The sequence below is a fragment of the Abramis brama genome, assembly GCF_963993115.1.
Source record: "Abramis brama genome assembly, contig: SCAFFOLD_94, whole genome shotgun sequence".
In the NCBI taxonomy this organism is placed as follows: domain Eukaryota; kingdom Metazoa; phylum Chordata; class Actinopteri; order Cypriniformes; family Leuciscidae; genus Abramis; species Abramis brama.
This window is the reverse complement of record NW_028155934.1, coordinates 5,633-77,721: the sequence shown is the minus strand read 5'-3', so window position 1 is coordinate 77,721 and position 72,089 is coordinate 5,633. Positions and strand designations below refer to the sequence as shown.

General features: G+C 43.0%; 2 protein-coding genes across 2 annotated transcripts; one reads left to right on the top strand and one right to left on the bottom strand.

Annotated features, from left to right (window-relative positions):
- The first annotated feature begins 14,972 nt into the window (after positions 1–14,972).
- On the top strand, positions 14,973–57,835 carry kdm5a (lysine demethylase 5A). The gene is made up of 27 exons (XM_084139090.1): positions 14,973–15,536; positions 28,314–28,391; positions 28,467–28,589; positions 28,675–28,845; positions 28,920–29,060; positions 32,262–32,325; positions 32,421–32,515; positions 33,208–33,366; positions 33,442–33,561; positions 33,640–33,798; positions 35,128–35,309; positions 40,645–40,807; positions 40,888–41,007; positions 41,088–41,282; positions 44,786–44,967; positions 45,055–45,179; positions 45,542–45,695; positions 45,900–46,023; positions 46,103–46,458; positions 47,473–47,611; positions 48,752–48,931; positions 49,575–50,279; positions 50,362–50,490; positions 50,744–50,888; positions 51,025–51,245; positions 52,640–53,041; positions 57,001–57,835. The coding sequence occupies exons 1-27, from the start codon at positions 15,387–15,389 to the stop codon at positions 57,187–57,189; spliced, it is 4,971 nt and encodes a 1,656-aa protein (XP_083995216.1). The 5' UTR covers positions 14,973–15,386; the 3' UTR covers positions 57,190–57,835.
- Positions 57,836–59,238: 1,403 nt separating this feature from the next.
- Positions 59,239–70,966, bottom strand: LOC311077257 (galectin-5-like). The gene is made up of 4 exons (XM_084139089.1): positions 70,867–70,966; positions 70,597–70,685; positions 59,727–59,883; positions 59,239–59,566 (listed from the first exon to the last, which is right to left on the bottom strand). Exons 1-4 carry the CDS (start codon positions 70,900–70,902, stop codon positions 59,420–59,422), a joined length of 429 nt encoding a protein of 142 aa, XP_083995215.1. The 5' UTR covers positions 70,903–70,966; the 3' UTR covers positions 59,239–59,419.
- Positions 70,967–72,089: the final 1,123 nt, after the last annotated feature.

Genomic DNA, 72,089 nt, shown 5'->3' with positions numbered 1-72,089 from the left:
GAATTGATTTTAGACCGGTATCTTTCAAGACGGAAAAAGTACGCAGAATTTTGCTCCCAGGGGGCCATCTGTCACCAGCATTATCTAGCGCAATATTAAAGTCTCTCTCCACCAACTAAAAGAAGAGAGTTTGGAGATCTGGTGAGCCGAAATTTAATTCTTTCCTCTATTGAATCAAGTAATTTATCATTCGTTATTGTACCCGTAACTATTAATAACTATGATAGAAATGTTGTCAACTCTAATTATAAGACATATGTAGTGTCCTAGGGAGTCACAGTCTGAGTGTGAGACATGACGAGTGGAAGTATGTTTAAGTGTGGTTACTCCAGCAGATCTCTCTGAGCCCTGAGAGAACCAGATATCATTACCCCATTGAGATTTCCAAAAATTAACTTCAGCAGATGTGGAATGACTTTCTTGAAAAAAACAAAAATCCGTACGAAGTTGTTTGGCAAATAAAAATAAGGTTTTCCTTTTACAAATCTGTCTTAGTCCCCTGGCATTTAAAGAAACAATAGATAAAGACAAACTTATTAGCGAACGTGAACGAGGAATAAACTAGAAGTGATCAATAACCAAGTGTCTAACCGGATAAGGGGACCGAGTGCTGCTTCATATAAGAGAAATAACGGTAAAGAAGAATAAAATAATAATAGTTCCGGCCAACTAAACAGCACAGCGCTCCTAAACAGCTGCCTCGGTTATTACATGGCCTTAAAAACCAGAACATATAATAGAAACGGCAGCGATTTTGTATATTAAAGTATCTTTGTAAAGTCCTAGTTGCAGTATAACAAAAACTACAATTATACGGTGTCGATAGTGTCAGCCAGCCCGTTCTTCTCCTCCGGCAGAACAGCCTGACAGACCTCGGTGTGTTTTCCTTTCCCGACTCTTCAACTCCGTAAAGTCTAAGGTTCCATCTCCTGGAGCATCTCTCTGACTCCGAGACCCTTTGCTGACATGCGTCTACTCGTTTTTCTTCCTTTGCCATCTTCACCTCGAGTGTACCCACTTTGCTCTTTACCTCTTTAACCTCTGCACACACACAGTCAATTGTCTTTTTAAGACCTTCAGTTTTAAGTGCATTAGCACTGACCATGCTTTCAGTGTTGTCTGACCGCCTGTTTATCAGAGCTGAGAGGCTGGCTATGATATCGTTGGCATTGGTTTGTTCAGACCCGACTGCGTACATCATTTTCTTCGGTGCTGGCGACTGACTGGGAGTGACAGGCAGCAGTGGAAATTCAGTGGTGAGAGGCAGGGAAGTGGAAGTATACTCGTGACGATTGTCAACTAGAGCAGCCTTTCTCAAAGCGGGTGCCGCGGCACACTGGGGGTGTGTCAGGGGTGCCGCCAAAAAATTACGTAGGCTAAAAAAAAAAAAAATCTGACATTTCATATATAAATATATTTGAATTTACATAAATACATTCTTCTTCTTTTTAAACATATGAACGGATTAATAAAATTGTAAATTCATTTTAGAATGAAAATGCGTCGCACCAGGCTCACGTCTCTCATTGATTGTGGTCACCCCCGGCTTGTGTGAGCGCGCATGTAGATCTTTCTCCCTCTCTCGTTGCGGATTATTGTTCGTGTGTGTGGGTGTGGGTGTATGTGGGTGTGGGTGTGTGTGGCACGGATGAAAACAAGCACTATATGGAAAAACATTCCTGCTTATCTCTGGTGCATTTTTTAACATGCATCTTTTTCTTATCGTATTGTATCTGATTTTATTTATTTTTGTCATGTCTGCCCCTTTTTATTTTATTTTAACTGCATCCTGCACTTCATTTTAGTTCTCCTGGTCTGGATTTGTTGTTGGGTTCTTGTATTGGGCGGTCCACCTCTTACGGTTTTATGGCATTTGTGTCTCTGATCAGACATGGGCAGTATTTCAATTAAATGTATTTTAAATACGTATTTAATTACTTGTAATTTGTATTTTGCAGGTGTGGAAAAAATAAAATGTAGTTTGTAACAAAATATTTTGAGGGAGTGTATTTAGAGTATTTCAAATACTTAAGAAAAATCACCATATGCTTATCACCATAGTAAATGATTTTGCCATATTTTCGGTCTGATGTTGGCAATGGCAATGTCCAGGTTAGATGCACGAAAATCACGTGACACCCTGTAGAGATGCACGAAAATCACGTGACACCGGGTGACGTCCTGAAGCCCTGAAAAGTGAAGCCAAAACGTCTCGATCGCCCCCCGGTGGCTGGTCCTAGTATAGGTCATAAGCCCCGCCTCCCCATGTTATTCAACGGGACGTGAGACCAACTAAACATATAAAATACACTTCAAATATCTTTTTTCCAAAGGTGGTTTCTTTCATTTGCTGTTGTTTTTATCACGCTGATGTGAGTTCAAGTGTCTGTTTCAAAAATAAGTTGTTTTTTAGTTAGTTACGTGATGCGGTGGTGTAACGTCATGATTGACAGCTGTGATTGACAGGTTCTCTGAGCGAAGTAGTCACTGAAGCACCAACGGACATTTTTTCGGGATCTTCGGAGGACTGAGGAGATTGTATTTACTTTATTTTAACAAGCCTCTTGTCGTACTGCAATCAATTTTTTAAAAAGTGTGCAGAATCCTCTCCATTCTGCCAGAGTGAGGGCGGAGCGTTGATCTCGCGGCTTTACTTCCTGCTCGCTACTGCGCAGGTCTGGTCCCGAGATCGCTACTGCGCAGGTCTGGTCCCGAGATCGCTACTGCGCAGGTCTGGTCCCGAGATCGCTACTGCGCAGGTCTGGTCCCGAGATCGCTACTGCGCAGGTCTGGTCCCGAGATCGCTACTGCGCAGACTCAAGTTCCAATATGTCAGCGCCATATCGGGACACTGGCGGCTTCAGTTCTCATCAATGGAAGAGAGCGAAGGGGCGTCGTCCATCTTTTTTTACAGTCTATGTATCAGACTCACATTCTGCCTAGAATATGAGTATGACGAAGTCAGGCTACATCAATCCTATTGTTTTTCAATAATTGAGCACGCATCGCGATTCTACTATGGAAAAGGCATACGCGATCAGGGCAGTTAGAGTCTTGTGTGTAAAACAAACCCACACATATTATGATTAATATGATTAATCATATATATTATGGTTAAAATGGAATTTTGATTTTGTGACAAATTATCGGTCTGGTTTTTTCCCCCCTTTTTTATTTTGCTACTTCGCCATTTTGAATTTACACATTTCTCATATTTGTGTTATTGCTACTATTTGTGTTATTGACCTTTCAGTAAAAAAAAAAAAAAAGACTTAAGATTATTGTGGGTGTATTTTTGTATTTTCAAAATACTAATTACTTATTTAAATACATTTTTCACATCAGTATTTTGTATTTTATTTTGTTACATTTCATGAGCCAGTATTTGTAGTTTGTAACAAAATAGTTTTTGATGTATTTGTGCCCACCTCTGTCTCTGATTAATTATTTTGTGAATTACTTTGCAAACCTGTGTTTTTAAAGGTGCTATAAAGTTGTTATTATTATTGTTATTTACAGTTCGTATTATGCTCTGTTCATTACTGTCCTGTCTAAATAAACAGGACATTTGCATTTACATTTGGGTTATGCAGTGTTTTTAAATTATATTTTACACTGGGGTGCCTTGAGATTTTATGCACTTTTGAAAGGTGCCCTGACTGAAAAAAGTTTGAGAAAGGCTGAACTAGAGCAGGGGTTCCCAAACTTTTCCATGCCAAGGCCCCCCAAATACCACTAGGTTCTGGCCAAGGCCCCCCGTATAATTGAACCCATTGACAATACTATGGCACGGCACATGTAGAAATAAATAAAACATCTAGGACTAGGTGAACATCAGATTATGTGATGGTGTTTGATACCAGCCAATCAGAAAGATGAGATGCACCGATTACAATTTTCAAGGCAGATTCCGATTTTTCATTGAGTTTGACCTGCCGATACAGATTTAAGCCGATTCTGATTTCATTTTTTCTAACCACTTTACAGCACACACAAATATTTATTTTCTGCTCATGCGACGCTCCTGCTTGACGCTCACGCGCTGCTCCTGCTCGTGTAACCGGTCTGCTGCCGACCGCTGTCACGATACTCTTTTTCTCTGCGTTGTGTTTAGTAAGGACCAGGACACTGTTACTGCGGTTCATCACAATGACGATGTTTATTCACAGTCACACCCAACATGGGCTTTCACCAACTGAGGATCTGTGGATTACAGCAATAAAGTTGATAAAACGTCGTGTGAGCATCTCACTATTGCATCACCTCTCCCCAGCATGTGCAATGCGAACTCAATGCAACAATTATGCTAACTACACATAACATTAACACTATATAGAAAATAAAACACAATAAAAGTGAAATACCTGTGGATTACAGCAATAAAGTTGATAAAACGTCGTGTGAGCATCTCACTATTGCATCACCTGAATGATACAACACTAGATTAGCTGATTAATGACTCAAAACCTAGCTAATACAGATCACAAAACTCACACGATATATCTCCAAATTATTGATCCACACACCCATATAACATACAACAGAACATACTAGACAGTCTCCGTACTGTTTACAAAGGATTAACAAATCGATTTACACACTTTACAAACTTAATTTGCTCACAAATCGAAGAGCTCTGCAAAACGCTTACCTCTCCCCAGCATGTGCAATGCGAACTAAAGAGAGAGGCGCGCGCGCACACTCAAAATGGCACCAATGCAGCAACAGAAAAACATGTCAAAATAAAAGTCTCTAATGTGAATAGCAGAAACAACATATATTGCTCAAAGAAAAACAAAAATAAATCAGTAATAAAACAAGGATTTTAGTGGAAAAGACAACAACAATACATTAAACTTGAATTGTACTTATAACTCGTTACATTCACCCCTTCAAGATTTCACTAAAATCCGTACTGGATCCAAATCAAATAACAACTGGTACAGGTCTGCCAATGAAACATTCATTAGTTCAACTTGTCAGTTACCCACAAATAGGTCAAGAAAAACCCCAGGGTGATCAAACCTAAGTTTATCTTGGAACAATACGGTGCCTTGTACACCATAAAATGACCTGACCCTAATGTTTCATATTTGGAATCAAAATGTATCTTCACATCATACAAAAATAAAACACAACAAAATACTCTTTAAAACAAAGAAAGGAATGACCCACTTCTCTTTTTCAGATTACTTCCTACACCTTGGAAGTAAAAGGGTTTCTGAACCATCGACTCAATTAATCTGTTCACTTTCTTAACAACTCTACCTGCCCGTGTCCTAACACCCTGAACGTCAGTAACTGGAACTTGGATGTCAGTGTCAGTCTGAATGTCAGTCAGAACTTGTGGTTGTGTATGTGTATCTGTGTCATAGTCAATGTTAACATCAAGAGATGATGGACTGGATTCAGCTCTACTCTGAGAGAAATCTCTGCTCTTATTCTCTTCAATGTGCAACTGATCACTGGACTCCATTTCCTTCGGACTGCAATGGTCTGTTTCCACAGCTTCCTCATCATCAAAATCTGGAACTACAGAACTTTCAAAGTCTACGTTCACCCATCTCCTGGTTCTCTCCTCCAGATCTGTTGGTTCAAAGTCATCCGCACAAGACTCATTTCTGACGCTACGTGACTCACACTCTGAATCTTCCACAGAGGGCGGAAGGCTTTCCTCCTCATCAGGTGTTTCAACAGGTAGGAAACTAATGTCTAAAACCAGGTTCCTGTGCACAATCTTCACTTTCCCTTTCTCATCCTCTAGCTTGTAAATGTGCTTCTGCAGATTCCTATCTACTACAGTGTACACCACAGGGTCCCACTTATCCGCTAGTTTCCTCTTCCCTCTTTCTCCTTTATTCGCCACCAGCACACGATCCCCAATGTTCAGACACATCCCTCTGACTTTCTTGTTGTAACCTTTTGCCTGTTTCCTCTGCTCTTTTTCAGAATGTCGCTGCGCAATCTCAGCCGCCTCATGGAGGTATGACATCAACGACTTCAGGTAAGTACCATGATCGACAACCACAGGGTCATGTAGCACCTGTCTGAACATAACATCCACCGGCAGCCTTGGTACACGGCCAAACATAAGTTGGAATGGAGCAAACCCAGTTGTCTCATGGACCGTAGCGTTGTAAGCAAAAGTCAGCGTTTGTATTTGCTCTGGCCATTTGTGCTTCTCTTTTAGAGGCAGGGTTCGGAGCATACTTCCCAAGGTCCGATTAAACCTCTCTACTCCTCCGTTTCCCATGGGGTGGTACGCGGTGGTGTGAGACTTTGCGACTCCTGATAGCTTCAGCAACTCCTTTAGAAGGGTACTCTCGAAGTTGGCTCCCTGGTCGGTGTGGATGCGACTCGGGAATCCGTACACACAGAATACACGATCCCACAGCTTCCTTGCAACTTGTTTGGCGCACTGATTCGCACAAGGGAAGGCATGAGCCAACTTCGTGAAATGGTCTGTCACAACGAGCACATCCACGGAGCGTTTCTTCCCATCCTCCGCAGACCAGAAGTCCAGGCATACCAGCTCCATGGGCATAGAGGTCTTAATACTTTCAAGAGGAGCACGTGCAGATGGTTCGGGAGCCTTGGCTAGAATGCATCTTTGACAGCACTTGATGTATTCACACACATCGTTTCCCATTCCCGGCCAGAAGAAACGTTGGCGGGCTAGATGAATGGTTCTTGCTTTCCCCTGATGACCCGCAAGATCATGTACACCCTTTAAAGCCTGCCCCTTGAGGCTAGAAGGTAAGACCAGCTGATACCGCTTCTGTTTACTGTGTGGATCTTGTGTGACTCTGTACAGTATTCCATCCTTGAGCTTTAATTTGTCCCACTGCCTGAAAAGAGATAGGGTTTTGGAACTCATGTTGGCCTTCTCTCGCCTCGATGGTTGACGCTTCAAGTTCACAAAGAACGTCACTCTCGAAATGACTGAATCAGCCTCTTGCATTTCACGAATTTCATCCACAGCAATCGTAGGAAGGGTGTCAATACCAGCTGCTGGTATAAAATCTTGGTAAGACTGAATTAGCTGCACAGCTCTTGCTTGAGAAGTCTCTTCCCACTGATCATGCAAACTTAAACAGGCTTTGATAGTGGCACTGTCAGAAGGTGAGACAAAACAAGACTGGTGACAGATCTGTAAGTTCTGAGCTCCTTGACGAAACGCATCTCGAACTCCATCTCCATCAACCACTTCAGCCTCCACAAGTAAATCATGATATCGCTCTTCCATTAGTCTGTCGCCCACAGTCTTGACAAAAGGGTCTCTACTCAGAGCATCCGCCACCACGTTTTTCTTCCCTGCTATATGCTTCAGTTCAAAAGTGTAAGATGCCAGTTTGGACACCCAACGTTGCTCACATGCAGCGAGTTTTGCCTTGGACATGATATACGTGAGCGGATTGTTGTCCGTCCATACCGTGAATGTTTGACCTTTCAACCAATGGCTAAACTTCTCGCACACGCTCCATTTGAGTGCCAGGAACTCGAGTTTATGAACCGGATAGTTCCTCTGTGATTTGCTCAAAGTCTTGCTTGCAAACGCGATTGGACGAGCCCGCTCTTCACCCGCAGGCACTTGGGATAATACAGCTCCCAGTCCATCCAGTGAAGCATCAATCGCCAAGATCAGAGGCAGAGTAAAATCAGGGTGTGCTAAGACCACACTTTGGAGCAGATTCTCCTTGAGGCATGATAATGCGCTATCACATTCTGAAGTCCAATCCGTGGGCTTAAGCTTCCTGTAAGTTCCTCCTTTCATGTCTCCCTTGATCCCTCTTTTCCTCCTCTGTCCAGCCGTAAGGGCGAAAAGCGGCTTTGCCAAAGCAGAACATCCAGGAATGAAATGTTGGTAATATAAAATCATCCCAAGAACTGATTTAATCCTCCGCACTGATGGAGTACATTTGTCATCTTCCATAAGATCTGCCTTAGACAGTTTCGAGATCACATCGACTTTGGCAGGATCTACTGAAACTCCATCTCTGTCTATTATGTGCCCCAGGAATTTTACAGAGGTTCTCAGCAAGTGGCATTTCTTAGGGCTCAGCTTCAGATTGTACTGCCTCAGACGACTGAACACGACCTCCAGTCTTTCTATCGCTTCCTGCTCATTCGGAGCAAACACCAACAGGTCGTCGAGATAACATAACAAGCTGCTGAAGTTCAAATCCCCGAAGATGCTTACCATCATCCGCATAAAGGAGGCTGGACTGTTGCATAGCCCTTGCGGCATCCTATTATACTCATGCAGCCCTACAGGAGTCGTGAACGCGGTGTATTTCTTGTCCTCTTCAGCCATGGGGATGTTATAGAATCCTGACGTCAGGTCCATGGCACTGAAGAGTGTATTTCCGCCCAGAGCAGCTAAGCAGTCAGACTGGTGTGGAAGTGGGTGTGCATCCTTTATCGTTCTTGCGTTTAGCCATCTGAAATCTGTGCATAGCCTCAGACTGCCATCCTTTTTCCACACCAAAACTAACGGAGAAGCATACTCACTCACAGACTTCCTTATTATCCCTTGTTCTTCCATCTGGGACAAGACCTGCCGCAACTTTTGGTAGTGTGCAGGCGGCACTCTACGATAGGGGAGTCTGAATGGACGTTCATCCATTAGCCGAATGCGATGGACAAAACCCTTTACTTCTCCACAGTCCAATGCATGCTTAGAAAACACATCGTTGTATCTCTCCAGTAACTGTACTAACTTCTCCTTTGTCACTTGGCTGACAGAAACAGAATGAATGTCAAGATCAACGAGACCAACATTTTCCAATCTCTGTTTGAAATCCACTGATAATTTAGAGGAATACTGACTCTCCTCTGCAGACACTTCAGCTCGACTCAGCCCTTGGAAGAGTTCGAAATCTTCCATGGCAACACATGGGAACACGTCTGCTAATTTGCGATTCCTCTTAAGGGTGACTGGCTTATCAGAGAAGTTAGTGACTTTTACAGGGACCCAGCGATCACCCCATAATGGAGTGACAACTCGCCCAACCATAATGTCTCGTGACACAGACCTTGAATTTGTAGGTTCTACTACAACTGTGCTCCCGGGTGACATCGGGACATTATTTGGCAGCTTTCCCCAGACAAGATGTTCCTGCTTTGCTAAAAGAGTGACACACTGTTGTAGCTTGACTGTTCCCACCTTATCTGGTAGCTCAGAACCCTTCCACCGACACGTATTGGCCATTACATCCAGGAACTGCTCACATCCTGCCATTGGCTCCACTCTATGATTAGAAACAAGTCTCCAAAAATCACTGCTACCTTTCATCCGATGCGCAAGGAATTTTATGACATTTGTGCCAATGATCAGATCATCCCGCTGGCCAGGTACAACGAGAATGGGCACTAGGCAGCTCTCTCCATAAACTTTCAACTGGACCTCGTACATGCATTTTGGTCTTGTAACCTTGCCACCACATCCTACTAAAATGACTTCCTCTTGGAGTGGTGTGGGTGGAGGCAATACATTCTCACTTAACATCTTTTTTTCCACGTTGTCACTAAAAGTGCAGGCCATGGAGCCTGTATCAAGCATCCCTTTAATCGAAAACACGTTATTAACACTGACTGGTGCATAGAACAAATCGTCGAATGCCTCAACTACCTGGACATTTTGAGCGATCACCTTGGTCCCAATGGGAGCCTGTGCACGTGCATTCTCATAAAACTGGTGAAGATCAACACTCTCTAGGGGTTCTTGCCCTGTGCTCACGCGTCCCCCTTCCGAACGTGAGCCATCTAGTTTAACCCTGATGGACCCCGGAATGGTGTTGGGCCGGGTCTGGACCTGTCACTTGTACAGTCTCTTTTACTGTGCCCAGGCTGGAAGCATGCAAAACACAGATGTTCTCGTCGACAATGTGTTACAGTAGAGTGATCATAAGATTGGCATACTCTACAGACTTTGCTTTGGGGCTGGCGAGATGGCATTTGAACATTTTGAGACAGTGCACGGTCAAGGAGATTAATCAGAGTTCTCATACAATTGTTGTCATCCTGTACAGTGCGTGCATTACTGACTCTGCTGCACTCACCCGACTCTGTTGGAGAGCCTACATCCGCTTCATCCTCATTGAACGCCTGAACGTGAGCGGTGACATGTCTTGTAGCAGGGTGATGCTTAGGCTTGGCTGACATCTGCTCTTTTAACTCTGTGTGGTACCTGTCAAGCTGTTCTTGGATTTCCTGTGCGGTCCATTTTTCTGGAGCTTTGAAACGGAAAACTGCGGCAAGAGTGGAATCTGGACAGTACTTCACGAACATCATCGCAGCTTCCTGACATGGATCTTCCATTCGTCGCCCAAGTCTCTTTAAAGCTTCCTCCGCAAGATCCACTGCTTTGTTTAACCGCACCCAGTACTCGACAGGATCCTCTCCTGCTAATGGAACAGTTCCATAGAAATCAGCCAACGGCATACATGAATAATTAGCATCGCTAAAATGTTGTTTCAGGATGTCAATGATAACCTTCGGGTTCTCAACTGGGTTTAAAGCTGAATTACAGCGAAGAGTGACTTTGACGACATCTTTAGCTTTACCCATCAATCTGCTTAAAATCTCTTGATGCTGCTCTGCTAATGGTATTCCTCTCTTTCTCAGATATGTGTCCATCAGCTCCTCCCACTCACGCACACCAAACTTGTCTGATGCATCACCACGGTAGACTGGGGGCTCTTTTGCTTCACTCTGCATAACTAATCTCACTCCAGTCAAGTTAAGTGAAGGTATGTCTGAGAATGTCTTACTGGTACCTAACCCTGGTGTTTGTGCATTCTTATTTTCTCCTTCACCGTAACTAGCTCCTTTTTGAGATGCTAACATGGTCTGCTCCACTTGTTGAGCTATGTGTGCTATCAAACCTTGCCAATTTGGGTCTGCTATGTCTGGAACAGCTAAGGGCACAGTATCATGATCAGTCACACGTGTGGAGCTTAATACACGGGGGGTTCTGTTCACCTTACTCTCTCTCACAATTGGAGTTTCACTAAAAAACTTCCCCCTCCCAAGACCTAAACCAGTCATTGTCTCATAAACGTCAATTTCATCATCTTTTAAACTAAACGCCATGTTTACACTTGAAAATCAAATTTCAAATAAAATAAACAAATGAAAAATGTCAGAAAATGTCAGAAAAATAAATCACTTAAATGAGAGAATGCATTAAATCAATACTAGAAATCTCAAATGTCCATTTGTATTCTCACAGTTCTTTTATCAACAAAATTGAACCTCAATGCAGCGTCCCTCGGTGACCCAACTGACGTTGATCCTGAAGCAAATCTTCTGATCCGGGTCACGGCACCAATGTAACCGGTCTGCTGCCGACCGCTGTCACGATACTCTTTTTCTCTGCGTTGTGTTTAGTAAGGACCAGGACACTGTTACTGCGGTTCATCACAATGACGATGTTTATTCACAGTCACACCCAACATGGGCTTTCACCAACTGAGGATCTGTGGATTACAGCAATAAAGTTGATAAAACGTCGTGTGAGCATCTCACTATTGCATCACCTCTCCCCAGCATGTGCAATGCGAACTCAATGCAACAATTATGCTAACTACACATAACATTAACACTATATAGAAAATAAAACACAATAAAAGTGAAATACCTGTGGATTACAGCAATAAAGTTGATAAAACGTCGTGTGAGCATCTCACTATTGCATCACCTGAATGATACAACACTAGATTAGCTGATTAATGACTCAAAACCTAGCTAATACAGATCACAAAACTCACACGATATATCTCCAAATTATTGATCCACACACCCATATAACATACAACAGAACATACTAGACAGTCTCCGTACTGTTTACAAAGGATTAACAAATCGATTTACACACTTTACAAACTTAATTTGCTCACAAATCGAAGAGCTCTGCAAAACGCTTACCTCTCCCCAGCATGTGCAATGCGAACTAAAGAGAGAGGCGCGCGCGCACACTCAAAATGGCACCAATGCAGCAACAGAAAAACATGTCAAAATAAAAGTCTCTAATGTGAATAGCAGAAACAACATATATTGCTCAAAGAAAAACAAAAATAAATCAGTAATAAAACAAGGATTTTAGTGGAAAAGACAACAACAATACATTAAACTTGAATTGTACTTATAACTCGTTACACTCGCAGTGTGAATGCACTCACTGAACATGCACGCCGAAAAAAATTCGCGCTGCTCACGCGCCGCTCGCGATCTGAAACGGCCGTAATTCACAAGGTTTCCTACATGTGCGTTCTGTGTGCATGTGTGTGATGTTGATGTTGCGCGATGTAATGGCGCGTTTCCACCGAGCGGTACGGTACGGTACGGTACGGGTCGGTACCCTTTTATTTGCGTTTCCACTGCCAAAAGTTGAGAATGGTACCAAAAAGCCGAACCGTACCGTACCACTTTTTGGGTACCCTTCCGTTGGGGTACCTAGCACAGTGGTACGGTACTAAAAGGTGGAGCTAGACTCACTGCAGGACGTTGATTGGTTGACAGAGAATCGTCACTTGCGCGTGCTACGAGGGGAATGACAACATAAGAAGCGCCATTTTTTTATATACAGTTTAATATAATATACTGTTACTGTGTCACGAAATATAATTTTAAGAGTTTTTCAGGCGAGAATGTAGTTGTTTAAAGCTCTAATCTGTGGTTTATTTATAAAGATGATTTGTTTTTCCCCGGTTGTGAGATCCATGCGATCAGCGGGCGCTCGGCGCTCATGTTTCCCGGCTGGATGAGCCTTTCCTCGGCTAAGTTAGTTCTTCTGACGTTCGCCGATGACTCCGACGGTAGTGGTTAAACATGAGATATAATTCGTCTTGTGCAGACCTAACGGGCGATCTTTGGTCTCGTGAATATATAATTGAGGGCTAAGTTTAGTTTCATATTATAGGCTATTTGTATTTAACTTTACTGTTGTAATGTTAGACTAGCGCAGCATTTGGACATTTGACTGAATTGTTTGCTTTATTTCTTATTGTATAGCTTCTTGTACCTTTTACTTAAACTTTTATATTGGCTATTATTGATAAAACTGAAATTTTACAAAAAGAAATATGGTTTCTTGTCATTTTCTTATTACAAGATTATCACTGATGTTTATTGCAACATTTGTACAAATGCATATATTGCCTGTAATGTGTAATTTTTTTTATTATTTAAACGAAAAGAGGTAACGTTAGGGTTGTGTTTTAAATCGTTTTGTTATAAATAGAATAACGTATAACGTGCAGTGAATAATCAATATGCGTTGCGCATGAACCACATTTGTGTCCCTATAATGTTTAATTTATTTAAATGAAAACGAAAAGAGGCAGAGTAGTGTTTTATAACATATTTCGTTTTATTGTTGCTTAAATTTGTACATACAGAGTAACAGAGATAACCGGAGTAGCAGAGCGAGCTGAGTGACGCTTTTAAGAACGCGCTGTACCATGTGCATGTAGGAGTGAGTCGCACATGGCAAGTACAAACTTTGCGTACTTAATATTGAGAAAAGCCTAATGTCGGCGCTTGTCTTCTTGTGACAAACATGTCGAGGAGCAAGAACAAGATCTGCTGTATGTCATCCATTGTAGTTTACTGTTCTTCTTCGCGCGAAAATTACGTCGATCGAAACACCACGCCTATCAAGTAAGGGTACTGTTGGCAGTGGAAACGCTAGCCAGATCATGGTTAACAGACCCGAACCGTACCGTACTGTACCGTACCGTACTGTACTGCTCAGTGGAAACGAGCCATTATTCATGCGGCGCCCGAGTGCAATTGAATCGCATGCATCACCGAGTGCATTTGAAAATCACGTGAAAATCGGCCAATTCTTGTCACTAGCCGATCAATCAGATATCAGATAGGCTATGCAACAAATTATTATAATGTTTTTTCATAACAATACTCATATTAGCAAATATTTATTTTTTAACGTTTTTTAACTTTTTTTTTTCCAACTTGCTGCGGCCCCCCTGGCGCCCCCTGGCGGCCCCCACTTTGAAAACCCCTGAACTAGAGCATTGCCAGCCTTAAGAGTGACCTTGCTAGCATCTGAGTTCGGCTTCTGTCCGGCGCTCTCTTGGCCTCTTTTCCTTTCGCGTTGGTTCGGCATTGCTCAATAGTTCGTCTTATTATGAGTGCTGTAGTATTTATGAAAACAAAATTTAGTGCTTGGCGAGATAATACATTGAGTTTTACCGTTTCCAAAACTTTCGTTAGCAGAGCTCGGTAGAAAGCGTCTACTCACTCGGCCATCTTGGCACGCCCCCCTCTAATTTTCATCTTGCTGCTCGCTGGCATCTATATTTTACAACAAAAGCCCCAGTTTGAATACCCTCTTCAACAGTGACATCTAGCGCTAAACTGTTATCACGTTATAATTGAGGTAGGCAATGGCAATGACAAAGAATATCACTTTTTACTTTTCTTTGTTATAATATTACTATTCTTTTTTTATATTTCCAGATGCCTGTGGTGAAGGTGGAAGAGTGCAGGATCTACAATTACACTATTAGTAAAAGTGTTTGAAGTAGTTAATTTGGTTTTGTTTCGCTTCTGCCATGTTTTGAATGTGATGCATAGCCTGTTTTTATTATTATTTTTTTAATCAACAATTAAAAAATGACAAAAACATGGACTGTAGGCTGATTATTTATATAGATTTACTGTTGTATGTTATTAAAGTAAATTAAATTGGTGTTAGTTGAACGTTAGAAATAATGTTCTGGGATTAAGAAAACTTTCCTGGCTAAACCAGAAACAAACCATAAAAAAATAACGTTCTGGGAACCAAAAATTGTTAGCTGGGATACTTTTAGTAAGTGTATTTATAGTGTATAACTTTTACAAAAGTACGTGCTTATATTTAGTGCATTCAGGTGTACTTTGCGCTAACCCTCAGAGTGAAGCGGAAGTAGAGCCGTGGCGAGGTGAAAGGTAATACTTCCGGAAACACTCGAGCAGCGGCTAGGCTAGCAGAAGAAGCTAACCGTGTTTGTGTGGCCGTGGGTCTGTTATTGCAGGAGTAAACCCGATCGGTCGCTCGCAGGGCTCACGGGTATGATCACTGAAGGGGAACGGGTGTGAACCGGGCAGGAATGCGCGCGGAGACGCGGTGAAGGGACCCGGAAGCGGCGGAGGCTTTTGTTCGACCCGAGGATAATAAACACTTCAGCTCCAGCATCGAGCTAACGAGTCCCGGGGCTTGTGTTCGTGTTCTCCCGCAGCATCTGGAGGAAAGCCTTCAGAGATGAGGAGCTGACGGGGACAGACGCCTGAAGATCGCCTCGTCGATGTAAACACGGTCTGATGATGCGCGTGGCGTAGCGGTGTGTGTGTGTGTGTGTGTGTGTGTGTGTGTGTATCCGATGATGTCTCAGCTCGGTGAGTTCGTGGCTCCTCCGGAGTGTCCGGTGTTCGAGCCCAGCTGGCAGGACTTCAGCGACCCGTTCGGGTTCATCCACAAGATCCGAGACATCGCCGAGAACACGGGCATCTGCAAGATCAGACCCCCGACGGTAACCATAATCACACAATAATAACACAATACACAATAATAACACATCAGATCAGACACACAGTACTGTATCACCGCCGAGAACACAGGCATTGTAGAGGGTTGACATTCAATACTGTAAACATAAACACTATAATAACAGATCAGAAACTCAATACTGTAAACATAAACACTATAATAACAGATCAGAAGCTCAATACTGTAAACATAAACACTATAATAACAGATCAGAAACTCAATACTGTAAACATAAACACTATAATAACAGATCAGAAACTCAATACTGTAAACATAAACACTATAATAACAGATCAGAAGCTCAATACTGTAAACATAAACACTATAATAACAGATCAGAAACTCAATACTGTAAACATAAACACTATAATAACAGATCAGAAACTCAATACTATAAACATAAACACTATAATAACAGATCAGAAGCTCAATACTGTAAACATAAACACTATAATAACAGATCTGAAACTCAATACTGTAAACATAAACACTATAATAACAGATCAGAAACTCATTACTGTAAACATAAACACTATAATAACAGATCAGAAACTCAATACTGTAAACATAAACACTAATAACAGATCAGAAACTCATTACTGTAAACATAAACACTATAATAACATCAGAAACTCAATACTGTAAACATAAACACTATAATAACAGATCAGAAGCTCAATACTGTAAACATAAACACTATAATAACAGATCAGAAACTCAATACTGTAAACATAAACACTATAATAACAGATCAGAAACTCAATACTGTAAACATAAACACTATAATAACAGATCAGAAACTCAATACTGTAAACATAAACACTAATAACAGATCAGAAACTCATTACTGTAAACAAACACTATAATAACAGATCAGAAACTCATTACTGTAAACATAAACACTATAATAACAGATCAGAAACTCAATACTGTAAACATAAACACTATAATAACAGATCAGAAACTCAATACTGTAAACATAAACACTAATAACAGATCAGAAACTCATTACTGTAAACAAACACTATAATAACAGATCAGAAACTCATTACTGTAAACATAAACACTATAATAACAGATCAGAAACTCATTACTGTAAACATAAACACTATAATAACAGATCAGAAACTCATTACTGTAAACATAAACACTATAATAACAGATCAGAAACTCAATACTGTAAACATAAACACTAATAACAGATCAGAAACTCATTACTGTAAACAAACACTATAATAACAGATCAGAAACTCATTACTGTAAACATAAACACTATAATAACAGATCAGAAACTCAATACTGTAAACATAAACACTATAATAACAGATCAGAAACTCAATACTGTAAACATAAACACTAATAACAGATCAGAAACTCATTACTGTAAACAAACACTATAATAACAGATCAGAAACTCATTACTGTAAACATAAACACTATAATAACAGATCAGAAACTCAATACTGTAAACATAAACACTATAATAACATCAGAAACTCAATACTGTAAACATAAACACTATAATAACAGATCAGAAACTCAATACTGTAAACATAAACACTATAATAACAGATCAGAAACTCAATACTGTAAACATAAACACTATAATAACAGATCAGAAACTCATTACTGTAAACATAAACACTATAATAACAGATCAGAAACTCAATACTGTAAACATAAACACTATAATAACAGATCAGAAACTCATTACTGTAAACATAAACACTATAATAACAGATCAGAAACTCAATACTGTAAACATAAACACTATAATAACAGATCAGAAACTCAATACTGTAAACATAAACACTATAATAACAGATCAGAAACTCAATACTGTAAACATAAACACTAATAACAGATCAGAAACTCAATACTGTAAACATAAACACTATAATAACAGATCAGAAACTCATTACTGTAAACATAAACACTATAATAACAGATCAGAAACTCATTACTGTAAACATAAACACTATAATAACAGATCAGAAACTCAATACTGTAAACATAAACACTATAATAACAGATCAGAAACTCAATACTGTAAACATAAACACTATAATAACAGATCAGAAACTCATTACTGTAAACATAAACACTATAATAACAGATCAGAAACTCAATACTGTAAACATAAACACTATAATAACAGATCAGAAACTCATTACTGTAAACATAAACACTATAATAACAGATCAGAAACTCAATACTGTAAACATAAACACTAATAACAGATCAGAAACTCAATACTGTAAACATAAACACTATAATAACAGATCAGAAACTCAATACTGTAAACATAAACACTATAATAACAGATCAGAAACTCAATACTGTAAACATAAACACTATAATAACAGATCAGAAACTCAATACTGTAAACATAAACACTATAATAACAGATCAGAAACTCAATACTGTAAACATAAACACTATAATAACATCAGAAGCTCAATACTGTAAACATAAACACTATAATAACAGATCAGAAACTCATTACTGTAAACATAAACACTATAATAACAGATCAGAAACTCATTACTGTAAACATAAACACTATAATAACAGATCAGAAACTCAATACTGTAAACATAAACACTAATAACAGATCAGAAACTCAATACTGTAAACATAAACACTATAATAACAGATCAGAAACTCAATACTGTAAACATAAACACTATAATAACAGATCAGAAACTCAATACTGTAAACATAAACACTATAATAACAGATCAGAAACTCAATACTGTAAACATAAACACTATAATAATAGATCAGAAACTCAATACTGTAAACATAAACACTAATAACAGATCAGAAACTCATTACTGTAAACAAACACTATAATAACAGATCAGAAACTCAATACTGTAAACATAAACACTATAATAACAGATCAGAAACTCAATACTGTAAACATAAACACTAATAACAGATCAGAAACTCATTACTGTAAACAAACACTATAATAACAGATCAGAAACTCATTACTGTAAACATAAACACTATAATAACAGATCAGAAACTCATTACTGTAAACAAACACTATAATAACAGATCAGAAACTCATTACTGTAAACATAAACACTATAATAACAGATCAGAAACTCAATACTGTAAACATAAACACTATAATAACAGATCAGAAACTCAATACTGTAAACATAAACACTATAATAACAGATCAGAAACTCAATACTGTAAACATAAACACTATAATAACAGATCAGAAACTCAATACTGTAAACATAAACACTAATAACAGATCAGAAACTCAATACTGTAAACATAAACACTATAATAACAGATCAGAAACTCAATACTGTAAACATAAACACTATAATAACAGATCAGAAACTCAATACTGTAAACATAAACACTATAATAACAGATCAGAAACTCATTACTGTAAACATAAACACTATAATAACAGATCAGAAACTCAATACTGTAAACATAAACACTATAATAACAGATCAGAAACTCAATACTGTAAACATAAACACTATAATAACAGATCAGAAACTCAATACTGTAAACATAAACACTATAATAACAGATCAGAAACTCAATACTGTAAACACAAACACTATAATAACAGATCAGAAACTCAATACTGTAAACATAAACACTAATAACAGATCAGAAACTCATTACTGTAAACAAACACTATAATAACAGATCAGAAACTCATTACTGTAAACATAAACACTATAATAACAGATCAGAAACTCAATACTGTAAACATAAACACTATAATAACAGATCAGAAACTCAATACTGTAAACATAAACACTATAATAACAGATCAGAAACTCATTACTGTAAACATAAACACTATAATAACAGATCAGAAACTCAATACTGTAAACATAAACACTATAATAACAGATCAGAAACTCATTACTGTAAACATAAACACTATAATAACAGATCAGAAACTCATTACTGTAAACATAAACACTATAATAACAGATCAGAAACTCATTACTGTAAACATAAACACTATAATAACAGATCAGAAACTCAATACTGTAAACATAAACACTAATAACAGATCAGAAACTCAATACTGTAAACATAAACACTATAATAACAGATCAGAAACTCAATACTGTAAACATAAACACTATAATAACAGATCAGAAACTCAATACTGTAAACATAAACACTATAACAGATCAGAAACTCAATACTGTAAACATAAACACTATAATAATAGATCAGAAACTCAATACTGTAAACATAAACACTAATAACAGATCAGAAACTCATTACTGTAAACAAACACTATAATAACAGATCAGAAACTCAATACTGTAAACATAAACACTATAATAACAGATCAGAAACTCAATACTGTAAACATAAACACTATAATAACAGATCAGAAACTCAATACTGTAAACATAAACACTATAATAACAGATCAGAAACTCAATACTGTAAACATAAACACTAATAACAGATCAGAAACTCATTACTGTAAACAAACACTATAATAACAGATCAGAAACTCATTACTGTAAACATAAACACTATAATAACAGATCAGAAACTCATTACTGTAAACAAACACTATAATAACAGATCAGAAACTCATTACTGTAAACATAAACACTATAATAACAGATCAGAAACTCAATACTGTAAACATAAACACTATAATAACAGATCAGAAACTCAATACTGTAAACATAAACACTATAATAACAGATCAGAAACTCAATACTGTAAACATAAACACTATAATAACAGATCAGAAACTCAATACTGTAAACATAAACACTAATAACAGATCAGAAACTCAATACTGTAAACATAAACACTATAATAACAGATCAGAAACTCAATACTGTAAACATAAACACTATAATAACAGATCAGAAACTCAATACTGTAAACATAAACACTATAATAACAGATCAGAAACTCATTACTGTAAACATAAACACTATAATAACAGATCAGAAACTCAATACTGTAAACATAAACACTATAATAACAGATCAGAAACTCAATACTGTAAACACAAACACTATAATAACAGATCAGAAACTCAATACTGTAAACACAAACACTATAATAACAGATCAGAAACTCAATACTGTAAACATAAACACTATAATAACAGATCAGAAACTCAATACTGTAAACAAACACTATAATAACAGATCAGAAACTCAATACTGTAAACATAAACACTAATAACAGATCAGAAACTCATTACTGTAAACAAACACTATAATAACAGATCAGAAACTCATTACTGTAAACATAAACACTATAATAACAGATCAGAAACTCAATACTGTAAACATAAACACTATAATAACAGATCAGAAACTCAATACTGTAAACATAAACACTAATAACAGATCAGAAACTCATTACTGTAAACAAACACTATAATAACAGATCAGAAACTCATTACTGTAAACATAAACACTATAATAACAGATCAGAAACTCATTACTGTAAACATAAACACTATAATAACAGATCAGAAACTCATTACTGTAAACATAAACACTATAATAACAGATCAGAAACTCAATACTGTAAACATAAACACTAATAACAGATCAGAAACTCATTACTGTAAACAAACACTATAATAACAGATCAGAAACTCATTACTGTAAACATAAACACTATAATAACAGATCAGAAACTCAATACTGTAAACATAAACACTATAATAACAGATCAGAAACTCAATACTGTAAACATAAACACTAATAACAGATCAGAAACTCATTACTGTAAACAAACACTATAATAACAGATCAGAAACTCATTACTGTAAACATAAACACTATAATAACAGATCAGAAACTCAATACTGTAAACATAAACACTATAATAACAGATCAGAAACTCAATACTGTAAACATAAACACTATAATAACAGATCAGAAACTCAATACTGTAAACATAAACACTATAATAACAGATCAGAAACTCAATACTGTAAACATAAACACTAATAACAGATCAGAAACTCATTACTGTAAACAAACACTATAATAACAGATCAGAAACTCAATACTGTAAACATAAACACTATAATAACAGATCAGAAACTCAATACTGTAAACATAAACACTAATAACAGATCAGAAACTCATTACTGTAAACAAACACTATAATAACAGATCAGAAACTCATTACTGTAAACATAAACACTATAATAACAGATCAGAAACTCATTACTGTAAACATAAACACTATAATAACAGATCAGAAACTCATTACTGTAAACAAACACTATAATAACAGATCAGAAACTCATTACTGTAAACATAAACACTATAATAACAGATCAGAAACTCAATACTGTAAACATAAACACTATAATAACAGATCAGAAACTCAATACTGTAAACATAAACACTATAATAACAGATCAGAAACTCAATACTGTAAACATAAACACTAATAACAGATCAGAAACTCAATACTGTAAACATAAACACTATAATAACAGATCAGAAACTCAATACTGTAAACATAAACACTATAATAACAGATCAGAAACTCAATACTGTAAACATAAACACTATAATAACAGATCAGAAACTCATTACTGTAAACATAAACACTATAATAACAGATCAGAAACTCAATACTGTAAACATAAACACTATAATAACAGATCAGAAACTCAATACTGTAAACATAAACACTATAATAACAGATCAGAAACTCAATACTGTAAACATAAACACTAATAACAGATCAGAAACTCAATACTGTAAACAAACACTATAATAACAGATCAGAAGCTCAATACTGTAAACAAACACTATAATAACAGATCAGAAACTCAATACTGTAAACATAAACACTATAATAACAGATCAGAAACTCAATACTGTAAACACAAACACTATAATAACAGATCAGAAACTCAATACTGTAAACATAAACACTATAATAACAGATCAGAAACTCAATACTGTAAACAAACACTATAATAACAGATCAGAAACTCAATACTGTAAACATAAACACTATAATAACAGATCAGAAACTCAATACTGTAAACATAAACACTATAATAACATCAGAAGCTCATTACTGTAAACATAAACACTAATAACAGATCAGAAACTCAATACTGTAAACATAAACACTAATAACAGATCAGAAACTCAATACTGTAAACATAAACACTAATAACAGATCAGAAACTCAATACTGTAAACATAAACACTATAATAACAGATCAGAAACTCAATACTGTAAACATAAACACTATAATAACAGATCAGAAGCTCATTACTGTAAACATAAACACTATAATAACAGATCAGAAACTCAATACTGTAAACATAAACACTATAATAACAGATCAGAAACTCAATACTGTAAACATAAACACTATAATAACAGATCAGAAACTCAATACTGTAAACACAAACACTATAATAACAGATCAGAAACTCAATACTGTAAACATAAACACTATAATAACAGATCAGAAACTCAATACTGTAAACAAACACTATAATAACAGATCAGAAACTCAATACTGTAAACATAAAGACTAATAATATCAGATCAGAAGCTCAATACTGTAAACATAAACACTATAATAACAGATCAGAAACTCAATACTGTAAACAAACACTATAATAACAGATCAGAAACTCAATACTGTAAACATAAACACTATAATAACATCAGAAACTCAATACTGTAAACATAAACACTATAATAACATCAGAAACTCAATACTGTAAACATAAACACTATAATAACAGATCAGAAACTCAATACTGTAAACATAAACACTATAATAACATCAGAAACTCAATACTGTAAACATAAAGACTAATTATATCAGATCAGAAACTCAATACTGTAAACATAAACACTATAATAACAGATCAGAAACTCAATACTGTAAACATAAACACTATAATAACAGATCAGAAACTCAATACTGTAAACATAAAGACTAATAATATCAGATCAGAAACTCAATACTGTAAACATAAACACTATAATAACATCAGAAACTCAATACTGTAAACATAAACACTATAATAACAGATCAGAAACTCAATACTGTAAACATAAACACTATAATAACAGATCAGAAACTCAATACTGTAAACATAAACACTATAATATCAGATCAGAAGCTCAATACTGTAAACATAAACACTATAATAACAGATCAGAAGCTCAATACTGTAAACATAAACACTATAATAACAGATCAGAAACTCAATACTGTAAACATAAACACTATAATAACAGATCAGAAACTCAATACTGTAAACATAAACACTAATAACAGATCAGAAACTCATTACTGTAAACAAACACTATAATAACAGATCAGAAACTCATTACTGTAAACATAAACACTATAATAACAGATCAGAAACTCAATACTGTAAACATAAACACTATAATAACAGATCAGAAACTCAATACTGTAAACATAAACACTAATAACAGATCAGAAACTCATTACTGTAAACAAACACTATAATAACAGATCAGAAACTCATTACTGTAAACATAAACACTATAATAACAGATCAGAAACTCATTACTGTAAACATAAACACTATAATAACAGATCAGAAACTCATTACTGTAAACATAAACACTATAATAACAGATCAGAAACTCAATACTGTAAACATAAACACTAATAACAGATCAGAAACTCATTACTGTAAACAAACACTATAATAACAGATCAGAAACTCATTACTGTAAACATAAACACTATAATAACAGATCAGAAACTCAATACTGTAAACATAAACACTATAATAACAGATCAGAAACTCAATACTGTAAACATAAACACTAATAACAGATCAGAAACTCATTACTGTAAACAAACACTATAATAACAGATCAGAAACTCATTACTGTAAACATAAACACTATAATAACAGATCAGAAACTCAATACTGTAAACATAAACACTATAATAACAGATCAGAAACTCAATACTGTAAACATAAACACTATAATAACAGATCAGAAACTCAATACTGTAAACATAAACACTATAATAACAGATCAGAAACTCAATACTGTAAACATAAACACTAATAACAGATCAGAAACTCATTACTGTAAACAAACACTATAATAACAGATCAGAAACTCAATACTGTAAACATAAACACTATAATAACAGATCAGAAACTCAATACTGTAAACATAAACACTAATAACAGATCAGAAACTCATTACTGTAAACAAACACTATAATAACAGATCAGAAACTCATTACTGTAAACATAAACACTATAATAACAGATCAGAAACTCAATACTGTAAACATAAACACTATAATAACAGATCAGAAACTCAATACTGTAAACATAAACACTAATAACAGATCAGAAACTCAATACTGTAAACAAACACTATAATAACAGATCAGAAGCTCAATACTGTAAACATAAACACTAATAACAGATCAGAAACTCAATACTGTAAACATAAACACTAATAACAGATCAGAAACTCATTACTGTAAACATAAACACTATAATAACAGATCAGAAACTCAATACTGTAAACAAACACTATAATAACAGATCAGAAACTCAATACTGTAAACATAAACACTATAATAACAGATCAGAAACTCAATACTGTAAACATAAACACTATAATAACAGATCAGAAACTCAATACTGTAAACATAAACACTATAATAACAGATCAGAAACTCAATACTGTAAACATAAACACTATAATAACAGATCAGAAACTCAATACTGTAAACATAAACACTATAATAACAGATCAGAAACTCAATACTGTAAACATAAACACTATAATAACAGATCAGAAACTCAATACTGTAAACATAAACACTATAATAACAGATCAGAAACTCAATACTGTAAACATAAACACTATAATAACAGATCAGAAACTCAATACTGTAAACATAAACACTATAATAACAGATCAGAAACTCATTACTGTAAACATAAACACTATAATAACAGATCAGAAACTCAATACTGTAAACATAAACACTATAATAACAGATCAGAAACTCAATACTGTAAACATAAACACTATAATAACAGATCAGAAACTCAATACTGTAAACATAAACACTAATAACAGATCAGAAACTCAATACTGTAAACAAACACTATAATAACAGATCAGAAGCTCAATACTGTAAACAAACACTATAATAACAGATCAGAAACTCAATACTGTAAACATAAACACTATAATAACAGATCAGAAACTCAATACTGTAAACACAAACACTATAATAACAGATCAGAAACTCAATACTGTAAACATAAACACTATAATAACAGATCAGAAGCTCATTACTGTAAACATAAACACTATAATAACAGATCAGAAACTCAATACTGTAAACAAACACTATAATAACAGATCAGAAACTCAATACTGTAAACATAAACACTATAATAACAGATCAGAAACTCAATACTGTAAACATAAACACTATAATAACAGATCAGAAACTCATTACTGTAAACATAAACACTATAATAACAGATCAGAAACTCAATACTGTAAACACAAACACTATAATAACAGATCAGAAACTCAATACTGTAAACATAAACACTATAATAACAGATCAGAAACTCAATACTGTAAACAAACACTATAATAACAGATCAGAAACTCAATACTGTAAACATAAAGACTAATAATATCAGATCAGAAGCTCAATACTGTAAACATAAACACTATAATAACAGATCAGAAACTCAATACTGTAAACAAACACTATAATAACAGATCAGAAACTCAATACTGTAAACATAAACACTATAATAACAGATCAGAAGCTCAATACTGTAAACATAAACACTATAATAACAGATCAGAAACTCAATACTGTAAACATAAAGACTAATAATATCAGATCAGAAGCTCAATACTGTAAACATAAACACTATAATAACAGATCAGAAACTCAATACTGTAAACAAACACTATAATAACAGATCAGAAACTCAATACTGTAAACATAAACACTATAATAACATCAGAAACTCAATACTGTAAACATAAACACTATAATAACAGATCAGAAACTCAATACTGTAAACATAAACACTATAATAACAGATCAGAAGCTCAATACTGTAAACATAAACACTATAATAACATCAGAAACTCAATACTGTAAACATAAACACTATAATAACAGATCAGAAACTCAATACTGTAAACATAAACACTATAATAACAGATCAGAAACTCATTACTGTAAACATAAACACTATAATAACAGATCAGAAACTCAATACTGTAAACATAAAGACTAATAATATCAGATCAGAAACTCAATACTGTAAACATAAACACTATAATAACATCAGAAACTCAATACTGTAAACATAAACACTATAATAACAGATCAGAAACTCAATACTGTAAACATAAACACTATAATAACAGATCAGAAACTCAATACTGTAAACATAAAGACTAATAATATCAGATCAGAAACTCAATACTGTAAACATAAACACTATAATAACATCAGAAACTCAATACTGTAAACATAAACACTATAATAACAGATCAGAAACTCAATACTGTAAACATAAACACTATAATAACAGATCAGAAACTCAATACTGTAAACATAAACACTATAATATCAGATCAGAAGCTCAATACTGTAAACATAAACACTATAATAACATCAGAAACTCAATACTGTAAACATAAACACTATAATAACAGATCAGAAGCTCAATACTGTAAACATAAACACTATAATAACAGATCAGAAACTCAATACTGTAAACATAAACACTATAATAACAGATCAGAAACTCAATACTGTAAACATAAACACTATAATAACAGATCAGAAACTCAATACTGTAAACATAAACATTATAATAACAGATCAGAAACTCAATACTGTAAACATAAACATTATAATAACAGATCAGAAACTGGTTAAGTGAGTTCTAAGTTGTTGTTTTTTTAAATTAAATTATAAAACAATGAATTGTAAGTTTTCTATTAGTTTCACTGTTTTAGATCTTTCCTGTGGTATCGCTTCAGTATCGGCATCGAGGTATTTTAGTCTGGTATGGTGTTGAAGTCATCATTTTGGTATTGTGACAACAGTAATCTGACCTCAATAACTCATCAGACACTCAGTACTACTCATCATACTGTAAATATAAACACTAGCGGGACACCTCACGAAAACTAACCATGGTTCCATGATAGAGCAGAAACTCAGTGACGAACACATGTTCACAGCATCACTAGCGCACACACACATCTGTGTTTACATCATCATGATAGAGCAGTGTGTGTCAGAAACTCAGTGACGAACACATGTTCACAGCATCACTAGCGCACACACACATCTGTGTTTACATCATCATGATAGAGCAGTGTGTGTCAGAAACTCAGTGACGAACACATGTTCACAGCATCACTAGCGCACACACACATCTGTGTTTACATCATCATGATAGAGCAGTGTGTGTCAGAAACTCAGTGACGAACACATGTTCACAGCATCACTAGCGCACACACACATCTGTGTTTATATCGCAACTGTACACTTCTGTGATGATCGAGGTCCCGAGGATGTTTAACTCGAGGTCTGGACTCTTTAGATGAGTAACGGTGCCGCTCTGCTGTGTGTGTGATGCTGATGCTGATGCTGGTTCTGGTTCTGGTTCTGGTGAGTGCGGTGACCGTGTGTGTGTTGTGTGTGTTTCAGGGCTGGCAGCCTCCCTTCGCCTGTGACGTGCGCAGCTTCCGCTTCACTCCACGCATCCAGCGGCTCAATGAGCTGGAGGTCAGTCTCATCATCTCACCGTGAGTGTGTGTGTGTGTGTGTGTGTGTGTTCCTCACCTGCTGTCCTGCCCTCAGGCCCTCACCAGAGTCAAGCTCAACTTCCTGGACCAGATCTCCAAGTTCTGGGAGCTTCAGGGCTGCAAGCTGCGCTTTCCTCACGTGGAGAGAAGAGTGCTGGACCTGTACCTGCTGAGCAAGGTGTGTGTGAATGCTGGACCTGTACCTGCTGAGCAAGGTGTGTGTGTGTGTGTGAATGCTTATATACTCTGCTGTGTGTGTCTAGCTTGTGTCAGCAGAAGGAGGCTTCGAGGTGGTGTGTAAGGAGAAGCGCTGGTCCAGGATCAGCAGTCGGATGGGTTTTCCGGCCGGGAAAGGTGTGGGATCGTTGCTGCGCTCTCACTTCGAGCGGATCCTGTATCCTTATGAGGTCTTCCAGTCCGGAGCATCTCTGACGGTGAGTGCGACTCCTCCACGAGACGAGTGTGTGCCTCGCTCCACTGCTGAATGTGTGTGTGTGTGTGTGTGTAGAGCGTCGTCCACAGGCTTTACCCAGAAGCCTCTGACGCTGAGGATGAAGGGATAGGAGGAACAGAGGAAGAGGCCGTAGAGGAGGAAGAAGAGAAGGAGAGACGGCCGGAGCGACGCTCCCCTCGACGGCTGAAAGACGAGGTGTGTGAGATGCTGTAGGAGTGTCTGAGTGTGTGTGTGTAATGCTGTAGGAGTGTCTGAGTGTGTGTGACGCTGTAGGAGTGTCTGAGTGTGTGTGACGCTGTAGGAGTGTCTGAGTGTGTGTGATTCTGTAGGAGTGTCTGAGTGTGTGTGTGATGCTGTAGGAGTGTCTGAGTGTGTGTGTGTAATGCTGTAGGAGTGTCTGAGTGTGTGTGACGCTGTAGGAGTGTCTGAGTGTGTGTGGCGCTGTAGGAGTGTCTGAGTGTGTGTGATTCTGTAGGAGTGTCTGAGTGTGTGTGTGATGCTGTAGGAGTGTCTGAGTGTGTGTGTGATGCTGTAGGAGTGTCTGAGTGTGTGTGACGCTGTAGGAGTGTCTGAGTGTGTGTGATTCTGTAGGAGTGTCTGAGTGTGTGTGATGCTGTAGGAGTGTCTGTGTGTGTGTGTGATGCTGTAGGAGGGTCTGAGTGTGTGTGACGCTGTAGGAGTGTCTGAGTCTGTGTGACGCTGTAGGAGTGTCTGAGTGTGTGTGTGATGCTTTAGGAGTGTCTGAGTGTGTGTGACGCTGTAGGAGTGTCTGAGCGTGTGTGATGCTGTAGGAGTGTGTGAGTGTGTGTGATTCTGTAGGAGTGTCTGAGTGTGTGTGATGCTGTAGGAGTGTTTGAGTGTGTGTGATGCTGTAGGAGTGTTTGAGTGTGTGTGTGATTCTGTAGGAGTGTCTGACTGTGTGTGATGCTGTAGGAGTGTTTGAGTGTGTGTGTGACGCTGTAGGAGTGTCTGAGTGTGTGTGATGCTGTAGGAGTATCTGAGTGTGTGTGACGCTGTAGGAGTGTCTGAGCGTGTGTGATTCTGTAGGAGTGTCTGAGTGTGTGTGTGATGCTGTAGGAGTGTTTGAGTGTGTGTGTGACGCTGTAGGAGTATCTGAGTGTGTGTGATGCTGTAGGAGTGTCTGAGTGTGTGTGATTCTGTAGGAGTGTCTGAGTGTGTGTGATGCTGTGGGAGGGTCTGAGTGTGTGTGATGCTGTAGGAGTGTTTGAGTGTGTGTGTGACGCTGTAGGAGGATCTGAGTGTGTGTGATGCTGTAGGAGTGTCTGAGTGTGTGTGTGTGATGCTGTAGGAGTGTCTGAGTGTGTGTGATGCTGTAGGAGTGTCTGAGTGTGTGTGATGCTGTAGGAGTGTCTGAGTGTGTGTGTGATGCTGTAGGAGTATCTGAGTGTGTGACACTGTAGGAGTGTCTGAGTGTGTGTGATTCTGTAGGAGTGTCTGAGTGTGTGTGATGCTGTAGGAGTGTTTGAGTGTGTGTGTGACGCTGTAGGAGTGTCTGAGTGTGTGTGTGATGCTGTAGGAGTGTCTGAGTGTGTGTGACGCTGTAGGAGTGTCTGAGTGTGTGTGTGATGCTGTAGGAGTGTCTGAGCGTGTGTGATGCTGTAGGAGTGTGTGAGTGTGTGTGATTCTGTAGGAGTGTCTGAGTGTGTGTGATGCTGTAGGAGTGTTTGAGTGTGTGTGATGCTGTAGGAGTGTTTGAGTGTGTGTGTGATTCTGTAGGAGTGTCTGACTGTGTGTGATGCTGTAGGAGTGTTTGAGTGTGTGTGTGACGCTGTAGGAGTGTCTGAGTGTGTGTGATGCTGTAGGAGTATCTGAGTGTGTGTGACGCTGTAGGAGTGTCTGAGCGTGTGTGATTCTGTAGGAGTGTCTGAGTGTGTGTGTGATGCTGTAGGAGTGTTTGAGTGTGTGTGTGACGCTGTAGGAGTATCTGAGTGTGTGTGATGCTGTAGGAGTGTCTGAGTGTGTGTGATTCTGTAGGAGTGTCTGAGTGTGTGTGATGCTGTGGGAGGGTCTGAGTGTGTGTGATGCTGTAGGAGTGTTTGAGTGTGTGTGTGACGCTGTAGGAGGATCTGAGTGTGTGTGATGCTGTAGGAGTGTCTGAGTGTGTGTGTGTGATGCTGTAGGAGTGTCTGAGTGTGTGTGATGCTGTAGGAGTGTCTGAGTGTGTGTGATGCTGTAGGAGTGTCTGAGTGTGTGTGTGATGCTGTAGGAGTATCTGAGTGTGTGACACTGTAGGAGTGTCTGAGTGTGTGTGATTCTGTAGGAGTGTCTGAGTGTGTGTGATGCTGTAGGAGTGTTTGAGTGTGTGTGTGACGCTGTAGGAGTGTCTGAGTGTGTGTGTGATGCTGTAGGAGTGTCTGAGTGTGTGTGACGCTGTAGGAGTGTCTGAGTGTGTGTGTGATGCTGTAGGAGTGTCTGAGTGTGTGTGTGATGCTGAAGGAGTGTCTGAGTGTGTGTGATGCTGTAGGAGTGTCTGAGTGTGTGATGCTGTAGGAGTGTTTGAGTGTGTGTGTGTGACGCTGTAGGAGTGTCTGAGTGTGTGTGATGCTGTAGGAGTGTGAGTGTGTGTGTGATGCTGTAGGAGTATCTGAGTGTGTGTGATTCTGTAGGAGTGTCTGAGTGTGTGTGATGCTGTAGGAGTGTCTGAGTGTGTGTGATTCTGTAGGAGTGTCTGAGTGTGTGTGATTCTGTAGGAGTGTCTGAGTGTGTGTGACGCTGTAGGAGTGTCTGAGTGTGTGTGATGCTGTAGGAGTGTCTGAGTGTGTGTGATGCTGTAGGAGTGTCTGAGTGTGTGTGTAATGCTGTAGGAGTGTCTGAGTGTGTGTGATGCTGTAGGAGTGTCTGAGTGTGTGTGACGCTGTAGGAGTGTCTGAGTGTGTGTGTGATGCTGTAGGAGTGTCAGAGTGTGTGACGCTGTAGGAGTGTCTGAGTGTGTGTGATTCTGTAGGAGTGTCTGAGTGTGTGTGATGCTGTAGGAGTGTCTGAGTGTGTGTGATGCTGTAGGAGTGTCTGAGTGTGTGTGATGCTGTTGGAGGGTCTGAGTGTGTGTGTGTGATGCTGTAGGAGTGTCTGTGTGTGTGACGCTGTAGGAGTGTCTGAGTGTGTGTGTGTGACGCTGTAGGAGGGTCTGAGTGTGCGTGATGCTGTATAAGTGTGAGAGTGTGTGTGATTCTGTAGGAGTGTCTGAGTGTGTGTGTGACGCTGTAGGAGTATCTGAGTGTGTGTGTGATGCTGTAGGAGTGTCTGAGTGTGTGTGACGCTGTAGGAGTGTGTGATTCTGTGACCCAGGAAAATGGGTTAACTCATGTGTCATACTGTGCTTGTGTGAATGCTGGTGTGACATCAGATCTGACCTCTGACCCTTGTGTTGTGTCTCAGAGGGAAAACACAGAGCCCAAAGCCATACAGGTGTTCGGCGGGTGCCTGGACATCATGGCATCGGGTGAGTCTTTCATCGGCTCGTTATCACAGAGAGACATCAGTGTTGGTCAAGCGTGTACAGACTGTGTGTGTGTGTGTGTGTGTGTGTGTGTCCAGATGACGACGGCTTCCTCAGGAAACAGAAGCACATGAAGGCTCAGGCATTCGCTTTTAAAATGCGTCCACGCAAGGAGGTGCTGGAGGTCAACTATGTGAGTATGAGTTATGATGCATTGGATATAGTTTATTAGCTGTATGGTGTAGTCTTGTTCAGCAGCAGCAGTGCTTTAAGAGGAGTGAGTGTGCTACTGATGTGACGTCTGACTCATTTCCACAGATGGGTCTTTCAGACTACTTGTTTCAATGCACAGTGATATTTATATAAGGGATGATGTAGAACGAGGCAGTTGTTATAGCGTATACACCCCCGACAAGCTGAACGGGACCCCAACGCGAAGCGGAGCTTGAAGGGCTTGTATTCGCTATGACAACCGCCTCGCTCTACATTATCCCGCTTATTACATGGCTACCTACCAAATACATTAATAATTTGACACAGAATATTGATTTAAAAAAGGAGTTTATTGATTTAAAAATGATTGTATTGCTTCCGCTAAAGAAAATAGTCCGTTCTGCGTCCATAGCAATGCTATTCATGGCTGTTTTTCATGGCAATGGTGTGTTATACTTCGCAGCGGTCTGTTATCAAGAAATAACACACCGCATTCTACATTGGAATTCAGCCAAGCCATTGCTGAGTCAAAACATGCTGATAAATCCATATGTGGCGCTTTTTGCTGGCTGTCATGTTTGTCTGAAGCATCTGCTGAATAGATGACTGTGAGTGTAATAGTGGATCCTCTTGAAAGCAGCAGCGCTTTCTCTCCTGTGTGTGTGTGTGCAGATCGACCTCTACATGTGCATGGCGTGTGGGCGGGGCGATGAGGAGGACCGCCTCCTGCTGTGTGACGGCTGTGACGACAGCTACCACACCTTCTGCCTGATCCCGCCGCTGCAGGACGTGCCCAAAGGAGACTGGCGCTGCCCCAAGTGTGTGGCGGAGGTACTGCACACACACACACACACACACACACACCGTGATGATGATGATGCTGATGATGTGCTCACACACACACAGGAGTGCAGCAAGCCTCGGGAGGCGTTCGGCTTCGAGCAGGCCGTGCGCGAGTACACACTCCAGAGCTTCGGCGAGATGGCCGACCACTTCAAGTCCGACTACTTCAACATGCCCGTTCACGTAAGAGTCGCACCTGCAGGCTTCCCAGGCTCCACAGCGGGCTCAGACTCAGTGTGTGTGTGTGTGTGTGTGTGTCAGATGGTGCCGACGGAGCTGGTGGAGAAGGAGTTCTGGCGTCTGGTCAGCAGCATCGAGGAGGACGTGATCGTGGAGTATGGCGCTGACATCAGCTCCAAGGACGTGGGCAGCGGATTCCCGGTGCGGGACGGCAAGAGGAAGCTCATCGGCGACGAGGACGTAAGGCTCAATGTTCTCATTATCCTTTTACTTTATTACCGTTAAACATCACAGGTGTTTGTGATTGTGTTTATGTACAATATAACAATAATATTGATCTCCTGCACTGACACCATTAAATGAGAATGAGCTGGACGATGACATCACGCTTTTTTTTTCGAGAGCGGCTGTATATATAAATGAACTGAATTAATAATTTTACAGCAGAAATGACCCATCACTGAACGCTTCATGTTACTTGCGTAACCCTGGTTCTCTGAAGAGGGAGCTCGAGCTGTGTTGCTGTGGGATCGCCCCTGCGTGATTGCGTCATGAAGCTCGTGTGATGTCAGTCCAGTGGGCCTTCATGAGGAAATGACATGGTCTTGACGACCCACTTGCTCATCCTCTGCTTAGATGCCTTTTCTAGGTGACCCGAAACAGACAACGAGTTGAAACCTCTTCAGTAGGCTCAAAGGAAGCCAAAGCCAGGCCTTCAAGTACGACGACCACATCCCAAACTGGGCTCTTGTGCGTAGTGCAGGCCTCAGCCTCAGAGTGCCACGAAGAAAACAACTAATTAGAGGACCTCTCCCTAATTATGCTCCACCCAGAGGAGTGTGGTGAGCAGATGTAGCCGCCTCACACACCTTTGAGTTAGAAGGAGGTAATCCAGCAGAGAAACGGTCCTGCAGTAAATCCTGCCCCCTCCAATAGGGGCAATAGACTCCTGATGGGAATCTCCATCGGAGAGCCGTCGAGAAGGGACACCAGGTCCGAGAGCTACAGTCGGGCCTGCCAGAACAGGGCTATTGGTAACACACAGGAGCTGAGCTGGGTACATGAGGGAGAACCCCACGGGACCGTGAGTTGTCTCTGAAGATGCACATAGGTCGACTTGCGCTTGACCGAGTTTCTCCCACAGGAGCTTGACCGCCTCGGGGTGAAGTCTCCATTCCCCGGGCCTCAGCCCCTGTCTCAACCGGATATCCGCTCCCTGCTTTTGATGCCCAGGGATATATACTGCCCTGAGAGACAGCCATTTCCCTTGGGCCCATGGGAGAATCTGATGAGCCAGTCTGTATAAGTGACGTGACGTCAGATCCCCCCCCGATGGTTGATTTAAGAGATCACCGATGTGCTGTTCTGTGCGGACAAGCACATGATGGCCCCTCAGGTCAGTCTCGGGGACCATAGATTGGCGAGGAACAAACTTCTGCTTGTCTCTTCGCCTCCTGAAACCTTTTTTCCTACGTTTGCGTAATTTTCTTATTGTGCATTTGACTGATTTCTTCACTTTGAGGAATACTGTGCCTCTTCATGTGTTGCGTATATGAATGTGTTGCGCAGGAATATGCGAACTCGGGCTGGAACCTGAACAACCTGCCGGTGCTGGAGCAGTCGGTGCTGACGCACATCAGCGGAGACATCAGCGGCATGAAGCTGCCCTGGCTGTACGTGGGCATGTGCTTCTCCTCCTTCTGCTGGCACATCGAGGACCACTGGAGCTACTCCATCAACTTCCTGCACTGGTGAGTGTGTGTGTGTGTGTGTGTGTGTGTGTGTGTGGGCACATCGAGGACCACTGGAGCTACTCCATCAACTTCCTGCACTGGTGAGTGTGTGTGTGTGTGTGTGTGTGTGTGGGCACATCGAGGACCACTGGAGCTACTCCATCAACTTCCTGCACTGGTGAGTGTGTGTGTGTGTGTGTGTGTGTGTGTGTGTGGGCACATCGAGGACCACTGGAGCTACTCCATCAACTTCCTGCACTGGTGAGTGTGTGTGTGTGTGTGTGTGTGTGTGGGCACATCGAGGACCACTGGAGCTACTCCATCAACTTCCTGCACTGGTGAGTGTGTGTGTGTGTGTGTGTGTGTGTGTGTGTGGGCACATCGAGGACCACTGGAGCTACTCCATCAACTTCCTGCACTGGTGAGTGTGTGTGTGTGTGTGTGTGTGTGTGGGCACATCGAGGACCACTGGAGCTACTCCATCAACTTCCTGCACTGGTGAGTGTGTGTGTGTGTGTGTGTGTGTGTGTGTGTGGGCACATCGAGGACCACTGGAGCTACTCCATCAACTTCCTGCACTGGTGAGTGTGTGTGTGTGTGTGTGTGTGTGTGGGCACATCGAGGACCACTGGAGCTACTCCATCAACTTCCTGCACTGGTGAGTGTGTGTGTGTGTGTGTGTGTGTGTGTGTGTGGGCACATCGAGGACCACTGGAGCTACTCCATCAACTTCCTGCACTGGTGAGTGTGTGTGTGTGTGTGTGTGTGTGTGGGCACATCGAGGACCACTGGAGCTACTCCATCAACTTCCTGCACTGGTGAGTGTGTGTGTGTGTGTGTGTGTGTGTGTGTGTGGGCACATCGAGGACCACTGGAGCTACTCCATCAACTTCCTGCACTGGTGAGTGTGTGTGTGTGTGTGTGTGTGTGTGTGGGCACATCGAGGACCACTGGAGCTACTCCATCAACTTCCTGCACTGGTGAGTGTGTGTGTGTGTGTGTGTGTGGGCACATCGAGGACCACTGGAGCTACTCCATCAACTTCCTGCACTGGTGAGTGTGTGTGTGTGTGTGTGTGTGTGTGGGCACATCGAGGACCACTGGAGCTACTCCATCAACTTCCTGCACTGGTGAGTGTGTGTGTGTGTGTGTGTGTGTGTGTGTGTGGGCACATCGAGGACCACTGGAGCTACTCCATCAACTTCCTGCACTGGTGAGTGTGTGTGTGTGTGTGTGTGTGTGTGGGCACATCGAGGACCACTGGAGCTACTCCATCAACTTCCTGCACTGGTGAGTGTGTGTGTGTGTGTGTGTGTGTGTGGGCACATCGAGGACCACTGGAGCTACTCCATCAACTTCCTGCACTGGTGAGTGTGTGTGTGTGTGTGTGTGTGTGTGTGTGTGGGCACATCGAGGACCACTGGAGCTACTCCATCAACTTCCTGCACTGGTGAGTGTGTGTGTGTGTGTGTGTGTGTGTGGGCACATCGAGGACCACTGGAGCTACTCCATCAACTTCCTGCACTGGTGAGTGTGTGTGTGTGTGTGTGTGTGTGTGTGTGTGGGCACATCGAGGACCACTGGAGCTACTCCATCAACTTCCTGCACTGGTGAGTGTGTGTGTGTGTGTGTGTGTGTGTGTGGGCACATCGAGGACCACTGGAGCTACTCCATCAACTTCCTGCACTGGTGAGTGTGTGTGTGTGTGTGTGTGTGGGCACATCGAGGACCACTGGAGCTACTCCATCAACTTCCTGCACTGGTGAGTGTGTGTGTGTGTGTGTGTGTGTGTGGGCACATCGAGGACCACTGGAGCTACTCCATCAACTTCCTGCACTGGTGAGTGTGTGTGTGTGTGTGTGTGTGTGTGTGTGTGGGCACATCGAGGACCACTGGAGCTACTCCATCAACTTCCTGCACTGGTGAGTGTGTGTGTGTGTGTGTGTGTGTGTGGGCACATCGAGGACCACTGGAGCTACTCCATCAACTTCCTGCACTGGTGAGTGTGTGTGTGTGTGTGTGAGTGTGTGTGTGTGTGTGTGTGTGTGTGTGAGTCAAGTCAAGTCAAGTCAAGTCATCTTCATTTATACAGCGCTTTTAACAATACAGCTTGATTCAAAGCAGCTTCACAGTGATAACAGGAGATTACAGTAACAGAGATTGTTTAGGCTTTACAGCAGCTCTAAAATAAAGTTATTGTCCAGATAAAGTTAGTTTTGATTGATTCACTTCTGTCGGAATTAATTATCATTATTTATTAACTTAGGGGCCTAACACAACACCATTTAACAGAAAACTCTAAAGTTCTTGTTTTAGCGAACCTGTGAGAACGCTGATGGCGCGCACAAGCGTATTAGGAGTTCAGTCTATACAGGGCTGTGGCGATAAACGCAATATTAGAGCACCGCGCTACTGACAAGCCAACCGCAGAGGAACGCTAGTAACCGCAGTGTTTTTCCTGGCTCAAAATGAGGCGGAGGTGGTAAAATCCTAATAATGTATTTTAATAATAAGGTAATAAAATTAGTATTTTTCATAGATCATCATATAGCCTAATGTGTTTCCCACATTATTTTTGTGGGTGGAGCTTGGTACCTCTAGGGGGGTCGGGGGGCATGCCCCCCCGCAAGAAAATTTTGTACATTTTAAAGATAAATTCATTAATCTGGTGCACTTTGAGTCACCCGAACCCACTGTTAAAAATAAATAATCCACCCGCAAACCGCCCATATTCTTTGATTTAGATATCTGCATCTGATCATCACATTACAATTATTCAAATTCTCAGTGTTAAGCATGATAATATTGTAACATATCACACTGAAGTAGGCTGATTTAAAATTAACATTTATTTAAAATAAAAGTTCTTCTTTTGGCAAAATTACATTTCCTTAATAGCCTAAACAGAGACTTTACTCCCTTCAAACTTAAATTGTCAATGTTTCATTACATCACTGTTTGAAAACACTCGGAATAATTTTTTGTACCTTTATAAAGGGCATTTTCTCCCTAAATGTTTGCTCCATCTTTCATTTCAAAGTCTTTAATTTGATCAATATATTCAATTAAAATAATAAGACACTAGGCTGTTACCAATCAAATTAAATAATTTACATTGAGAAATTATAACTGTATTAAATGATATTATTTTAAATATTTTTGAATATACAATAAGGAATGTTGAAAAGAATGATACTTTATGAAACTAAACCGCCAGTAGGAGGCGGCAGGCGACCGTCTTAATGAGCGAGTCATTGAGTCATTCATTCAAACGATTCGTTCAAACAACTGATTCATTCAGAATGAGGCAGTTTATGAATGAGTCATTGAATCTTTGACTCAACCGATTCGTTCAAAACGCTGAATCATTCAGTAATGCAGCAAGTGTTGCTGTGAGATGCGCGATGGTTCTGCTGTGATCTTTGTTTGGAACTATTTTCGCTGCTGAAACAGAACAAAAACAGTCATTGCGTCTAAAATGTAAGTGACTTAATTTCAACTATTTGTTTATTGAACTGTTATGAAATCAGTCTCGGTTTCAATCTTGATGGCACTCAGGAAAACAGCTCTCTGGTCGCGTGTAGCCCAGGCTATATATTGTTTCTTATCTTCACAATAATATGTTATAAATAACTGCGCGAGCCTCAACAGCGCAACATTGTTACCGTCAGTACATTAGCTAGGCCTATATTATTATCAACTATAGGCTATCAATCGCCACTTACATTAAATTAAATAAAACAGAATCATTCTCACGTTTTCGGTGATTCCCTAGTTATTTTTTATTTTATATTAAAAACTGTTTTAAGGGCATTTGTCCGGATTGGCTACAATTCTCTCTCACTTTTCCCTTCAAAAAAACAAAAAAAAACACACGTGTCCCAGACACAGTCTATGGTCCCGGACAAGCGTTATTGTCGAGCCCTGATGTGTTTTCCTTGATTGGTTTTCCCTGAAGAGAATTACGTTGTTGAAAACGAAAGTAAAAGAGTCACGCACGTTCATTGCGTTTTACCGTGATGAGAGTTCCGTGTCTTTATTAAACTCAACACATTATAATAATTATCTGTCATCCACCCTCGATTCATTGGAATGGAATGTTTTTATTACTCGGCCCGCCCGACCCGCGGATTATCCGCGCAGCGCTATACGGTTTGAGAATGGAAACAAGCGGTGACCGCATCAGATCCGTCACGCTGGGAAAAGTGTATCTGACCATGTGACTGTCTGTCTGAGTTTTGTGGAGAGCCGGAGGCGGCACGAAATTTAACGCCGCCTCGTAATTCTCTATACAGGAAAAACCCTGAACCGCAGTAACCGCGATATTCCTGTGTTTTCGTTTCTGACTGTGTTCATCATGGTGGTCTGCACAGAGGCTTCGCTGATTTGCACTTAAGCCTGAACAGACTGTGAATGAGAGAGAGCGACTGAGCGCGTGCAATGACCTGCGTCTGTCTTTGAGGTCAATCATATATATTCGTGAAAAGGTTGCCGTGCCCAAGGAAAGCGAAATATTTGTCTTGTCATTTTTTAACGTTTAAGGGTATTTACCATGAATAGCATCGGCGTCAGCGCTGGTCAGCATCCTCAGCGCGAGGAAGCCGCGGCAAACAGAAACCAGCGACTCACGCACTGAATCAGTGCCACTGGTCTCTATTCAGAGAAGCTTCAGTGTTACCCATGCGACGCATTGCTGGTCAGCTGAGCCTTGAAAGGTGGAGCTCAGAGTTAATTAACACCTTGTTTCATTACTATCTTTCAATGAATCAGCGTTTTTGAACGTGTTCGTTGAATGAACGGTTTAATGACTCAAAGACAGTCCGTTGCCGTAACTGTGAGTGACAGCCTTTCAATGCGCAGAGACGCTGTTTAGTTTCAGCTACATCGGTTACTGAAAATGTGCTAGTTTTTGTGCCTGCTGACCACATCGTAACACTTATTTATATAGCAACACATACATAAGTAAATAAATGCCGATAATACCGCATAGCGCACTATTGAGCCACTCAACATTACCGCATGGGAAAATCCTTCACCGTGACAGCCCTATCTATAGGAGTGCGCGTTTGAATATATGTGCGCAGGCGTGTAGAGCGTGAGTGTGTGTGTGTGGGCACATCGAGGACTACTGGAGCTACTCCATCAACTTCCTGCACTGGTGTGTGTGTGTTATTAACTTAGGGGCCGCTAACACGACACCGCTTTAACAGAAAGCTCTTAAATGTGTTCCGGCACAATAACAGTGTTTGGCGGCTCGAGAACGCAAACTTGAAATAGGTTCCAAGATGTAAGGTTTGAACATTTTTGTAAAGTTGAGGTGGCCCACTAATGTGTGTGTGTGTGTGTGTCTCAGGGGCGAGCCCAAGACGTGGTACGGGGTCCCAGCACACGCCGCGGAGCAGCTGGAGACGGTCATGAAGACGGTGGCCCCGGAGCTGTTCGACTCCCAGCCGGATCTCCTGCATCAGCTCGTCACCCTGATGAACCCCAACCTCCTGATGGAGCACGGCGTCCCGGTACCTCTCCACCCGTCCCGCCCTCTCAGCTGAGTCTGCCACTGTGTGTGTACTCATCATCATATCACTGTCACACACAGGTGTACCGGACCAACCAGTGCGCGGGAGAGTTCGTGGTCACCTTCCCCAGAGCCTATCACAGCGGCTTCAACCAGGGCTACAACTTTGCTGAAGCGGTGAACTTCTGCACTGCAGACTGGGTACGTCTTACACACCCGTTTACTCACAGTGAAGCCTTGCCTGTGTGCGTGTGTGTGTGATGACCTGTGTGTGTGTGCAGCTGCCCGTCGGGAGGCAGTGTGTGGCGCACTACCGGCGTCTGCAGCGCTACTGCGTGTTCTCGCACGAGGAGCTGGTGTGCAAGATGGCCGCCGACCCCGAGAGCCTGGACGTGGAGCTGGCGGCGGCCGTGGTGCGAGAGCTCAGCGACATGATGGAGGAGGAGAGCCGGCTGAGGGACGCCGTGCAGGAGATGGTGAGAGGCGCCAGGGTTAACTCACACACACCACGGGACAACACCACACCACAGTCAGGACCATTGAAAATCTGCAGTTGTTGCATGAAATCAATATGACAAGAAGGCAAATGGCACTTATTTTTAGACATACAGTGAGGAAAATAAGTATTTGAACACCCTGCTATTTTGTCTGAAATTGTCATCGTAGGTGCATGTCCACTGTGAGAGACATAATCTAAAAAAAAAAATCCAGAAATCACAATGTATGATTTTTTAACTATTTATTTGTATGATACAGCTGCAAATAAGTATTTGAACACCTGAGAAAATCAATGTTAATATTTGGTACAGTAGCCTTTGTTTGCAATTACAGAGGTCAAACGTTTCCTGTAGTTTTTCACCAGGTTTGCACACACTGCAGGAGGGATTTTGGCCCACTCCTCCACACCATAGACTGTAAAAAATATGGACGTAGTGTCCGTGACGTCACCCGTAGGGTTTCTGAAGAGCATTTTTGAAGCCTAAAGTGGGCAGAGCCGGCCGTCGCCATCTTGGCCTTGCGTTACTCCCGGATAACAGAAAATGGGCAAAGAGGCTGAGAAATCACGTCCAAATAGCTCGACGTGATCGAGTTAGCTCAGGCTGTTAACGGCTCTGGGTTATGCTATTGACAGTACCAAGTCTGCGCCTGCACAGGGCCTCGCGCTAAAGTGACACTTGATGATGTAAAGCCAATTAAAAGTTCCTGTTTTTGCCCTTCGAAATATTATAATAGTTAAAAGACACGGCTACAAGTGAGACTGTGTATCGTGATTCTGTACTATTCTGCTAGTTGAAAATGTATTCTGCAGTAACTTAATATTACTCTGAGAGTGTGTGTGAGTGATTTACACACTCTTTTTTATAGTCTATGGTCAGTCAGCGCTAGAAAATCCGCGCTAATTCAAGGATGTGCATTTATTGCATGAACGGAGAAAGCGCCGACGCCTGCATGATTTCACCTGACGGTACATAAGCATATTATAATCTATATCTGTTCCGTGAGAGCAGAACGAACAAGCCTTTATTGACGTTTGTAAATCTGAAAACTCCAAAAAGCAACGAAATTGTCAGACATCCATTAGTGCATGTTCACAGAGGAAAACAACTGAAATACAGCGCTGGTTGTTCTCTCGAACGATACTCGACGACAACGACGGAATCCTAAGCCGTGGCTTTGTACCCAAGTAATGGGTGTATTAAATTGTATGAAATAATCCCGAAAAAAAGAACAAACACTGCAGCAAAAGCAAGTTCAGCAGCAACACTTGCTGAGGTGAAGTGACGTTTAGTAACAGCAGACAAACGGCTATGCATTGACATCAGCGGCAACCCATCTGTCACTCAAGTGGCCACACCCTTAAATGCAGAAATTTAAATATTAATCAACTAAACGGAAGAGTTATAAAAAAATTCACCCCCCTCACAGTTGTTATGAAGGGCAAAATTAGCTGTATAGACCAAAGCCACATAGAGATCCAGGCTGTAAACATGTTTTTTTCTGCTGTAAATTTGGTAAATTTTAACATGGGGGAGATACAGATTTGACACACTTGTGCAGCCAGCCTCAAGTGGCCAGTCGATGAATTGCAGTTTAACTCACTTCCGTGTTGGTTTCAAGAGAGAGACGGGGAGGTTGCCGCTTGCTCCACACAGATCTTCTCTAGATCAGTCAGGTTTCTGGGCTGTCGCTGAGAAACACGGAGTTTGAGCTCCCTCCAAAGATTCTCTATTGGGTTTAGGTCTGGAGACTGGCTAGGCCACGCCAGAACCTTGATATGCTTCTTACAGAGCCACTCCTTGGTTATCCTGGCTGTGTGCTTTGGGTCATTGTCATGTTGGAAGACCCAGCCTCGACCCATCTTCAATGCTCTAACTGAGGGAAGGAGGTTGTTCCCCAAAATCTCGCAATACATGGCCCCGGTCATCCTCTCCTTAATACAGTGCAGTCGCCCTGTCCCATGTGCAGAAAAACACCCCCAAAGCATGATGCTACCACCCCCATGCTTCACAGTAGGGATGGTGTTCTTGGGATGGTACTCATCATTCTTCTTCCTCCAAACACGTTTAGTGGAATTATGACCAAAAAGTTCTATTTTGGTCTCATCTGACCACATGACTTTCTCCCATGACTCCTCTGGATCATCCAAATGGTCATTGGCAAACTTAAGACGGGCCTTGACATGTGCTGGTTTAAGCAGGGGAACCTTCCGTGCCATGCATGATTTCAAACCATGACGTCTTAGTGTATTACCAACAACAGTAACCTTGGAAACGGTGGTCCCAGCTCTTTTCAGGTCATTGACCAGCTCCTCCCGTGTAGTTCTGGGCTGATTTCTCACCTTTCTTAGGATCATTGAGACCCCACGAGGTGAGATCTTGCATGGAGCCCCAGTCCGAGGGAGATTGACAGTCATGTTTAGCTTCTTCCATTTTCTAATGATTGCTCCAACAGTGGACCTTTTTTCACCAAGCTGCTTGGCAATTTCCCCGTAGTTTCCAGCCTTGTGGAGGTGTACAATTTAGTCTCTAGTGTCTTTGGACAGCTCTTTGGTCTTGGCCATGTTAGTAGTTGGATTCTTACTGATTGTATGGGGTGGACAGGTGTCTTTATGCAGCTAACGACCTCAAACAGGTGCATCTAATTTAGGATAATAAATGGAGTGGAGGTGGACATTTTAAAGGCAGACTAACAGGTCTTTGAGGGTCAGAATTCTAGCTGATAGACAGGTGTTCAAATACTTATTTGCAGCTGTATCATACAAATAAATAGTTTAAAAAATCATATATTGTGATTTTTTTTTTTTTAGATTATGTCTCTCACAGTGGACATGCACCTACGATGACAATTTCCTGAAGTAAAACCACTGAAAGCCTTCCTTCCGCTGGTAAAAATAGTCCCGGTGGCAAAAAATTTGCCGGTGGCAAAGACTATCTTTACGAGTGAGTCAGTCAGTAGAGAAGACTTTTATATTAAAAGGACTTGTGACACGGAGAAGCAACGCAACTGGTAAATGACTAGCGTGTCACGGGAAAACACCTTAACTGTTAAAAGGACAAGATATCGCACAACTTTATTATGAATATAGGACTGACCTGAAGAAAAGTGCTATAAATGCTGTAAGTGCAGGGACACTCACTCACTCGATCTCACACAATACTCTATAAGCTTCACTGAGCAATATCAGTGAGAACACGTGTTTACGCTGGTAAGAGTGGTTGCTAAAGGTGTGTAGTGTGTAGCTGCTGAGTAAAGCGGTTGATCATGAATAAAGCACAGCGATTGACCAATCAGAATCAAGGACTGGAACTAACCGTATTATAATGTTGAATAACTGCTACTTTAATGATGGCATTATATTACTGTAGGTGTAAAAGAAGCTGTGTGAGTGAAGCTGTGTGAGTGAAAGACATTCATCAGATGACCCCCTCAGGGTTATGAGCTGAGTGCTGTCATTAACTGATCTCCTGGGGTCCTGCAGGGGGTGCTGTCCTCGGAGCAGGAGGTGTTTGAGCTGGTGCCGGATGACGAGCGGCAGTGCTGGAAGTGCAAGACCACCTGCTTCCTGTCAGCGCTCACCTGTGTGTGCAGCCCTCAGCGCCTGGTGTGTCTGCGTCACGCTGCTCACCTGTGCAGCTGCCCCGCCCGAGACAAGTGCCTGCGGTGAGAGTCCACACACACCCGCTGATGATGACCTGTGTGTGTGTGTGCTGCAGGAGCTGATGACCTGTGTGTGTGTGTGTGCTGCAGGTTCAGGTACCACCAGGACGAGTTCCCTGTGATGCTGTACGGGGTGAAGTCGCGAGCGCAGTCCTACGACACCTGGGCCAGGAGGGTCTCGGAGGCGCTGGCGGCCGATAGCAGGAGCAAGAAAGGTCAGACACAACACGCCCAATGATTCAGTGATTCAGTGACTCGTTTATAAACAACTGGCTCATTTCTGAATGAATCAGCCGTTTCAACTAATCGTTTGAATGAATGACTCAATGACTCGCTCATTAAGACGGTCGACTGCCGCCACCTACTGGACATTTAGGGTTATGTTTAAGTGTCATTCTTTCCAACATTTCTTATTTGCATAAATATATTTAAAACAATCTCGTAACATTATTTAACCCAGTTGTAATTTTTCAGTGTAAATGATTTAATTTGATTTGTATCAGCCTCAGTGTCTTATTACGAACGGACGACAGGCTTGAGCTGTGGGTTACACACACGTGTCTCTGGTGCTCCACAGATCTGATCGAGCTGAAGGTGCTGATGGAGGACGCGGAGGACAGGAAGTACCCGGAGAACAACTTCCTGTTCCGCAACCTGAGAGACACGGTGAAGGAGGCCGAGACCTGCTCATCTGTGGCTCAGCTGCTGCTTAGCAACAAGCACAGGCACAGGTGTGTGTGTGTGTGTGTGTGTGTGTGTGTGTGTGCTCGTCTGTGGCCCAGCTGCTGCTCAGCAACAAGCACAGGCACAGGTGTGTGTGTGTTCGTCTGTGGCTCAGCTGCTGCACAGCAACAGGCACAGGTGTGTGTAGCTGTCCTATGTGATATGCACATGAATGAATGTATGTGTGTGTGTGTGTGTGTGTGTGTGTTCAGGAGGGAGCGTCCTGACAGCAGTGCACAGAAGGCACGCAGCAAACTGACGGTGGAGGAGCTGAAGGTGTTTGTGGAGCAGCTGTACCGCCTGCCCTGCGTCATCAGCCAGGCCCGACAGGTCAAGGTGAGTCTGACCCCTGACCCCTGCACTGCTGACCCCTGACCCCTGCAGCGAGTCCTCACGCATGTGTGTGTGCTCACAGGATCTGCTGGAGAGCGTGCAGGGCTTCCACGAGCGGGCACAGGCGGCGCTGGCGGACCGCACGCCGGACTCCGGGAAGCTGGCGGCTCTGCTGGCTCTGGGCTCGGGGCTGGACCTGGAGCTGCCGGAGCTGCCGCGGCTGGAGCAGGAGCTGACGCAGGCGCGCTGGCTGGACGAGGTGCGGCTGACGCTAGCGGATCCTCCGCGCCTCACGCTGGAGCTGATGAAGCGGCTCATCGACTCCGGAGTGGGTCTGGCGCCGCACCACGCTGTGGAGAAGGCCATGGCCGAGCTGCAGGAGCTGCTGACGGTGTCCGAGCACTGGGAGGAGCGGGCGCGGGCCTGTCTGCAGGCCAGGTGACTCTCTCACACACACACACACACACACACACACACACATCAGGGCTTCTGCACGGCCTTCTTTCATCAGGTGTCACAGCACAAAGACTGATCTTCAGGGTTCATACAAGCTGCTTGAATTTGACTTTTTGAAGTTTAAAGGTCCCCCATCACAAGATATAATATAAATATAAATAATATAAATCTATGGTTTCCCCAGAATGTGGCTGTGAAATTTCATTCAAAAATCCCCCCAGATCATTCATTATAGCTTTTTGAGAGTGAGCAAACACATGTGTGTCCCTTTAGATGCAAATGAGCTTTAGCTCCGCCTCCGTTCAGAAGAGGGCGGAGTCTTTACTCGAGCTTCAGAAACTCCAGCAATAACAGAACAGGCCAATCTCACTCATCCAGAATCCCAGAGTCACCAGTAGCGAGTGCAGCCTTACGGAGAGACTCAGGAGGAGCTTCTGAATGTTAGTGGAGACATTTCTGCAGTTGTTGTGGAGTTACACTGATCATCTCATCATCATGTTTAACTTCTCCACAAGTGTCCACAGTTCCTGAGGTGTTTATAAGACAGCGGTGACATGTTCTGGTCAATAGTGTTCAGTGCTCGTCTGAGCTCAACCACAGAACAGCTTCAGGCTTTGCTGGATCTTCATCAGTGCGTTAGAACTGGTCTCTGTCGTCGCTTGAGGAACCAAATGTCGGCTGGTGTGTGTAAACGTGCAGATTAAGGGCCGGTAATATTATAATAAGATCCTCTTCATACGTCAGAAGGAGAGCGAAATCTGCTTATTTTTTTACATGCTTGCAGAGAAAGACTGACCAAAACACAGTTACTGGGTTTCACTTTTCACGTTTTCTGGGTTGGTAGAAGCACCGGGACCCGATTATAGCACTGACACATGGGAAAAGTCATGATATGTCCCCTTTAAGTCCTGTAAAACCATTGAAGCATTGGCTGCCTTCTCTGTGGAGTGTGTGTTGGCTGACCCATGTGACGGTGGTGTCTTTGCTCTTCTGCAGGCCTCGCCACAGCCTGCTGACGCTGGAGAGCATCGTGACGGAGGCCAGGAACATCCCAGCGCACCTGCCCAATGTCCTGGCCCTCAGAGACGCCCTGCTCAGAGCCAAGGAGTGGACGGCCCGAGTGGAGGCCATTCAGGTGACCGTGTGTCCCGCAGTGACCTGGACATGCTAGTTTACTCACACATGTTGACTAGGGATGTTAACCGATGACTGTTTGACCGATGGTTGACCGTATCAACGTTAACCGATCAAAGTTGTCGGTAGTCGGTTAAAAAAAAAAAAAAAAAGTGATCTCTAAATTAGGCTATTATAGACAGTGGACTTAACGCTACTACAGTTAGCCATCTCATTCCAAGATCTTTTTGTGTGAAGTGAACAAATCCCTCACACTCAATTTTTCATTACTCGCCTGTTTGTACTTAATAAACCAATAAAAACATTTGGCGCGAGGTCACTGCGTTTGGGTTCCCGCGCTCACAAGGTTTGCGAAAAGTAAAGGCTACAGGCTAAAACACTCGAGGTCAGAGCCAGGGCAGACGACAGGATGAAGCGTGCAAAGAAAAGTAGTGTGTGGGACCATTTCACTAAAAAGAATGACAAGATGTAAGTTGCAACTTGTGTTACAGTGCTTAAATACTGTAGTAGCACATCATCTATGATGTAAGGTGATGATGATCATCATCTTTCTTTATTATTGTTAGCACTAGCACCTCAAACTAAAGCGGTGTCTCTTCAGAGCTGTCATTTTCTTAAATGAGCCGCGGCAATGTTTCAAATGAGCTTCTAATGCTAGACAAACGGCCTTTATTTTCAACGCGATCACCTTGTACCAAACCATTTAGAAACTAAGGAGCCATTTGTCCTCCGATTACATACAAGCTCCTCGGTGCTGCGTTTGCGGGACTCATGTTTCGCGCTGTAGGGGATTTAAAAAAAGTGACGTGAGTGGAAGGGCGGCGGTGTGTGTGTGACTGTGCGTTCACACCGCCGCCGGCGAGAGCGTCAAATTTTGCCGCTCTCGTCGGCGGCGGTGTGAACGTACAGTGAGCGGGAGGCAGAGCGGCAGAGAGATGCGACAGAGTTGCGAAATTGCAGGCGCGGCTCGAAATGGCTGTTATTTCAAATAGCGTAGCATATTTTAAACTAATCGGTTAACCGGTTTCAACCGGCTAATGAGGCTCGGTGGTCGGTCAAGAAATTTTTTAGTTTTCGCCATCCCTAATGTTGACTCCGCTGTAGCTGTAGCCTGTCATGTGACACGTGTCTCCGTGAACAGAACGGCAGCAGCTACGCCTACCTGGAGCAGCTGGAGGGTCTTCTGGCTCGAGGTCGCTCCGTCCCGGTGAGGCTGGAGGCGCTGCCACAGGTGGAGGCACAGGTGGGGTCGGCCCGAGCCTGGAGAGAGAGAACCGCTCGCACCTTCCTGAAGAAGAACTCCACACACACCCTACTGCAGGTGACACACTCTCTCTCACACACACACACACACACACCTGACTGAGAGAGGGAACCCTTTAGCACCTTCCTGAACCCTCAGAACCCGATCTCAGAAACTCAGACTCAAAGACTCAGAAGACACAAGCCTTTGTGAGAGGTAATGCATAAATGATGTGCTTTCTGTCTCGACCTCTGTCCAGTGTGGGTAAAACAATTGATATTGATAATGATATATAAATAATGATACTGCTCAAGGTGAGGTACAACACAGATATCTTTATTAAATAACTTTTGATAAATCAGTAATTTGACAACTTCTTGTGAGAAGTGATTTCACAAACAGCTCTCGCTCTCTCAAAATTTGCTTAAACAGCTTAAATCACCACATGGCACCATAATCCAGTTGCAAAGCGTATAATTAGCACAACTTTATAAGTCATGCCGGTTTGACCATTCAAGCGTTCAGCACTCTCTGAGAAACGCCGCGCTCATGCACACTTTCTGCCTTGAACACAGGATGCTAGCTAACTGCATGAAAAGCTTTGAGAGGGTGTGTATTGTGCAGAGCGCTATAGAGATGAATGTGAGTTTCCTTCAGGAGTAGCTGCATGTTGATGTGAGGTGGTGTTGATCTGCACTCACCTGTGCTGGAACTCTTCCAGGTGCTCAGCCCGCGCGTGGACGTTGGCGTGTATGGCTCCAGCAAGAGCAAGCGCAAGCGTGTGAAGGAGCTGCTGGAGAAGGAGCGCGCGGGCCTGGATCTGGAGGGAGCGAGCGACCCGGAGGAGGGCGTGGAGGAGGTGCGTGACCCCGCCGCCGTCGTGGCCGCCTTCAAGGCCCGCGAGCAGCAGGAGGTGCAGGCCATCCACTCGCTGCGCGCCGCCAACCTGGCCAAGATGGCCCTGCTGGAGCGCACGGAGGAGGCGAAGTTCTGCCTGTGCCGCAAGCCGGCCGGCGGCTTCATGCTGCAGTGCGAGCTGTGCAAGGACTGGTTCCACGGCGCCTGCGTGCCCCTGCCCAAAGCCGGCTCGCAGAAGAGGCTGGCGGCCAGCAAGGAGGCCAAGTTCCTGTGCCCGCTGTGCCAGCGCTCACGCCGGCCCCGGCTGGAGACCATCCTGGCGCTGCTGGTGTCTCTGCAGAAGCTGTCGGTGCGGCTGCCGGAGGGCGAGGCGCTGCAGTGCCTGACGGAGAGAGCCATGGGCTGGCAGGACCGCGCTCGACAGGCCCTGGCCACCGACGAGCTGTCCTCCGCCCTGGCCAAGCTCTCGGTGCTCAGCCAGCGCATGGTGGAGCTGGCCGCGCGCGAGAAGACCGAGAAGATCATCACTGCCGAGCTTCAGAAGGCGGCCGCCAACCCTGACCTGCAGGCACGTGCCGTCTCACACACACACACACACACACACACAGACACACACGAGTGAGCCCTGACTAACTCTGTTTCGCTCACAGGGCCACATCCAGACCTTCCAGCAGGCCGGCTTCAGCAGGGCCACGTCTCCACGGCCCTCGGGGGACTACGACGATGAGGAGACCGACTCCGACGAGGACATCAGAGAGACCTACGGCTATGACGTCAAGGTACGTGATGAAGCTCACACCGCTAGTGCTCAAACCTCTAACACTCAGAGTTCAGCGTGGGATGAGTCCAGACATGAATGATTCCCCTAAACGAGTGTCTTGTTGAGGACCTTACAGGTGAGGTAACCACTGTGGTCCTGAGGACCACTGTGTGTGAGTGTTATGATGTAGTGCTGCTGTCAGGACGTTTATGGTGAACATCTCACCGTGATGTGGTGCAGTTCCTCTGTCATCTCAGTGTTTCTGTTCTCAGGACTCGGGAGAGGTGAAGCCGTACTTGTTCTGCGACGAGGAGATCCCAGTGAAGTCTGAGGAGGTGGTGAGCCACATGTGGCCGACGACCCCGTCGTTCTGTGCCGAGCACGCATACTCCTCCGCCTCGAAGTCTGTTCCTCAGAGTGAGACTCCAGCACACACACCTCCTGATCTCCTCCTCAGTCCCTGATCTCCTGTTCTCCTCCTCAGACCTGACACACACACACACACACACACACACACACACCTGATCTCCTGACCTCCTGTTGTCCTCCTCAGACCCGGCCGGCTCCCGCAAGCAGCCGAGGAAGACCCCGCTGGTTCCCCGTAGCCTGGAGCCCCCGGTGCTGGAGCTGTCCCCGACGGCCACACTGCAGCTGGAGGAGCTGATGATGGAGGGTGACCTGCTGGAGGTGTCGCTCGACGAGACCCAGCACATCTGGAGGATCCTGCAGGCCACGCACCCGCCCGCAGAGGACCGCTTCCTGCAGGCCATGGAGGTCAGAGACACCGCCGCCTCTCCCAGTGGTGTTTACACTGACACTGCTCCGGTCACTCACACTGACACTGATTTAATAATTTCATTTGACTGGTAAAAGCCCTATACTGTTATTATTCTAATAAAATTTAATTTCAATGCTAGAATTGGACATAGAAGATGATTTATACATCTAATGAGTTTTAAAAACAAAAATGCCCTTGTGTAGGTAACAATGCCAGTTTAAGGTGGCAAATATTACTCCTTAATAAAACAATTAATTGTTATCACTGACCACTGCATAGAATATGAATAATATGAATGTCTTCATGAGTTAGCTGTCTAAACCAGCCATGGTACCAGCACAAAACACACTCATCTAATTATTATTATCAGCAAAGCTTTGAAAATAGAAAAAAAAAAAATTTCAGTATTGCGTTCATTTTTATTTCTTGAGTTGTTAAAAAGCCTTGATTTTGTCTTTATAAAGTGTGCTGCAGTCCTGTCCTGTGCTGCGTTCCAGTCCAAAATTGTCATGCCCTTCACTCGCTAACTTCCCTTTGTCTCATTCACTCGGATGTACGTCATTGTACTGGCGAAAACTGCAATAGTTCCACTACTGGCGGAAACTGCAATGGGCTGAACTGGAACGTTCTAAGCCCTTGATCACTTGGAATCAGCTGTGGAGTTGATTTATTATTTATATTTTTTTCCCTTTAATAATTTGTTTAAAGGGATAGTTCGCCCAAAAATGAAAATTCTGTCATCATTTACTCACCCGCAAGTTGTTTCAAACCTGTATGAATTTCTTTTTTCTGCTGAACACAAAAGAAGATATTTTGAAAAATGTCGGTAACCAAACAGTTGCTGGACCCCATTGACTTCCATAGTAGGAAAAAAAAATACTATGGAAGTCAATGGGGTTCAGCAACAGCAGAAAAAAGAAATTCATACAGGTTTGAAACAACTTGCGGGTGAGTAAATGATGACAGAATTTTCATTTTTAGGCGAACTATCCCTTTAATGCAGCATCCAAATGTTTATAGGTGTGTTTGGGTTGTTTTAAATTTAAAACATTATAATAATTATATATATTATAGAGTTGTCTGTGCGGTGGTAATTAGACGAGATATGTGGTGACGTCACAATCGTACTGCATTGTGGGACATATAGGTGCCTGAAGTGTACATTTGAAGCAGACTCGCTCCCTAGGTCAAAATCGAGGGAACGGGGGTGTGTCCATATAAACTTCCCTCGTCCACTTCACGAAGTGGAATGCACTTCAAAATGGCGGCAGGGATTCCCCCAAGGGGAAGTGCTTAGGGAAGTTTGCAAGTGCGTGTCTAAAAGTGGACTGGAACGCAGCACTGGTGACAGATTGAGGTGTTTAACCTGTGGTTCTCCTCCCTTCCGCAGCCCGAGGACTCGGTGCTGGACAAACCCGTGAAGCTGAAGCTGAAGGACGCGGAGAAGAAGAGGAAGAGGAAGCTGGAGCGAGCGGAGCAGCAGCTGCTGATGGAGGCCCGGCCCAAGCCCAGGGTTCTGGAGCTCAAGCCCCGGAAGAAGAAGCTGAAGCTGAGCCCGGACCGGTCCCGTGAGCTGAAGGCGCTGGCCAAGCGGATCGCCAAGCAGGAGAAGGAGCGCAAGAGGAAGGAGAAGGCGGCCGCCCGGGAGGAGGCGCTAGAGAAGAAGACCCAGACCCAGACCCGCAAGATCCTGGACATTCCCTCCAAGTACGACTGGTCCGGAGCGGAGGACTCCAACGACGAGAATGCCGTGTGCTCCGCCAGCAGCTGCCAGAGGCCCTGCAGGGACAAGGTGAGTCTCCCACACCCGTTCTCCACCTTCATTCACTCATTCACTCCGTTCTCCGTGTGTGTGTGATGATCCTCGCTGTGCCATCCATGCCACCTGGCCTCAGTGCCTGCCATGGGGAGGGGAGTTGAGTTCTGTTTAGCCCCTGCCATGCCACTAAAGTGACAATGGGGCAATCTGATCCAGACTCATTGGCGCTAGGCCTGTGATTTAACATGAATGAGTCCAATAGGTTAAAAGCTTTCTGAAGCTCAGAATGTACAAGTCATCGTGATTTCGTAGAGGAAGATTATATATCATGTGATATGTACAGGTGATCTCACCTACACCACTGGTGTACATCGCCATCTATTGGTTGACCAGTCAATATGTCTGCCTTGCAGAAATGGAAAAATTGCAGACATACTTTAATTCTGTAAAAGTGCAGATAGTTTAAATAGTGCAACTGTACTTAAAAACATCACACAATAATAATTGCACACAGTAATATTTCAAATCAATTACAAGTTTGAAATGTTAACACAGATTCTGTATTCATTTATATTCTCATGGTGCAAACAGTAAAAGTAAAACCCAAACCATGTTTTCAGATAAGTTACATAATTACAAGAGAGTGAGCAAATTATCAAGCACTATTTAATGATAGAGCATACTTGATCCCCTGCTGATTTAGTAAGTTTGCCCACTTACAAAGAAATGAAGGGTCAATATTTTTTATGGTAGGTTTATTTTAATGGATAGAGACAAGAGTATCAACCAAAAAATCCAGAAAAAACACATTATACAAAGGTTTTAAATTGATTTCCATTTCAGGAAGTGAAGTGATAAGTTTTTTGATCCCCAAGCAAAATATTGTTTAGTACTTGTTGGGAAGCCCTTGTTGGCAAACACAGAGGTAAGACGTTTCTTGTAGTTGGTCACCAGGTTTGCACACATCTCAGGAGGGATGTTGGTCCACTCCTCTTTACAGATCCTCTCTAAATCCTTAAAGGGATAGTTCACTTTGAAATTAAATTTTGGTATGTTTTAGCTTACCTCAAGGGCATCCAAGATGTAGGTGTCTTTTTTTCCTCAGTAGTTTCAATTTTGATATTTTAGGTCAAACCGTTCTTGTCTGTCAGTCATATAATGCAGGTCTGCGGTCACTGTCTCAAAACAGCATGCACAAGTCCAAATTAAAACAATTCCCCACCATCCAAATTAAACAATTCCCCATCGTAAGTACACTTTGATGGCCTAAGACACGAAACGAGCAGTTTGTGTGAGAAAACGAACCGTATTTATATAGTTTTTGCCTCTTGAACAAAGCCGCGTCCAACTGATCTGACGGCGCGTGCGGGTATAGAAACACTAGCACTAGATGTCGCCTTCGCTATTGCAGTTCATTAGCCAAGGCGACATCAGTGTATATATCTATACCCGCCCGCGCCGTCAGATCAGTTGGACGCGGCTTTGTTCAAGAGGCAAAAACTATATAAATACGGTTCGTTTTCTCACACAAACCGCTCGTTTCGTGTCTTAGGCCATCAAAGTGTACTTACGATGGGGAATTGTTTAATTTGGATGGTGGGGAATTGTTTTAATTTGGACTTGTGCATGCTCTTTGAGACAATGACCATAGACCTGCATTATATGACTGACAGACAAGAACGGTTTGACCTAAAAATATCAAAATTGAAACTACTGCGGAAAAAAAGACACCTACATCTTGGATGCCCTTGAGGTAAGCTAAAACATACCAAAATTTAATTTCAAAGTGAACTATCCCTTTAACGTTTCTTGTCTGTGGCTTGGCAACTCAAAGTTTCAGCTCCCTCCACAGATTGTCTATAAGATTAAGGCCTGGACACTGGCTAGGCCACTCCAAGACCTAAATGTGTTTCTTCCTGAGCCTCTTCTTTGTTGCCTTGGAGGTGTGTTTTGGGTCATTGTCATGCTGGAAGACCCATCCACGACCCATCTCTAGTGTTCTGGCTGAGGGAAGGAGGTTCTCGTACAAGACTTTACAGTGCATGGGCCCCTCAATACGGTGCAGTCGTCCTGTACCCTTAGTAGAGAAACAGCCCCAGAGCATAAGGTTTCCACCTTCGTGCTTGACCGCAAGTATGGTGTTCCTTGGGTCATAGTCAGCATTACTCTTCCCTTCAAACACGGCTTGTTTGAGTCGAGTTGATCAGTTGAGTTGATGCCAAAGAGTTAATTTATGGTCTCATCTGACCACGGTACTTCCTCCACCTTCTCCCAAGCCTTCTCTGAATCATTAGATGTTCATTGGCAAACTTCAGACGGTCCTGTACATGTGCCTTCTTGACCTTGTGGGTGCTGCAGGATTTCAATCCATTGTGCTGTAGTGTGTTACCAGTGCTCTGCTTGGTGACTGTGACCCAACTGCCTTGAGATCATTAACAAGCTCCTCCTGTGTAGTTCGGGGCTGATCCCTCACCTTTCTCATGATCATTCGTACCCCACGAGGCCAGATCTTGCATTGAGCTCTAGACCGAGGATGATTGATGTTTTTTTTTCCATTTCTGAATAATCACACCAACAAAAGTCTCCTCCTCACCAAGCTTCTTGCTGATCTGTGGGAGGCAGAATTCTTGCTGGTCGGTAAGGGAACAAATAATTATTTCACTCCATCAAATGCTAATCAATTTATAACCTTTGTATTTTTCTGGATTTTGGTTGATTTTCAGTCTCTATCTATTAAAATAAATCTACCATAAAAATTATAGACCCTTGATTTCTTTGTAAGTGGGCAAACTTCAAGTGGGATCAAATAATGATTCCCCCTGCTTAATTGTTTCTGTTGTTTTATATGTCACCCATCCCTAGTGATTTGAGAGGTGCTTCAGTGAAGGATGACTTGTATTCCTCACACAGAGCATCATATGAGGAGTGACACTATATTTTAATAGTATTATTTAGATATTACTGTTACTTTGTAACTCCATGTCAGCTAGCAGTCGTTATTAGGGGTGCAACGGTACAGATAGCCCACGGTACGGTCCGTACCTCGGTTTTTGGGCCACGGTCTCGGTTCAGTTTCGGTACATGTTTTGTGCAGAAAGAGACTGCTATTTCATCCCAAAAATATGTTTTATTTTTCTTATGAGCATAAACAGAATGTCACAGAAGGAAGAACATCAATGTATGGAATAAATTAACACTCTAGTCTGTACTGAACAACACTAAGTAATACAACCTCTTCAACTATCACTTATATGAAATACAAAATGTAAACAAACACACTTCAAAATATTCAAGTGGATCCCAATTCCAAACCTTGATAACTGGTATATGAAGTGATCAATGTGAAAGAAAAAGTGCACTTTTACCTTTAACAAACATAAATTAGCTTGTGCTTTGAATAAAAAATAAGCAGAGCAAATCAACAAATCAAGAGTCTATCAACACTGTCTGGTGCAAGGCGAGACCGGTTGGCACTAACGATGTCCCCAGCAGTGGAGAAAATTCTCAACTTTTCAGAATGCCGCAAGCGCACCGTAGGTCACGTGACAAGAACCAACCAGAGCGCAGCTGATGGTTGCTTTAGCAACGACAGACGCCTCCGGAGCGCAACCGCCCTAGCGCTTTGGAAAAAGGAGAACGCGGCGCGCCTAGCGTTTTCTACGCGTTTTAGGCGCGATATGTGAACGGCGCCTAAAGCAAAAACTAAAAGGATCAGCGCGAACTCAGTGGCAAAACCGAAGTCCCGCGGGACACGAGGGTAGATTGTCCCGTGCAGGGCTGACCGAACGGTCCGGGATTTTACCGTGTACCGTTGCATCCCTAGTCGTTATAGTGTTGGTAGACTGAGGCGTAATATCTGCTAACTCTTCATTGTGATGCTCCTCAGCATGTCCACACACTGCTAACACTAGTCTTCTAATGCTGTGATGAGAGTTAGCAGAAAGGCTAAAGGGGCGTAACTCATGTCCACTGCTGTGTGTGTGTGTGTTCAGGTGGACTGGGTCCAGTGTGACGGCGGCTGTGACGAGTGGTTTCATCAGGTGTGTGTGGGCGTGACGTGTGAGATGGCGGAGAACGAGGACTACATCTGCTCGACCTGCTCGTTTAAAGCCTCCGGTGGTGCCGTGACCCTAGTGATGTCATCGGCAGTCCCCCAAACCGACCCTCAGGAGGCCAGTTAACCCCACACACACATTACACAGAAGACGGTTAACCCCCCACACACTCTCTCTCACACACAGAGAAATGCATCACTTCCTGTCTCTGCTAGGTTTAGCTGGTTGTTATTGTAGTCCTGGAGGATCAAGACTCTACAGAATAAACATGGCTTGGGGAATTGTGTGCTTAACCCGAGTCCTCAGTCACAGTAGACATAGTGGACTTCCTGTTCGACTGGACAACACACGCACACACACACACACACACACACACACACACGGTGTGGAGGATCAAGACTCTACAGAATAAACATGACTTGGGGAATCATGTGCTTAACCCGAGTCCTCAGTCACAGTAGACATAGTGGACTTCCCATTCGACTGGACCACACAACACACACACACACACACACACACACACACACACACACACACACACACACACACGGTGTGGAGGATCAATACTCTACAGAATAAACGTGCTTTCTGGCTCTTGACCCGAGTCCAGTGGACTTCTGTTCGACCGTTTTTTCTGACTGAGGACGAGACTTATAATGGTTGTATTACATCTATTTATTCTGTAAATGGATTTTAAGCAGTGCATGATGGGAAGGTGGATGGTGGTTTCTCAGATTTTGTCAAATAAAGAAAGATGATTGATTGATGATGATGATACATGTCAAGTCTGTGTCACTGCTATAAAAGAGCAAAAGAAATGCTTATATCATTTGAGCTTATTGATTCCTATGACAGAACACGTGAACACTAACAGCATGCGTAAATCTGACACTTGCCCACGGTTCATCTCTGGACGTAATACAGGGCATTCTGGGCAGAAACTGCCGCCTTATACTGGCGTGTAAAGCAATCACTCAGTTTGTTATGTTCATTCGTGATGTTTTGGGGTGATGTATTCACTACTGTGGATAAAAACTCCTCTGTCTTAAAACTCTTTCACAGATTTGATGGGACTAACCTTGCAAAAGTGCAAAACCTGCGGAAGTTCTTTCAAAATTCAAATGCTTAAAAATATCAAATAATATCTAAAACAGTTGCTCAAATGATAAATCAAATGCAATTTTATTTCCTCATTCAGGAAAGCATGCACTGTATCAAAAATCAAATTAAAAATCAATTGTATTTTCATTATCAACCCAGTATAAACCTGTCATAATTAAATGTATAATTCAATGCTCAAATGATAAATCAAATGCAAATGTGGAGTGTCAATCAAGTATTGTGGGCGGAGCTTTGAGACGGAAGAGATCAAGTCAAGTCTCCTTCATTTATACAGCGCTTTAACAATATGAATTGTTTCACAGCAGCTTTACAGTGATAACAGGAGATTACAGTAACAGAGATTGTTTTGGCTTTACATCAGCTCTAGAATAAAGTTACTGTCCAGCTAAAGTTGATTACTTCCATTGCGAAGATCATTAGTTATTAACTTAGGGGCCGCTAACACACACCGTTCTCAGGAAAATCCTTAATGTGCTTCGGCCGCCGATCCGCATAAAGCAGTGCCTGGTGGCCCGAGAACACACTCCCGGAAATAGGTTCCAAGGTGCTGTTGAGTTACACATGTAAGAATCTGTATAAGATCTGCTGATCTCATGTCCTTACATAACATAACATGAAAAACTAAGGTAGAGTACATTGAATTTAGTATTTAAGGTTATGATGATGATATCAGCTGTTAAGCAACGTTTCCAGCGAGAGATTCCTGCCAGTCCTGTTCTCTCTATTGTAAGTTAAATGAGTCAGATCACTGAGACTCTCACCCTCTGTCTTAAATGGCTCTTGGAGCTCCTGTCCCAGTCGTTGAATAGTTATGCTGATTGGATTGGGATTGGTAACACTCTGGGGCGGGTATACTTCATTTGCATGCTTTGTTTAAGGCCATCACCCAGGTGCTTTGTCTCCATTTCTCAGCACTGCCTTCGTCTTTTTCACTGGTAATAATTTACTTGTGCAATATAGCAAATTCTGTTTGTAGGCATATTTAACTAGATTTGCACAAAAACACAAATGGGTTGGACACATCAATGTTTAATTTATTCATTTTTATTTATTACCATCACTGAAACTGAGGACAATCACATGGGTATCAGATTAAGATGCAGGCAAGTGAAACATCTTTGCATGTGAATTGATGCATATAAATGTGAATGGTCTTTTTTAGCATCTTACGTGTACAAGTTTACATAGATTAATGCATGTTCTGAACACGTAATGGATCTGGATGAAACCCCTGTTAGGGCTGCACATCGCCCAGCTGTATGTCTCCGCTAACTGCCAAAACATCGATCTCCTCCAGTTTAGTGAAGCGATGCTTGTAAGTGTGAGTTTCTTCACCATTGACAAACACCTTGTAATGATCACGATGGCAGAAAATGGTCACCTGAAAAGCACAATGAGAAAGATTTCATGAGCTTTAAAAACAGATTTCCCCAACCTCTACTGTACAGTCTTTGTCCATCTCCAGCATATTTACAGTCTTATCGACACTGTTCATTTGAACAGAAAGTGAAAAACGGGCAATAATAAATCTACATGTTTACCAGAGTCTGTTCCCCTCTTCTAAATGGCATGGGTCCAGATCGTTCCTCCTTGCCCCATTTCCCATTCTCAAAAGTGTTGCGGACAACCACATTCTGATCAAAACAAATCTTGTAGTGAAATGCAATTCCAAGATTGTGATGCAGGTTAAGGTCAATTCTGTTGGAGAAATAAAAGCAAAGGGAATTGTAAGAGTCTCCTGTAAGTCTCCCATGTTTTCTGTGTTTATCACTCTCTAAGGCCTCTATTTTCTTCTTCTCTTCTTCTCTTTTCTTTTCTGAGCACCGGACTTGTGCTGACCGGGCATTTTGAGCGTAAGGTTAGCCTACTGAACTTCAAATCAAATGACAACATCAAATTTTGATCAGTGGCCAAACTATTTTTGTGTTGGTGGTGGTGGTGGTGGGGTGGGGGGGGTTCTTGACCACTATTTCAAGGACAATTAGGAAGAAAACAAATGTAACTCAAATATTAGGTATTTTTTTCACAAATATTTTATTTATTTTTTAACAATTATTCCATAATTTAATGAGGACCCAGTTCTGGGCCCCCCCTCTACCCTGGGCCCGGGACAACAGACCCGTTTGTCCCCCCCTATCGGCGGGCGTGTATGTTCCTTTAAATCCAAAGGATGACTCTAGTTTGCAGTGTTTATTTGATTGTTTGAGAGACGTTAAACAGTGGATGTCTGCCAACTTCCTTCAGTTAAATGATTCCGAGACGGAAGTCTTAAAGGGGGGGGTGAAAAGCTATTTCATGCATACTGAGTTTTTTACACTGTTAAAGAGTTGGATTCCCATGCTAAACATGGACAAAGTTTCAAAAATTAAATTGTACGTTTGAAGGAGTATTTCTGTGCCAAAAATTGTCCTTCCGGTTTGTCACAAGTTTCGGAAAGTTTTTTTCGAGTATGGGTCTGTCTCACGTAAGAGAGGGCGGAATTTCCTTATATGGGTCCAAAGGGCACTTCCCGCAGGCGCGCACGCACTCGTAGACCAGACAGAGCAAGAGAGTGAAAGCAATACCTCATCAAAACGCTCTGCTCGGCCTTGGAAGTCAATGTCACCAAAGAAGTGTGTTTTTGGTTGCCAGGGCAAGACAACCCTGCACATATTCCCAAAGAACCCAGCGCTAAGGGACCAGTGGATAATAAGAATAAGGGGGGGGGAGCCTTAATTCCCTATACTGTAGCGTCCGCAGGCTTAACATGACCTCACAGGGAGAGTCTAAAGACAGGAGGGGTTTCCTCCGTCCTTATTGACCTTATTTTCGAACGCGGAAGTAAACATGGGTCCAATATCCGGTTTTTGTGCGGCACTTCCGTTTCCTCGCTTCCCTGGGCTAAATAACGATATCGATCGCGAAGGATTATGCAGAGTTGACAGAAAAAATGTTACACATGCCGTAGCAGATGAACACAACAAAGAACTAAAGCCCCGCCTCACTCAGTTAGGGTACTGGACCTGGTTGAAAACACTCATGTGTCTAGCTGGCAGAGTGCCAAAACTTCGCCGGCGCCTTCAGCCTCGCCCTAAACACGGTCGAGCCAACGCTGGACTAATATGGAGGTATTTTGTCATGTCAAATGTATTAATAATGCCATCAGAATGCAACCAAAGCACAGGATAGCAATAAGTAGATGGCTATAAATAATTGTAAATCATACAAAATAAATGCCATGATCATGCCATTATGCCTGATCACTAGATTTTATACAGAGTTACTATAATGATTTTGTTTCTCCTTGGAGTTTTTATTATGGTTTTTATTGAGACTTCATAGCCCAGCCACTTTTCTGGTATCGGGTGGTCTTCTGTAGGTCTGTGTTCACGAAATGAAAAGAACAAACATACGGTCGTTTCGTTTTGACATGAATACATATTAATAAATTACATTTTGATGTTTGAAAGTTTAGGTTTTGACAAATGCAGATATAAATGCAATGGAAAAAAAAAATTATCGATTTTCTAATATTGCACCTGTCAATAGGCTACAGAACGAAATATTCTGTAGCCTATTTTGCCGTCAATACTGCCGACGTTGTCTTTGCTGCTATATATTTATGTTTACATTAAGTATAGGCCTTCCACAACTCTCTCCCCATTATGTCGAATATATCACCAATGAGGCTTACGCCCGTTTCACAGATACTCCGTGTGCAGTGCGTGTGCGGTGCGTGTTGCAGTGCGTATGCAGTGCAGGAGCAGCACATGCAATAGTGCTTTCACATATGCTGCGTTTGCAGTGCGTAACTGATCCGCTGCTGTAGGGTATAACACAAATACATACTCGCTATTTGTATTTCAAATCCAGAAGTTATCAGCAATTTTTATTTAGAAAAAAAGTTTTCTGTCAGCATTGTGATTCTCTTTGTACACATTTACAGTATACACTCTTTAATAGACGTATTAGAACATATTACACAATTAGACAATTTAAAAACATTATTGAATGCATTACTTCTATATAATTAAGTTGCTCAAGCAAGTGGTAAAATATTTTACCATGTACTTATATTAAAATCGCATAGCCTACATTTTAAATTAAAACTTAAAATTGACAAAAACAGCAGATTCATACACTTTCTTTTGCATAATTTAAATCTTTATACAATAAATCTTGCATGTCACAAAGAACTTGTTTTTCCACCTCCACGAATGAGACGAGTGTGTTCGTTATGCCTTGTTGAAGTAAATTGTATTTTCCCTTGATTTACCCGCGGTCTTAACGTTTCAGCATTGCGATTCTCTTTGTACACATATACACTCTTTAATAGACGTATGCACGTTTAAACACAATTTAAACAACGGCAGCCTATTATTCAATGCATTACTTCTACTAATATTAAGTTGCTCAAGCAAGTGGTCAAATATTTAACCATGTAGCCTACTTATATTAAATCGCAAACATTTTAAATTAAAACTTAAAATTAACAAAAACAGCCGACTCTCATGCCTTTTCTTTTTCATTTAAATTTTAATACAATAAATCTTGGATGTCACAACTTGTTTTTCCACCTCCACGAATGTGACAAGTGTTGTTCATTATGTCGCCTTGTTGAGGTAAATTGTAGCTTTCCTTGCTTTACCAAAAACGTAGTATTTAATTAAATACATTTATGGTGAGATTTACTAAATTTTATTTAATTAATCGCATTTATGGTTAAATTACTACATTTTCAGGTCAATCTGTGTTCATTTTCACCACGCAACATGCGCTGTCACTTTAATTCAGCATTTGCAGCACAGCAAAAATAGACTCGGTGCAGAAACGATCTCTGCACTGCTGTATACGCACCGCAACTGGAACGGATCGACGGACTGCAACCGCGTGCAGTGTGAAAGCTCTAACCTGTTAACATGGGTACGGGAAAAAAATACGCACCGCAAACGGAGTATGTGTGAAACGGGCGTTATCATATGTCACGTTTCTGGTGTGCAAAGACATGTAAAACGCCACGCAACAGAAACGCCACGCAGCCAGTGTGTCGCCGGTCGTAGGGCGCCTGATGATTAAAATGTCAATGATTTCGATGATTAAAACACTCCTGCTCCAAGTAAATCTTTCTTTTGTACCAGTTATTATGACAAGCTCTAACTGCACACACAATCCCGGTCTTCCTCGAAGCCATAACGATGAGTTAGTTGTTAGGAACGCTTGTTTGATTAACCTCTACGGTGAAAAGTGAGTTAGCGCGCCAGTGACCGGAAGTGCCTGACCGGAAGTCTCGCACAAAATACCGTCAACTGGCTGCGTCCGTATTTCCGTTAAAAATAAGGTGAATATGGACATGTCCACAGACGCGAGTATGACATCACATAGCCAGGGTAGGGAGCCTGCACTAATGTGGGAAAACGTGGGTCTTACACAGTTCTGCCCAGTATAGTCGGTAGCGCATTGCGCCTGTAAATGGATTACACCGACAAAAGCTTAGCCTGTAAGGCGGGAACCTCTAGGTTATAAAACCTGATAAATGTAGACGGAGAGGCCCAGCCTGCCGCCGTACATGTATCCTGTAAGGAAATCCCGCTGGACCAAGCCCACGAGGAGGCAACGCCTCTCGTAGAGTGCGCTCTGACTCCCAACGGGCATTGAATGCCCTTGGCAGTATAAGCCAGCGCTATGGCGTCAACTATCCATCTGGATAGACTCTGTTTCGAAACAGCCGTTCCTTTGGAACGTCCGCTGAACGAGACAAAGAGCTGCTCTGTCTGTCTGAAGGCAGCAGAGCGGGACATATAAGTTCTTAAAGCCCTAACAGGGCAAAGAAAACTCGAGTCCCCTTCCTCACTCGACGCCGGCAGGGCAGCCAGGGAAATGACCTGAGCCCGAAAAGGCGTGTTGAGGGATTTCGGCACATAGCCATGCTTAGGTTTGAGTATGACTTTAGAGTCATTAGGACCAAACTCCAAGCACGTCGGGCTCACAGAGAGCGCGTGCAGATCGCCTATGCGCTTCACTGAAGCGAGAGCCATCAAAAACACTGTTTTGAAAGACAAATGTTTGAGGCTGATAGACTGGATAGGCTCGAAAGGGGCACCTTTCATGGCCGCCAGGACCGTAGAAAGGTCCCACATAGGGACTGAAGGAGGTCTGGGTGGATTCAGTCTCCTAGCTCCCCTGAGGAAGCGGATGACTAAATCATTCCTTCCCAGTGACTGACCCAGCGTTGAACCGGAGAACGCTGAAATAGCCGCCACATACACTTTGAGCGTGGAAGGGGATCTGCCCTTATCCAACAGCTCTTGTAGGAAGGAGAGAACCTCCGCTACCTCACATTCGAGGGGTGAAAGGCTCCGAGCTGTACACCAGCCGGAGAAAACCGACCACTTTGAAGCGTAGAGCTGCCTGGTCGACGGCGCTCTAGCCTCAGTGATGGTATTCATGACTCCCTCTGCGAGACCAACGGGTATCCGTTGAGCGCCCACACATGAAGGGACCACAGCTCCGGGTGTGGGTGCCAGATCGAGCCCCTGGCCTGCGAGAGGAGATCTCTCCTCAACGGCACTGGCCATGGAGCGATGTCTGCTAACTGCATCAGAACTGGGAACCATGCCTGGTTCTTCCAGAACGGTGCTACAAGCAGCACTGGGCATTTCGTTTTCCTGACCCGTTCCAACACCTGTGGCAGGAGGGAGACGGGGGGAAAAGCGTATAGCGGGCAGCGCGGCCACCTTTGGGACAGCGCGCTGTCGGTCTTTGAAAAGAATGCGGGGCAGTGAGCGTTTTCGTGGGACGCGAATAGGTCCACCTCCGCTTTGCCGAATCTCTCCCACAACAGCCGGACTGTTTGTGGGTGTAGAGACCATTCGCCTGTAGGAACGTTGTTCCTGGACAGTCTGTCCGGGCCCACATTCAGAAGCCCGGGTACATGCACTGCTCTCAGCGAGCGTAAGTTGTGCTGAGCCCATAGTAGGAGGCGATTCGCCAGCCTGTACAGGGATATGGAATTCAGACCGCCCTGGCGATTTATGTAGGACACCACAGCCATGTTGTCCGAACGGACTATGACGTGTTGGTCCTTGATGTGGGGACAAAAACGCGTCAGCGCGTTGTGCACTGCCAGCATTTCTAGGCAGTTTATGTGTTAGAGCTTTTCTCATTCCGACCATAGGCCGAAGAACGGTCTGCCCTCGAGCAGCGCTCCCCATCCCGAGGTGGATGCGTCCGTAGACACCATCCTCACCCTCGAGGAAGTCCCCAGGCTTACACCAGAATTGTACCAGTCGTTCGCCATCCAAGGCACCAGGGCTGTGACACAGTCCTGATCGACCTTGAGGCGTAAATGACCGGACACCCACGCTCTGCGCGGAACCCGCGCTTTCAACCAGAACTGCAGCGGGCGCATGCGGAGCAAGCCCAGCCGGAGAACTGACGATGCTGAGGCCATGAGACCCAGCATCCTTTGAATTTTCCTGAGCGGGGTGAAAGCGCCGCGGCGGAAAGACTTCGCCGCGCGCTGAATGTGCAGCACGCGCTGTGGCGACAGCTGCGCTGTCATAGACTGTGAGTTCAGAACTATACCCAGAAACGGAATCGTCTGACTGGGGTTCAGTGAATTCTTCGCCCAATTGACCGTGATACCAAGATTCTCGAGGTGATCGAGTAAAATGGCTCTGTGCTCTATGAGCTGAGATCGTGATTGGGCTAGGATCAACCAGTCGTCCAAATAGTTCAGCACTCGCATGCCTCTGAGTCTGAGAGGAGCGAGCGCTGCGTCCATGCATTTCGTAAATGTACGAGGTGCCAGGGACAAGCCGAAAGGCAGGACTGTATACTGGTATGTCTGACCCTCGAAGGCGAATCTCAAGAATCGCCTGTGATGTGACGCTATCTGTATTTGAAAATACGCGTCCTTCAGATCTATCGACATGAACCAGTCTTCCCGGCGAACATGCGCGAGAATTTTGCTGGTCGTGAGCATTTTGAAACGGCGTTTCACTAATACTCTGTTCAGTCGTCTTAGATCCAGAATGGGTCTGATACCGCCGTCCTTTTTGGGGACTAGAAAGTATCTGCTGTATATCCCCTGTTCGCTTTGAGCTCGGGGAACAAGCTCTATCGCCCCTTTGCTTATCAGTTTTGATATTTCGGCGCGAAGTAGGTGTGCTACTTTCAGCGGTACCGAAGTTTCGACGCGCGCTGTGAAGCGCGGAGGGCGTCGATAAAACTGTAGCGAGAAGCCTCTCTTTATAATGCCTAAGACCCAGTCCGAAACCCCTGGAAGCGCTGCCCATGCATCTGCATGGTTGGCTAAGGGCCGGATACAGAGCGCGCTCTGTTCGCCGTGCGACAGAGGTGCTACGGGGCTCACAAACGTAGGCGTTATGCCTGCGGCATTTGAGGCGGGGGGCGCGCTTAATACAGCGGGCGGAGCGCTCGCCCTCGACCTTACAACAGTGTTTGACTGAGTGAGGGAGAGCTGCGAGAGTCCCGTGGGACTCATGTGTGCGAGTAGATGTGGGCTGGGAGCGGGCACATTTACTGCTTGTGGCGCGCTGCCTGTGTAAGCAGCGCGTGCGCTCACAGGTCTCGTTTTTACAGAGAGCCTGTGATCTGATAGACATAGTGTTCGTGGGCACTGAGTAGTGGGCACTTTTACTATGTGGGGAGCGCAATCGACCTGAGTCGATTTTATTTGCGCGAGCCCTAAGTGCAGGGCTGTGCTTGTGTGTAGGGATGGGCACTGAGGAGTGGGCATCGACACTACATTTATAGCACCATCGGCCGTGGCCGGGACACCAGAAATCACACTCTTTTCGGGATATATCTGGGTAGCCGTAAAAACGGCTTTTGAGTGCAGGCAAGCGGGCACTTGTACAGGCTTGCGCTTTGCAGAAAACGCTGGAACAGCCGCAAAACTTGGGGCTGAAACAGCGAGGCGCTTGGGTGGGAGGCCGGCCGCAACGGGACTCACACACCTGCGCTTTCCTACGGCGGGCTAGGACTTCTTCGGGACCTCTGGTTTCACCGCAATCCTCGGTCGCGGCGCGCGCGCGGGGCACCGGGCGCTCGATCGAGAGCGGGGTCTCGAGCTGCGCTGTTGTGGCTGCTGCGAAGAGGAGGCCGCGGGGTCCGTTTATCACGACTCGTCGCGGAACCAGAGCGCTTCGGTAGGAAGTGCTTGAAAGCTTGGGACGCTTTCTGGGCTTCGGTAAATCTCTCCACGAACTCGGAGAGAGAAGAACCAAAGAGGCCAGCGGAAGACAGCGGGGCGTCGAGAAACGCGATGCGCTCGGAATCGGCCATCTCCGTGAGCGTCAGCCATAAGTGCCTCTCAGCGACAGTGGCGGAAGCCATACAGCGTCCCATGGCTTGTGCGGCAGCTTTGGTGGCTCGGAGCGTGAGGTCCGAAGCACTCCTCAAATCCGCAATACAGACAGCATCAGGCCCAATCTCGTCCCACTTACGGAGGAGATCACCCTGGAAAATCTGTAAGGTAGCCATGGTGTGTAGCGCTGACGCGGCTTGCCCAGCGGCGGAGAATATTCGCGCGAGCAGCGTCGACGTCATGCGGCAGGCTTTTGAAGGCAACACCGGTTTAGTCCGCCGTCCAGCAGAGGGCGGGCACAGATGGGTCGCTATAGCCTGTTCCACCGGCGGCAGAGAGAGGTAGCCTCGGTCATTCGCCTTGTCCAGTGAGGAGAATGCAGGCGACACAGATGAGCGCGTTCGCGCAGAGTAGGGTGCGTTCCAGGCCTTCGCAACTTCTTCATGTAACTCAGGAAGAAAAGGAGCGGGCTTAGATTCCGGAGAAGTGCGCTCACCGGGGAGGAAGCTACCATCAAGCCGGGTGCGAGAGGGGGGCTCCGGTGCAGACCACTCGAGGCCGAGGTTCGCCGCGGCCAGCGCGAGTACTCGCATGAGCTCCGTCTCAATGTTGGCTTTCACTGAGGGCTTTCGGGCAGGAGGCGCGAGGTCCTCAGAGCTCGCCCAATCCTCGCTGCCTGAAGCGAGGAGAGAACAGGAATCCTTTTCCCCCGACGCGGCCTCCGAAACAACTTCCTCTGATGAAGCGGCGGCAGGCTGCGGGCGCTGAGCATCAGGAAGTGATTCGGGGGAGGTCGGTGAAGCTGGCGGGCGAACCGGCGAGCTTGATCGGGGTGGAGAGGGTTCCGGGACCCGCTGCGAGCGGCGCTTCTTACGGCGCGGCATCGCGGCGGAGAATGCAGGCTTCGAAAAGGATGCCAGGCGGGTCCTCAGAGCCACCATAGGCAAAAGCTCGCAGTGAGGGCAGCCGCCGTCAGCGAGCGCGAGCGCTGCATGGTCCTCACCGAGGCAGGAAACACAGATGACGTGGTTGTCTCCCTCGGCGAGTGGGGCTCTGCACGAGCCGCAGGATTTAGGCATCTTTAGAAAGACGCCGCTCTTTTAGGGGGTGAGTGCTACGAGAACACTCACACACACACACAAAACAGAGCAACAGTAAAGGATATCGGCGTCGGAAAGCGCAGCAGGTACGGCTGTAGAAGGCGGCGTAGGCCAGCGGCTTCGAGGGCTCATCCCGCTGAAGTGCTTGCTTCGAACGACGCTGCTTCCGTGATCCAGCGATGCGTGCGCTTCGCTGAAGAGATTAAAATCAAGTGAATCAGCCTTCTCAAGCTCCTTTTATAGAGGTAAGCCACGCCCGTCTCGGCGGGAAGCGGCGAGGAGGGCGCAAAGCGCCCTCATTGGCCTGACGTCACCTCAGGCCTCGCTCGATAGGCTTATGCAGTTGCCGCAGAGCAGCCAATGAGCGAACAAGCCGTCTTGCTTCAGCTGACTGCTGCTGCCGCAACGCGTTTTACATATATGAAAATTAAAGAATAATTTTTGCTTCAGTGTTTCGTGAAAAGAGACTTTTCCCGCAGCGTTTTTCAAACGCAGTACGAGAGAACTCTCGTAAGAGAACTGGTATCTGCTTCAGATGTCTCTGTGTTGTTAGTGTGGCGCGTTAGCTCACAGCGTTAGCTCCGCCCACACGGCCCGCCTCCAGCCGCTCGATTTTTACGGAAATATTCGGTACAGCCTATCTGTCTTTTATAAATATAATCAAACTAAAGACTTTTTGGAGATATTAAGGATGCAATACTACTCTATAGGTACTCAAGATTAACAGGAGATTGAGTGAAAATGGGCTCTTCACCCCCCCTTTAATCTTTGGCTCATCTACATTCACAGAGGTTGTTGCCGGTAAATTGGGACCTTTATATGCCAATTGCCATACACATGTACGAAATCTGGGTGTTACTTTTGACTCTGCTCTGACTTTTGACAAACAGATCAATGGTGTGGTCAGAAGTTGCTTTTATCAGTTAAAGAGTATTGCGAAAATTAAGGCATTTTTATCACCCAGAGACATGGAGTCTGTGATACATGCTTTTATTTCATCAAGATTAGATTACTGTAATGTACTATACTTGGGTGTCTCACAGTCCCTATGGTCACATCTTCAACTAGTCCAAAATGCTGCTGCTAGATTGTTAACAGGAACAAAGAAAAGTGAACATATTTCGCCAGTATTGTTCTCTCTCCACTGGCTCCCAGTTAAACATCGTATTGAGTTCAAAACACTGTTGTTTGTTTATAAGGGATTGCATGGACTGGCTCCTCCATACATCTCTGATCTCCTTTCATCCCACCATAATGTTTTTAGAAATCTTAGGTCAACCTAAGATTGAGGTTGATTCCAAGGACACGTTTAAAATTAAAAGGAGATTGTGCCTTTTCAGTGGCCGCTCCACAGCTTTGGAACAATCTGCCATTTTACATAAAGACTGCCCCAACATATATTGATTTTAAATCTTTGCTTAAAACCCACTTATTTACTGCTGCTTATGGTCATGAGTGGGCGTAGTGGTTGTGCATTGTTTTGTGCATTGTTTATCTGTGGTTTTATGTTTACTTATTAGGATATTTGTGTATACTTTGTACAGCTGTTGTTTTAAATGTGCTCTATAAATAAATATGACTGACTGACTGACACAAATGCACAAGACAGATCCACACACACACACACACACACACACACACACAGCAGTCCACAAATGCACACGACAGATCCACACACACACACACACACACAGAAGTCCACAAATGCACAAGACAGATCCACACACACACACACACAGCAGTCCACAAATGCACACAACAGATCCACCCACACACACACACACACACACACACACACAGCTGTCCACAAATGCACAAGACAGGTCCACACACACACACACACACAGCTGTCCACAAATGCACAAGACAGGTCCACACACACACACACACAGCTGTCCACAAATGCACAAGACAGGTCCACACACACACACACACAGCAGTCCACAAATGCACACGACGAGTGCAGCAGAATTATTAATGGAAGAATAAACATTGTCAAACCTTTTCGCTTGAGTATCGATGATTCCTTGGACGACGATGACTTTGCCAGACTGAAGTCCGCCACGGATGAAGTTCTTATACGGGACCACCTGATTGTGGGTCAAAGTAATTCAAGATCATTTGTATAATACAGCAAATGTTTACAGCATGCTAACATGTTAATTAGGTCACATCCACTTTGAACAATCCATTAAAAAATCTTTCTATTTAAGATACTTAAAAAATATGATGTCCAAATCAATCATCCTTTCAATATAATTGGTGACTTACTGGGTTGAAAGTCAACGGTTGCTGATGTAGAGCCATTTCGACAGATGCTGTTCTCCTGCAAATCCTAAAGTTTGTCTTGTATTCAAGGCTGGCACCACTTACAGTAGTTATCATCCAGGGGAGGATGGAGATATTTATAGGGTGGCGACTCCACCCTCAGACATACAGTATGCGTAGGCGTTTACTTGGAACTCAAACTTTGTCTTCTCTCTGAGTTAATGAGAAGCTTTTCCTACAAAATGCACATTTATTAACATATTTTACTCCAAACTCACTTCATAACATCACTGTTCTGATCTGATGTGGCTTCTGATCAAAGAATGAGACCGGAAATATATTATTTTATAGTATTCTAACTGTAATGCATGCTGTTGATCAGCATTGCATTATAAATATACTTTATTCTTATGGAAATACCTGAGATAGATTGAAGAGCACAGATAAAATATATTGTGGACGTTGTGTGTTTATTGTGTTCATGTTTGATTCATGTTAATAATTAATATTCCATGTTAATAATTGCATGACTTTCACTGTAATTCCACATGTTTGATCAGTTAAAGCGTTTCCGTCTTATTCATCTACAGCGATAGCCTGATGACTTTGTTCATCATTAACTAACCACTTATAAATGACTTACAACTGAACATTATTATAAAGTGTTACCAAAAAAATAAACAAGAGAATTTTTTGCACCATTCCTTTAATAAACAGTATTTCAAGTTATATTCCAAAACAAAACGTACAATGTGACAATGTGAAGGTTTTAAAATATTCAAATGTTATTTATTGACGGCTTCTTTTATCTTTTGACAGGTTCGTTTTTATAACAGCCGTTGCACACAGAGAGATCCTATAGCGGTTGATGTAAATGTGATCAGGTAGTCAGGCGCCTGGGTCTTTACACCTGGGTGTCATTAAAGACAATACAAACGACCTGACATGTGTTATAGCTTCTTCATAAGATGAAGGTTTTATTTAAATATACAATCTCAGCTTTTGTGCTTTTTGTTCTTATTATACAATATTCTATATAATTATTTGAAATATGTTTGTAAAATGTGAGTTTACACTACAACACGTATAACAGAGGCTATTTGTTTTTATCAGAGCTGTTTCTCAAAGAGATCCAGCAGTCGATGTGAATGTGATCAGCTAGTCTGGTGCTTGTGTCTCTATGCCTGGGTGTTTTTCAGAAGAACATTTTCTAGCTGACTTAAATC

Excerpts from the sequence above, each read along its gene's own strand:
- LOC311077257 (XM_084139089.1), bottom strand. The coding sequence starts at position 70,902 with ATGGCTCTACATCAGCAACCGTTGACTTTCAACCCA. Across the intron at positions 59,884-70,596 it reads ATCGATACTCAAGCGAAAAG|AATTGACCTTAACCTGCATC; the intron begins GTTTGACAATGT and ends TTTCTCCAACAG. Across the intron at positions 59,567-59,726 it reads GAAGAGGGGAACAGACTCTG|GTGACCATTTTCTGCCATCG; the intron begins GTAAACATGTAG and ends TGTGCTTTTCAG.
- kdm5a (XM_084139090.1), top strand. The coding sequence starts at position 15,387 with ATGATGTCTCAGCTCGGTGAGTTCGTGGCTCCTCCGGAGTGTCCGGTG. Across the intron at positions 46,459-47,472 it reads CGGGCCTGTCTGCAGGCCAG|GCCTCGCCACAGCCTGCTGA; the intron begins GTGACTCTCTCA and ends GCTCTTCTGCAG. Across the intron at positions 50,491-50,743 it reads CCTACGGCTATGACGTCAAG|GACTCGGGAGAGGTGAAGCC; the intron begins GTACGTGATGAA and ends TTCTGTTCTCAG.